Here is a 66,401-nt window from a genome sequence, read left to right on the forward strand (position 1 = left end):
AAGTCTGTTCATTCCCCATAGATATTAACTGAAAGTCCAACAATACATTCCAAACTCGAAGTCACATTGCATCCCAAAAACTATAATCACATTTTCACACCCTCTTCTTTTCAAGCAAACTCCTCTCTGCCATATTCAATCTTCCTCAGTATAGTAGCCACCATCCTAAATAAAATCAGTAGACCTAGTCACTTTCCACCATGATTCCCAAATTGCTCTAAACGTTCCCAAGGCACGTGGCTATCCTACCACATAATCCATACGCTCCTCTACCACTCCCACTTTGGTTAAACCATCTCCTTAAGCAACTTCTCGACCTCTGTTGTTCATACTTGACCTGCTAGTAATTCAATCACCGCGAGATACCTCCCACCATGTCCTTCCTCCTCCTTTGCTGTCAAAATACTACCTCAAATCATAATCCATATTTGTAGCACCCGAACGGATAAATTGCCACTAACTCTAAGCCTACTCAAAGATCATTTCCTTCGAGCCGCTAACATTAGAAGCACCTATTCGACTCTAAAGCCAAAATACACCGCCATATCTAATAACCACTGCTTAGGCACTGTTCTACAACACCTTACCCCGAAGGAAAATCAAAGGAGACCCTATCACCCATAGGCCTTAATGTGTTCCAACAAGGACGACGACACCATTCCACAAACAAAAATTCCACCACGCTAAAAAATATCAAGTCCGCTGGAATTTAAAGCTGAACCTCTAAACCATGCACTGAAAAATTCTCCTTTCGAGTTATTCACTGCCTCGACACATCAACAAGCACCCTACTATTACACCATCACTGTGCAATACAATGCATGAACATCATAATAATCTAGATATAGCCTCGAAACCATAGGAAGTACAGATACTGGCTGAAACGACGGAACACCCTTCCACAAGGCAACGATAATAGCCTGCCCGAATACGCTGGGAGAAACATCATGCACCATGTTTGAAGTGCCACTACAACTCCTCGATGCCCAACTGATAACAAGCGCTCCACATCGTATAAGATTGAGTAGGAAGGAAATGAAGGCATAAGCTTCAATGGAATCAAATCGCACGAAGAAGAATCAAGAAGGGAAGTGCTCCTAACGGCCATGTAGCCTCACGAAGATAAGTACAAACGTCTCCGTACCGATCCTTAACTCTACTACACTTGCTCATGACTCGTGAGACCAAAGTGAATCTAGAGCTCTGATACCAAGTTGTCACGACCGAAAACTCAGTATAGGCTATGATGGCACCCAACTTGATTAGGCATTTTATTATTTTCAAAATCGTGAATTTTATTAGATAAAGAAATCAACGCATTACAATTATGGAAACTTACACTTTAAATAGAATAATTAATAAGAGTGTATAAATGCTATGCAAAATCACCAACAGCATCTAGAACATCCCAAAACCCGGTGTCACAAGTGCATAAGCATTCACTAAGGAGACCGATAATAATACAACATCTGTCCGGAATGTAAATAAGACATGATAGAATAAATAGTACGATTGAGACTCTGCGGGCTACGATACGTGGCCTAGAATGCAGCTCACCATAAAGTGTCCTTAGCAACTGTGTCTACGCGCCAAATGACCACCAAATGAACCTGCCGGATCCTGCATATTTAGTGCAGAAGTGCAGCATGAGTACGTAAATCAACACGTACCCAGTAACTATCTAGCCTAACCCTAGAGAAGTAGTGACGAGGGGTCTACATCGACACTTACTAGAGGTCCGATAAAAGAATATAATAAATCATAAGCAGATATGAAGCACACAACAATAATGGGGTAAATCTGTAAGTTACATAATCTTTCAAAAATTTCTTTTAAAGGGTATGATTTTCTCTGTCTTGTATTCTACCTCAACAACTCAAATATATCAAGTGTCCAGAATCAAACAGATAAGGAATACCATATAAAATGCCAGGCATTAGTGGAAGGATAATCTCGTGAATATTGGACTGCCAACGATATAACGCACGATTATGCCGAGATCATTTGGCCCGATCCAGAATAATGTGTACACTGTCGAGGGTCGAGCGACATGAACCATAGATGCATCTATTACACTGCCTAGGCGTTAGGCCCGCTCCACAAGAAAGGAAGGAAATCATCGAATTACGAGACACGTGCTTACAATACAGTACATGAGCACCAAGTGCATATAACCTTTATTATCTCTCAAATAACTTGCCAATAACACAAAGTGAAAGGCTCGGCCTAATATACATGTATGTATGTGTGTGTGTGTATATATATATATATATATATTCCTAAATCAATTTAAATTACAAATTCAATTAATTAAGCCAGCAGAATGAGTTCAAATAATTCAAATATTACATGATAAAGTCCTAAGTCTACCCGGACATAAATGTTTTAGCTACGTACAAACTCTCGTCACCTCGTGCGTACGAAGCACCCACAACTAGTAGAACATAACAATTATATCACCTAGGGGTAGTTTCCCCCTCACAAGTTTAGACAAGAGACTTACCTCACTCAGAAATTCCATAGCCGACTCCAACGCCTCTCTAACACCTCAACTCAAAGCCAAATGTTCCGAATCTAGTCAAATAACGTTCAAATCAATCAAAATATACTCGAATGCTTACAATTTAACAATTTATAATGATTCTCAACTTCACTCGAAAAGTCATTAAAGTTAACCCTCGGGCCCACGTGCCCGACTTTCAAAATTTTCTGAAGATAAACATTACCCATAATATTACTAACTCAGATATATAATTTATCCCCAATTCCATGTCCAAAATCATGGTAAAAATCCAAAATTATCAATTCTAGGTTTCTCCTTAAATTTCCCTAATTTCCATGAACTTCGATGTTAAAAACCTTTATAAAATCCACATTTTTAACTTGTAATAGGGGAAATCACATACCTCCTCTTGCTCGATGAAACCCCCCTCAAAATAGCTCCCCAAATTCGGCCATCCAAGTGAGAAATGAGAGAAATGAGAGCGAAGTCTCGATTTAAAAGAACCCTTCTGCCCAGCTACTTCCGCACTAGCGGGCATCCAGCCGCTCTTGCGGCATCGCTTTTGCGACAAAACTTTGCTTCTGCGCTTCATCAGCCCCAAGGCCCCTTCCCGCTTCTACGACCAAGAGCCTGCACATGCAAGCTTGGAGGTGCAGAAATTCCCTCGCACCTATGCTCCCAAACCTCCTCCACCAAATTCACACATGCGATACCCCCCCTATGCGCCTACGACCACTCCTTTCGCAGGTGCGATGATACTAGACTTCAGTAGCAACAGCATGACCCAAATTCTAAGTTTCAATCCATTTTCAATCCGTTTCGCGCCCGGGGTCCCCGGGACCCCATCCAAACATACCAACAAGTTCCAAAATACAATACGGACTTAGTCAAAGCCTCAAATTACGCCAAACAACATCAAAACTATGAATCAATGATCGAAACCTTTCTTGAATCTTTCAAACATTCAAATTTTGCAATGTGTCCGAATTATGCTAAAATATCCCGAAAAGAACCCTTCTGCCCAGTGACTTCCACTCCAGCGAACATCCACCCATACCTGCAGCATTGCGTTTGCGACAAAACTTCACTTCTGCGCCTCATCTGCCCAAGGCCGCTTCCCGCTTCTGCGACCAATAGCCCGCACCTGCGAGCTTGCAGGTGCAGAAATTTCCTCGCACCTGCGTTATCACAACCTCTCACCCATTAAAGCTCAAAATAACATGTCGTGTCATTACAGTCCTGAATGCATATATTTATTACAAGGTAAATACTACTAATTTAGTTTTGGACCGGAGGAATGAGATCATCGATTATCTCGAGCACGGAAAATTGCCTGAAGATTCCTAGGAATCTCGGCCGCTGCATGTCAAAGTATCACGGTATATCTTTAAAGGAGGACAATTGCACAGAAAATATTTCCATGGCCTGCTGGCCCGATGTTTAGGAGCATCCGAAGCAAATTGCGCTATGCGAGATGTCCATGAAGGGATATGCGGAAACCATTCAGGCGCAGATTCCTGAGTGTTAAAGCTGGTAAGGGCATGATAGTATTGGCCAATCATGGAAAAAGATGCCAAATCTTTTGTACAAAAATGCGATAAGTGCCAACGCTACACACTACTAGTACATCAACCGGCAGAACCACTACATTCGGTCTTGTCTCTATGGTTGTTCATGAAGTGGGTGATGGACATCGTCGGACCGCTACCGCTGACTCCGGGTAAGGTAAGATTTCTTTTGATTTTAACTGATTATTTTTTTTCTAAGTGGGTGGAAGAGGGTCCTTATCAGAAGTTCGGCGAACGCGAATTGGTGGATTTATTGTGGGAAAGCATAATCTGCAGGTTTGGAATACCAAAAGAGATAGCATGTGACAATGGACCGCAATTTATCGGCGCAAAGATCACAAAGTTCCTTGAAGATTTGAAAATAAAGAGGATCACATTTTCACCCTATCATCCGAGTGCAAATGGTCAAGCGGAATCAACGTACAAAGTGATTATACAAAACCTGAAGAAAATGTTGGAAGGAGCTAATGGTAAATGGCTTGAGGAACTACCCAAAGTTTTCTCGGCAGATCGAACGGCGGCCAAATCGAGCACGGGGATAACTCCCTTTTCCCTTGTGTACGAAGAAGAAGCCTTACTTCCGGTGGAAGTAGGGGAGCATACCTTAAGGTATTTCCAGGCAAGCGAAGAAGCGAACAATGAAGCGATGCTGGTCAACTAGGAGTTACTCGATGAGTGCAGGGACTTAGCACATATAAGGATGGATGCACAAAAGCAGAGAATGGAAAGATATTATAATCGAAGGGCCAACCTTCGTTACTTTAAAGTGGGAGATTTGGTTTTAAGTAAAGTAACTCAAAACACCCGGGAACTCAATGCAAGGAAGTTAGCCCCAACTTGGGAAGGCCCCTACCAGGTTTCAGCTGTCACCAGGAAAGTTTCGTACAAGTTAGAGAATCAGAATGGAGAAAATTTGGCTATCAATTGGAATGTGTCACACCTCAAGAGATATTATTGCTTACAAACATCGTTTGTATTGGAAGTATGCGCTGCACTCTTTTTCCTTTCGCCCAGTTTTTGTACTAATTGGGTTTTTCTGCAAGATTTTTAACAAGGCAGCACTGGAAAGCATACGATGAAGAAAGTTTTAACGGCAGTAATAAGACCTTTAATAGCAAGGCATACAAGCGAAGAACCACTACCGGTCGGTTAGATAATCTTTGGCTCTATAGCAAAATTTCCACCGGGAAAATAAGTTTGCTCTAAAGCAAAAGGTACCCGACCGTTCACGAGTGCAAACCATGAAAGAGTTATTAGATAGTCTTTTGCTCGATAAAATAAATTCCTAAGGGGAAGTGAAGTTTGTTACCGAGCGGAAGATTGTTTAGCAATTCATTAGTGGGATCCTCGAAGGTGCATGATTACTAGTGTTCCAATTCGCATTCTCCGCATTTTAACATTGGGAGGGGGATGATATGAGAATGCAGTAATAATGACTTCCACATCGACCGAAACACCAAATTCGGGAACATAATTGTGTCATCGGGACCGGGGACTGCGCGGCCAGCCCCGTAGAAACAAGTTGTATAAATTAGCAACAAGAAGTGGCAATTTCTCATTAATATAACAAATGCTTATGTACTTTTTTGAAAATGGAAGGAATAAAATAAAGTCCTTTTATTTTTCATCTTGTTTCTTGTGTGATCGATGAGTTGATTTTATCATTTGAAAGTTAAACAAGTACTTCAAATGCTAGTGACGTAATGAACAGATACGTCCTCTTCAAGAGCACCGTAAACATAAGAGGGCCCTCTCTTATGAATACCTTATTTTAAAAGGGTTGATTTCAGTAGAACATGCCTGGAATCAAAGTGATTTTAGGGAAAAATACACCCAAGGCTTCACATAATAAGATGCAAACAGTAAAACATGCGCAAAACTCTTAAGCAAAAAGAAGAGAATGCAAAGGTTAAAACTTGCGTAAATGTTCAAACGAAAGAAATACTCAAACAATACTTGAGCAAAATAATGTTTTGATTTACAATAACATGCCAAAATGGCACGGATACAAAAGTTGGAAAAAGAAAAGAGTAGCTAAATTGCTGCATCTCCGGAACCCGGAGAAAGAGAAGTGTACGCACCCCTAGGGGAAGTGGGTAGATCCGTTGATGGCTCAATATTTTGGCCCTCGTCAGTTTGGCCTTCAACATCTTCGCCTTCCATTGCCTCTTCAGTTCCCAAAGTTTCAGAACCGAAACCGGAAGAATCAGAAGCATCAGGCTGTTCCAGGAGACCACTTTTAGCAGCTAACTCAAGCTCACGGGCCTTAGCAATTTCGGCATCAAAGTCAATAATACCAGATTTGGCCTCTTCCAAGGTTTTACTCCTCATGTTGTACATAATGTAAGTTTTCTCAACAACGAGAGAAGTCGGTCGGAGCTTATGTTCTTCTTTGAGTTGGGTTACCTCGCCAGAAAGATTTTCCTAGGCGGATTTAACGGATTTGAGGCTAACATCAAGGTAACGGATAGTTGAGCTAAAGATCCTATTATGCTCGATAGTTTTACTGTACTTCTCCTCAAACCGAGCATATTTCACCCCTGCAACATCAAGCTCTTTAGTTTTGGAGTTCAAGGCTTCCTCTAAGTTGGTTAATCTTTTAGCAGAGGCAACCTCGCGGTCGGTTGCAGCAAGAACGACATTATAGACTTCAGCCCATTTGGCCCTGGCTTCGTTAAATTTAACCCTCAGTGGGCCAATATCTTGGATAAGGGTTACCACTTCTTGCTCGCTTTGCTGCAAACGAGTCTCCAATTCAACGGCATCCGCAACTTTGGCTTCCAATTCTGATAGGCGAGCGAGAGTTTGCTCCCGCTCAGCAAAAAGTTGATCCCGTGCGGAAGTAAGTTCATCCTTTTCCCGAATCAACCTTTGGAGGACCTCGTAAGCAAGAAAGTTGGCCTACAGAGAAAGAAAGTCAAACCTAGGATATTTTCAGGCAAAAGAAAAAAAATAACAAAGGAAGTAAAAAAATGTACCACTGTGGCGATGTACATGGCATTATTCAACAAGCACTCTCCCGAGAGAGCCTGTATCTTTTCCTAATCGTTTTCTGAAACCAAAGGCTTCAGATAGTTAGCAAGTTCCACCAGCCGGGATAGCAAATTGCATCTGGTGGATACCGTGAGAGTAACACTCATTTTACTTTGCGGATCTTCTAAAGGGGGAGCATAGTTTTGCCCCAAATTCCCATGAACTAGGACTGGGGGAGAAGGACACCCTCTTCTTGGGCAGATGCGGTCGGTGGAGATGATATAGCAGTTGCTGGTGTTGGTGAAGATGGAGATGAAGCTAATGGAGTTGAAAGCAACTGCGACAAACGCAGTGCTGGTTGTTGCATGCTCGTCAGGTGAGGATGAAAGGGACCCGGTACTCAGCCCCAAAATACCGAGCACATCGACTGGGATACGGAAGCGGGAGTTGTCATTTTCCACCATTTCATACTCCCCAGAGCGCCGAGACATCGTCATCTGCTGGTGTAACTAACTCAACGGATTGAGAGGTCTGTTGAGTTGAGGAATGTTATCATCTTCTATGTAGAGAAGTTCATTCCTCACTAGCTTCTCCATCATCATTAATCATCATGATATCAATGGCCGACCCGAGTGAAGGGCTCGTCACCATGACTTCCGGAGACGACTCAGGGTATTATTCTTTGCCCTCTTATTTTTTCCTCCGGCCGTAGAAGAACGCCTTATTTTTGGTTGCTTTTTCTCCGGCCGGGGATTTCAAGAAGAAGCATTTGCACCAGAGGCAGGCCTGGAGATGCCTGTCTATGAAAAAGCTTTTTGCAGCAACCTCGCCGCATAAATAGGATCAGCCAAAATGTCCTCTTCGGGGGCCACAACTAAGCCTTGGGTTAGACCTAAATTCAATAGAAGGAAGGATTCAGATAATTTTCTCATAAGAAAAGGTAAGGACATAACGAGTTAACCTTACCATGATTTTTGGCCTTTCACCCGTATTTCATGGGCATCTCTTTCCACGAGCGGGTTTTGGGTGTGGTAACATCCAAAATCTTCTGAACCTATTGGTTCAGGCCCTCAGCCATGCGGAAAGGATCTTTAACAAGGAAAGAAATAGACTATATACTCACGAGTGCGGTTCCACAGTTTTGGGAAGGAAGAAGTCGAGCCTGGGATGATATCACTGGTGGCAACTGAAATAAATTGTTCCATCCACCCATGGTCGTTATCATCAACAATGCTAAACAACAGCGCATGGTGGCCCCACTTGCTGAAGTTGATCACCCCCCCCCCCCCCATGGAAGATCTTGGGGGAATAAAGGTTCATCACATGAGCTAAAGTTAGCTCCTCTCTCATTTTCCTGCACAGGCGCCGAAGGCAAGTAATCGTCCTCCATATGGAGGGACTCACCTGTGCCAAACACACTTGATAGCGGAGGCAAAACTCTTCAATAATAGAGTAAAGCTCTCCACTTAGAGAAAATGTCCCCAAAGTGAAGGGATACATATAGAAGTACGTAAAACCCTTCTTGGCTAAGGTTCTCCTCCGCCAGGTCGGGAGCGAAAATGGCTAGGTCCTGGCAACGACAGTCTTCCTTCATAGCAGGAATGTTAGAAGGGCGGATGGAAGAAGGATATCTTCTAAGACCCATGTACGAGAGCTAGCAGAAGGAAATTTCTCTTTAAAGTCATTTGTTGTAACAAGACTTCTAGGGATGATGGTGCCTACTGTTGGAGGAGCGGAGTCCTCGACTTTGTTCTTGTTCTTTGAAAAACTGGTATTAATTGAAGAAGAAGCCATTATATGGAAGAAGAAAAGGCTTTTTTGTTTGAAGATAGTTGAAGAAAGGCTGAAGAACATGATGCAAGTTGAACAAAGAGAGTTTTAGAGAGTTTGGAGAGTTATGGAGTATAAATAAAATAGGTTAATGCGTATAAGTAAAGGTTTATGCGGCTAAATTCGTGGCCATGATTACCTCAATAACCGGCTAAAGTTATGTTGAATCGTGGGATGACGTGTGTTCGAGACATTAAATGCGGAGACGTGCATCTAATCAACCGTTAGAAGCTTTTCAGAAGGACTGATAGTATATCCCGCCAAAAAGAGTGATTATACCAACTTCCTGGTGACACAAAGTTATGTCACCAAAAAGCAGGGGGCTATCTGTATAGAGTAAAATATGCTATGCCACATGACCATCCAAAAGAAGGACATATGGAACCTAAGGCGGGGGATAGTTAAAACCGATGGCAATTGTCCCGTCTGTCATCGGAAAGAATAACGCTCATAAAGACGTAATAAATACCCTCCATCCGGTAGCATTTAAAGAAGAATATTTCACAGTATTTAGTGCACCGCCCGTTGCAGAGAATTTTTCATTTCACTCACTGTTACACCTTCTTCAATGGCCCTTGTAATTGACATTAAAGAAGGATATGATCTTTGGACCTTGTTCCCTAGGTGCAACTATAAATAGTGAGCCCTGTTATCATTGTAGAGGACACGACTTTTCTAGTAAACTTACTGTCACGACCCAAAACCACATGACCGGCACCCGGCACACTACCCGACCTGAGCGAACCAAACCATGTGATGCACCTAAATCATATGCATGAAAACCAATTTAACTACGGAATCTCCTTGAAAATCATATACATTTTCAAGTTGAATGATAAAATATTTTCCAATTCAAAATCACACATGACGTTTTTCATGATAAACAATGGGACTAAGTAAAATAAATATACTTTCATGTATGTCGTGTACAACCCGGTTATTATAACCTTTCACAACTATCTATGGAGCCTCTATACCAAGAATAGAACCAACGATTGGAGTAATTACAACAAAATAAAATAAGAAAGAACATGATAGCTACCACGAGATAAAAATGGTGCTTCATAATACCTCGGAAGGAGAGTCATCCTAGCCCGACCGCATGCCACGTATCATACATCTTCCTGAAACATGAAAAGTAAGAAAGGCCCTGGAGGGCGAGCCCTAAGGGCTGAGTACACCACATCGGTACTCAATAAGTGTCATAGACTCTCTCTAACTTAAGTTCTTGGGACAAACTTTATAAAAATAATGCACCAATATTTGATATAAAACAATAAATTTTTCTATCAATTCATGACCCTTGTTATTTTAAATAACAACCAAGTGAAATATTACCCACAATATAAACTTTTAAAACATTTACATCAATCCAAGATTTTGGATAAGAATCATGCAAAATCATTCTGTTTTCTTTAAGTCATCAAAATCACTTTTGGCTCCTTAGGCCTAAACATAAGAAAATCATCCTTACCTTTCACTGGGAGTACTACACCATCACCGACATAAAAAGGTCAACTAGGTTATGTACCTAGCGGTAAGTATCATATACCCTACTTGCTCAGGTCGTCTCATCGTAGTGCCATACGAATCGACTCAGCCATACTAATAATAGCACAAAATAGTACTCTCTCGAGGGAGAACACTCCGCCGTAGTCTATACCACAAAGTGGCCATCTACGCCTACACCGGCACGTGTAGTTTCATAATAACGAACACAATATATCCGAAGTCAATCTCGGTGAACACAAGTAACTCCCCAAAATATTTGATACTTAAAAAATAGATTCATAGAATAGTAGCTTCAAAGGATCTATTTTTATCACCTCATAGCATTTATAGAAAATCTAAATCATTTGGACAAATTTAAAAAAACAACCTTTTACATGCTAAAGCCTTTAGCAATTTAACATCAATCTTTGAAAGATACCACAAGTGCTATTATGTTCGTCAATTTCCAAAAGAAAAATTTTCCATGAAAACTTATCTTTAGCAATCAAATATGTATACTCTTGTCAATACGTAAGTTTTGATAAAAACTTATAACATTTACCTTGAGTGTCATTCTGCCAACAAGGTTTAAAATAAAATTTTATAAAATGGCATGACATTACATATGCAACATAATATTCTAGTACATGGAGACATTCGTACTTGTTTGTCCCCACAAGCACGAAAGCACATTTGCAAACAACTTAAGTATTAACTTGAAACATTCTTTTAGAGAAAGTCCCTTAAGAAGAGTGAGTGTTGATCAACTTACCTCGCTTTCGCTTTATTAATATTCACATGCTTTCAATCCTCCTCTATCATTCCAATAATTATTAAAATGCTCAACATTACCAACAAGTCGATATCTACAATTAGATATCCTAATTACATCAAAATATGACCTAAGATATTTATCAACATCCATATATGGCTCATAAGTTAGCTACAAGCCTCCAATAACTCAAATCGCCAAATAGTTTTACATGCTAGACCATTCAACTTCATTCCTATGTTTTAATACCCATTCGAAGTCATTAATGATACTACATCAATTTTCCATTGCCGCTAAGTTACTATTTATCATCTTCCATAATTAACACTTGCAAAATATACAATTCGGGTGATTACTTAGTTGATCACTTCCATCTTTTGCTAACAAATAATTCCATAGGTTCATTGTATTCATAAATTTCATCGCCAAGATTACCATTAATCTTCTCTCTTATTTTCTCAAAAGTATTATTCATGCCATGAACTAGAGTTTTATAATCCAATCTTTCAACCATTAAAATTTATAACAAATGCTTCAAATGCTTCTAATTACTCATAATAAATGAGTTTGAAGCATTGAAATTACCTCTAGTAGCTCAATCTTGAAAAATTACAACTTTGGTGATTTTAGTGTTCTTGAGGATTTGATGATGAAATCTAGCATTTGGATGCAAGAATGATGTTAGAACTCATGTATATTGAGTAAGAATCAACCCAAAACAATATTAACAACTTATCTCGGTTGATTGGACTTGATTTGAGCTTAAAATCGCCCATTCACCTTAAGAACCCTAACCTCCAATAATCAAAATACTCTCTCCCCCGACTTGGTATTTATAGGCCCAGATTTATGAGTTTTGGACGTGGCCTTGGATGCTATGGCAGCACTTCACTGCCAGCCATTCTTTCGGACGCGGACCCGGATGCTTCGCATCCGCAGACTCCTCTGCCAGCCTTTGGTAAGTTGGTCATAACTTCTTGTAGGAATGTCCAAATGACAAACGGTTTGAAGAGTTAGAAACTAGACTCGAAGATCTTTCATTTGATAGGTTGGAAATCACATAACTCGTTATATATATTTAGATATGATCGTCCAAAGTTCGGTCGTGTGCGTACTCATTTGGAACTTTAGTCTATCATGTAATTTTCAACTTGGCTTAGACTTAGAGCTCTCCTTAGACCCCACATCACTTATAATATTCCTCGTACACTTATTATCATATCCAAATTAATATCCATCATATTAATAGTCCTTGTCTGTACACGAAATAATATAATTAGCACACATCAATTTTCTTAAATGCGCTTAAGTATTTCTAAATTTTTTGGGGTGCTACATTCTCTCCCACTTAAGAACATTCGTCCTCGAATGTCTTGGAAGTCACTTCTAAGTATAGAGTTACCATCCTTTTATCTCCAACCACCATGCATATGCACTTATTGACTTTATATGGGTCTTCTACTTCCTTTCCAAAATCTCAACTTACTTATAGCCCTCAAAATTTGGCTATCTATACAAATTCTTAAACATTTCAGCAGAGTTTCCCCTATGACTAGGACTATCCAAAAACTTTAACCTGTCCATAATAAGCCCCCAGATAAGCACCAATAACAATATCTCTCAACAACCAACAATACACAACATAATATACCATCTTGGCCCCACTAGGCGGTACATATACCACAAGTGCATCAAGTATGAATCTTTGAAACTTTTAACTAGTAACATATATGAATACCATTCAATATCAATAATAGCTACTATACATAGCTCCCATATTACTATTATACATGCATGCATTTTCTTTAGTCATGCATACGTCAAGTTGTACGTGAAAAGTATCTTCAAATAAATCACAAATCTCTCTGTGATTGGACTTCCTTAATAAATATTTTTTTGTCTTGAGATAAAGAATAACTGATTATCATGCTCCCTTAATTTCTTAGCTTGCTCAAGGCAATATCTCATAATTTATGAGATCGAAGTTATACTGCCCACTTGGTATCTACAAAACTTGTTCATTCCGACTCGTAGTCTCAAAATTTCCTTATAACGAATACTTTCAAATTAGTCTGTTGTCCTTTATGAATCCTGTTTCCAGGAAAAGTCTTCCCACTTAAAACTTTTAATATTCACTAATCATCAAAACTATTTTTGGAATGTTCTTTTATTCCTTCCAAAGATTAATAGGATATTTGTCTCTGATTTATCCATCATATGATAATTTCATATCCCCACTTTCGCACATATCTTGAGAGCCCATGTTAAATCCATGACTTGATAACTATTGTTACCAACAAGTTTTCTCTAAAAATAATTTAACTCACTGCGGTTGAGTTCATGACACTAATTTGTCACCTACTCGCGGACATCCGTGTTCTAGTTTTATTTCTTAACTTTTACCAATTCTTTGACACCATTGAGTATCTTGTGATATTTTTATACCAAAAATTTTGGGATTGAATTTATTTTCATGCGCACCATATACATGCTACCGTAGCCCGTAAACTTTCAACAGTCAAGAGTCATCGTTACCACGATGGTACTTGCACCCTTTTAATATTAGTGCTCTTCTCTGAACCCGTGCTTTTTACTGACATACTTTATTTTTGCATAGAAGTCTCTTCTCATTTAAGAATAAGCATTGCATTACCTCTTTCTATTTTATTTCGTGCAAGGTGTGCAAATATTAAAAGGACTCCCTTATTTCATACAATTTCACATATAATTCAAAGTACTCCCTCGTTCTCCGCAATACTTGAATTTAAATCAAATCGCACATGTCCCCAAAGTTGTAGGAATGCATTCGAGCTGCCCATTAAATCTTTGACTATCAGACGTAACTTTTAACATCTCTGATGCAGAACATCGTAACTATTACTTATAATGAGTCTTTGATTCCCTACAAATACTTTATGGTAATTGTACTCATTCCATCATGAAGTTACCGAAGGTTTTCTCTTCACCTTGACTCTAGTAAATAAAATATTTTATTTCTCAAACCATTACCTTTAAGGTTACTCTTACCTGCTCTTACGCTCCCCCACTTAAGCATAAAACCCAATTCTTAAGCTCGAACCAAACACTCCAAGACTTCATTAAATTCTTACCTCGTAGGTAAACTACATTTAATCATATGCATGCTCACATGCTGCCACAAGTTTTTATTCTCCAACTCGAAATCTCATTTCACCATTTTTTTCTATCAAACCCCAACCTTATTTCATCATTACATTTGTATTGCTTTTTGTTTTGAAAATAGGATAGAATGGTTATTTTCGTTAAAAATTTCCTTATTCCTTTTCATACTAAAGTATCATGATACTTCTAACTGCAATTCATGTTGCTAAGTATCATCGTTTCCTGCTCTTACAACAATAATATGGTTAACATATCACCTTTCAAGTTGGTTTTATCTTCAGAATCCCCTTTCTGACATTATACCCTTCAATCCATGCTGAAATACCTTTCTAGCAAGTACGACTACCTTACACCTCGCGGTCCATTCTTATGTATTTTAAAAAGTACGACTCCTTCATACTAAACCCATATAACATTCATAAAATTTTCCATAACATACACTACTTTCAGAATTCTATATGTAAGAAGCGTACAATCCATCTTCATGTCGTCATCCTAACAATTATTTTTTAACTATATTTAATATCCCATCTTTACATCATCATGCTTCTTGCAATTAATATAAGTACTTGTATGTTTTTCATTATTCATGGAATCTAATTCGTGGTTACCCGATCATCGTACGATAATTTCTTTTGTACCTCCATAGTATCTTCAATTCCATCCCCGTGCATAATATGTTAGGGATTCCTAATGCATCACTCTATAACATTTGGACACTTGTAACCTCTCAACTCCCACACGTACGTGTCACGACCCGAAATTCCCACCTTCAGGATCGTGATGGCGCCTAACATTCCACTTGCTAGGCAAGCCAACGTTAAAATAATCTTAACTATTTTTAAGCAAATTTAATTAAATAGAAGTCAATTACTGAAATAAAGTGCGGAAGACCATAAATACTGAATTATCAAAATACATCCCCGAATCTGATGTCACAAGTGCACGACCTACTAGAATAACACAAATAAATGTCTGAATAAAATTTAAATTGTTTGAAAGATAATACACAGCTGAGACAAGATAGAAGGGGACTTCAGAACTGCGAACTTTGTACAATTATACCTCAAGTCTCCTCTGAGTAGCTAAATCCGAGCACGTCTATGGTACACTACTGGGACCAATTCCAAAATCTACACAAGAAGTGCATAGTATAGTATGAGTACAACCGACCCCATATACTCCGTAAGCAGCCTAACCTCGACGAATTAGTGACGAGGCTATGACAAGACACATATGTAAACAACATGTACAAGTATATACAAATACGAAGCAACAATAAAACAATAAGTAACACTTTATAAATTTGGGAGGGAACATGCGAAGGGGATTGATATAATAATTTCAGCATGAGAATTATCATTTAGCAGCCAAATAATTCCTCAATAATAAAATGAGTAACTGGTGATATGAAAATGGCACGGCACCACCCTTCGTACTTTTACTGTCATTCCTCCCATAAAATAATAAATAAATAATAATAATTGGTACGGCATCACCCTTCGTGCTTTTACTCTCTTTTGGCACGGCATCACCCTTCGTGCTTTTACACTCTCTGAAAATGACACGGCATAGCCCTTCGTGCTTTTACACTCACAAATGTCACGGCAACACCCTTCGTGCTTTTACACTCTTCCTTACCATGACAATGATATTATAAATAATAAAAATGGCATGGCATCACCCTTCGTGCTTTTACACTCTTCCTTACCATGGAAATAATAATATAAATTCGGAAGAGTATTTAAATGTTGGGATATACACTTATTAATCAATTCAATACCAGAATACCGACTTCACCTTCCAAAATATTCAACAATAATTAAATGAATAATAATTTCACGAATAATGATCAAATAATCAATAATAGACTTAAGAAGGAATATCTTAATTAAATAGGCAATTATTCACGATAAATAAATTCCACCCGCATACTTTGACTCACGTCACATCACATATATGTTGTACCCGCACATTAAATCACGTAGCAAATAGACAAATAAGTCCTACTCCCTCAAGTCAAGGTTAACCACGACACTTACCTCGCTTTGCAACCAAATTCAAGAATCCAATAAACCTTTGCCTCGTGAATTCGTGTTCGAAATCCTCAAATCTAGTCATAAACAATTCAATATACTCAATACAAATCGTAGGAATTAATTCCATATGAATTTATAAATTTTCCAGATTAAAATCCAAAATTCATTTTAAAAATTGACTGTGGGACCCACGTCTCGAATCCCGAAATATATGTAATCCGAATACTCGTTCCGATATTCGTTCAATCATACAAAAATCATCGAATTCCGACATCGGATTGACCTTCAAGTCCTAATTTTACATTTTTGGATGATTTTATAAAAATCTGATTTTCTTTCATAAATTCACGGATTCATGATGTAAATGAGTATGACATTATAAAATATAATCAATATAGGATAAGGAACACTTACCCTAATATTTTCCCACAAAAATCGCCCAAAAGTCGTCTTACCCGAGCTCAAAATAAAAAATGATAGAAAATTGGTCGAAATCCTATTTACAGAACTTAAGTTATGTTTGCCCAGGTTTTTTACCCTATGCGATCGCGGACAATGCTTCGCGATCGCTAAGCACATTTTTTAGGCTGCCTAGTTTTTGCTCTACGCGAACGCGGAAGAGCTTATGCGAACGTGAAGAACCATTTCCCAGCCTTACGCGATCGCGGACGGCTGAATGCGACCGCATAGCACAAATCGCATGCTACAACTTCTGCCTCACTCCTTCTTCGCGAACGCGACTTTGCCCGCGCGTTCAGGATGCCTTAACTTCTCCAACTCTGCGATCGCAGACAATACTGTGCGATCGCATAATACAATTTTTCATCAGTGTTCAATAAACCTTTGCGATCGCGGATAAAGCCACGCGATCACATAGAAGGAAACCAGAACTGGGAAATACCAGATTTCCAGCCATCTGTTCTTGAACAAAAATGGTCCGAGACTCATCTGAAACTCACCCGAGCCCTCGGGGCTCCAAACCAAACATGCACACAAATCCAAAAATCTCATACGAACTCGCTCGCGCGATCAAAACACCAATTTAACACTTAGAATTACGAATCGGATGCCAAATCAAGTGAGATTTCTAAGAAAACTTTAAAATTTCTATTTTAACAACCGGATGTCCGAATCACGTCAAACCAACTCCGTTTCTCACCAAATTTGCCAGACAAATCATAAATATAGTAATGGAGCTATAATGGGTTCCAGAACCAAAATACGAATCCGGTATCAACAAAGTCAAACATTGGTCAATTCTTTAATGTCATTAAACCTTTAAACTTCAAAATTTCGACAACATGCGATAATTCGAGCTAGGAACCTCCGAATTCAATTCTGGGCATACGCCCAAGTTCAAAATCATGATAGGACCTATCGGAACTGTCAAAATACTGATCTGGGCCAGTTTTCTCAAAATGTTGACCAAAGTCAACCCACTTGAGTTTTAAAGCTCTATTTCACATTTTAATCAATTTTTTACATAAAAACTTTCTGAAAAATTATACGGACTGCGCACACAAGTCGAGGAATGATAAATAGTGATTTTTGAGGTCTTAGAATACATAATTAATTATTAAATTGAAAGATAACCTTTTGGGTCATCACAGTACCCTAACCATTTTCAAGCTCTTGGGCCTTAAGCGATCAGATTGCTCTGAGAAAGGTAAAAGTATACCTCTTATAGTTTGGAGTACAACTCCAACAATATATATAGTATTGACAACTTGCCATAAATTGTTACTTTGCCTCATACATCATTTTAAACATTCATTTCTCATAATTCATAAGGGTCCATCAGATCCTAATTTAATTGCTCCACTTGACACATGCATAAGTACTTTGGAGCTTACATTTGAAAATTCTCAATTCCCACAAGTTCAAAAGGACGAATCTTAACTAGTCAAACCCAAGGTTGTCATTCCACATCATTTTACCTCCTCTGGTAACCTATGTTGCTTCTTGTACCTTTTTAAGGTACACCTTTTGTGTATATCATGCCTTAATTTTACTTACTTACCCATTTAAGTCCACCTATGTCATCCACACATACATTGGTATGCATCATTGAATGTTAGCAGCTGTTAGTATCTCATTTGTTAACTGTGAGGCATTCAAAGTTCACCTACCCTTCTCATACTTATGATATGCTTCGAATACCATGAATTTGTGCACATACGTGACACTTCATTTCTACATTTACTTCCTTACATGTGATATTACCATAATGACAACTTTGTCATGTCGAGAGTCTCCCAATCCATAACGAGAGTGCGAATCATCTCTTGTATATTGACTTGTCCACTTTCTAATAGTCTTGAGGGTTTCCTTACACCCTCCCCCTTTTTAGATGCTTTTGGTCATTCTTGATATTATCCCAAAAAAGCCTTCATTCTTATAAGTCATAATGTGATTTCTACGAACTTGGATGATTCACATTCTCTTACCAATTTGATTTTTTTCATCATTCCTCGACACCTCATCATGATAATTTGAGATACAACATTCCCATTTATCTTGTAACTATTGTGTTTTCTTCTTTGTACCTTTGACGTACTCATTAGTGGTGACAGTCACAATGACCGATCGTTTTAACATCTTGACTAAAAATCTAAATTCTAGATTAGGGCCTTACTCTTTTGAGGTTCCCTCTTTCACCTCCTCTCAATCTCTTTTCCTTGAGCCATCAATATTCATTTGAAAATTCTTATTCACCAAAGTCATACGTGTTGACTATATCAGTCACAATCCATTCTCGACTTATCTTTCCATTTGAAAAATTCTGACACTTTCGAGCTATTAGCCCAAACATCTTGTATTATAACTTGAACCTTGAGTTGTATTGTCGTCACTTCTATATCGTCCACAATATGTAATTAATACGATCGAGAATCCGTACTCTCACTTCAGGCACAAACGCACGATCTGGAGTATGAAGAAAGTGAAACACCCTAGATGTCATTGTAGCCTCCCCGATATAAGTGTGGCTGGCAACACACCGACAAAAGGGACTTACTTGACACAACTCTATAGACTTCCTAGGACTCGACTTAGAACCTAGTGCTCTGATATCAAGTTTGTCACGACCAAAACCATATAACCAGCACCCGACACAGTACCCGACCCGAGCGAACCAAACCATGTGATGCACCCAAATCATATGCATGAAAACTAATTTAAATGCGGAAGCTCCTTGAAAATCATACACATTTTAAAGTTAAATGATAAAATATTTTCCAATTTAAAATCACACATGACGTTTTTCATGATTTTAACAATGATATTAAGTAAAATAAATATACTTTCATGTATGTCGTGTACAACCCCATTATTACAACCTTTCACAACTATCTATGGAGCCTCTATACAAAGAATAGAACCAACGATTGGAGTAATTCCAACAAAATAAAATAAGAAAGAACATGATAGCTACCACGAGATAAAAGTGGTGCTTCATAATACCTCGGAAAGAGAGTCATCCTAGCCCGACCGCATGCCACGTATCATACATCATCCTGAAACATGTAAAGTAAGCAGGTCCCTGGAGGGGGGCCCTAAGAGTTGAGTACACCACAACGGTACTCAATAAGTGTCTTAGACTCTCTCTAACTTAAGTTCTTGGGACAAAATTTATAAAAACAATGCACCAATATTTGATATAAAACGATAAGAAATTTTATCAATTCATGACCCTTGTTATAATAAATAACAACCAAGTGAAATATTACCCACAATATAAACTTTTAAAACATTTACATCAATCCAAGATTTTGGATAAAAAAACATGCAAAATCATTTTGTTTGCTTTAAGTCATCAAAATCACTTTCGGCTCCTTAGGCCTAAACATAATAAAATCATCCTTATCTTTCACTAGGAGTACTATACCATCACCGACATAAGAAGGTCAACTAGGTTATGTACCTAGCGGCAAGTATCATATACCCTACTTGCTCAGGTCGTCTCATCGTAGTACCGTACGAATCGACTCTGCCATGCTAATAATAGCACAAAATAGTACTCTCTCGAGGGAGAGCACTCTGTCGTAGTCTATACCACAAAGTGGCCATCTACGCCTACACCAGCACATGTAGTTTCATGACAACGAACACAATAAATCCAAAGTCAATCTCGGTGAACACAAGTAACTCCCCAAAACATTTGATATTTCAAAAATAGATTCATAGCATAATAGCTTCAAAGGATCTATTTTTATCAACCATAAAATTTATAGAAAATCTAAATCATTTGGACAAAATTTAAGTAAACAAACTTTTACATGCTAAAGCCTTTAGCAATTTAACATCAATCTTTGAAAGATACCACAAGTGCTATTCTGTTCGTCAATTTCCAAAAGAAAAACTTTCCATGAAAACTTATCTTTAGCACTCAAATATATATACTCTTGTCAATACGTAAGTTTTGATAAAAACTTATAACATTTACCTTGAGTGTCATTCTGCCAACAAGGTTTAAAATAAAATTTTATAAAACGATCTGACAATACATATGCAACATAATATTCTAGTACATGGAGATATTCGTACTTGTTTGTCCCCACAAACACGAAAGCACATTTGCAAACAACTTAAGTATTAACTTGAAACATGCTTTTGGTCGTGTACGTACTCATTTGGAACTTTAGTCTATTATGTAATTTCCAACTTGGCTTAGACTTAGGGATCTCCTTAGACCCCACATCACTTATAGTATGTCTCGTACACTTATTATCATATCCAAATTAATATCCATTATATTAATAGTCCTCGTCTGCACACTGTTGATACCAAATTTTCCCTCATGCTTAAAACAAATATATATATCCCTATATATATATATATAAAATTCCAAAATAGTGCATAAGCATACACAAGTATTTTTTTATAATTTTTCATGATTTTTAAAGACTTTAAACCAATTTATTTCTGTATTTTTATTGTATAAATATCCAATAATTATCCTCCAAATTATTTTATGATGATTTAATCATCTAAACTTATCATTTAAACCAATATGTGGTTTAAATATTTTTCAGTGCATTTTTTATAATTATATTTGCATTTTAGGGCTAATTGATATTTTTACAATAATAGCCTATATTCATGTATAATTACATTATTTATGCAAAAAAAAAAAAATTATATTTTATATGTTAAGTTATTATTTTAAATCATTTTAGTACACAAATAATATTTTTGTTATTCATTAATTATTTTTGCTAAAATGTTGGGTATTTAAAACCTAGTCCCACTTTTAACCTATTTTCGGACCAAATAATGGCCCAAAACACCTAATACACTAGCCCAAATAACCCTAGCCCAAACCAATGACCCACTAATCCCAACCCGGACGGTACCCGTTTCACACGACCCGCCCCACTCACTTTTTAATCATGGTCGTTGATCTCTCAAGATCAACGACCCTTATTATTTCCTTCCTTTTTAATTACCCCCTTCACCCCCTAACCCTAATCACTCCCCCTTTTCCTGCCGCCCTAATATTCTCTCATCTCCCTTCTCCCTCTCTGAAGAACCCTAAACCCGCCGCCCTAAATCTTCTCCTAGTCCCACCTAATATGGGATTTCATGGCTATTACTTACCATACTCGGCCTCCTTCTGGTACTGGCTACTCTCCTATAGTGCTTGCCTAAACATGGCAAGTAGATCTCATCAAAATTGAGCCAAAATCGGTTCAAATCCCTGATTTTTGAATGTTATTCCGTCCATGTTCATCATATGCCGTGTGAGTCCGATTTTGTTTATATTTTGTTGACTCTTACTTACCCAAAAACTACGGTTTACAGAATCAAACCAAAATTAATTCAAATCTCTGATTTTAAGTGATGTTTCCATCTATATTCATCTTATTCTGTGCAATGTTTGATTTTTTATTGTTAGATTCTACCGATTTTTTGTACTTTCCATAAAATTAGGGTTTTGAAATTTCTCTCTTTTCCTTACTGATTTCGATTGCATGTGGTGTTCTTTCCTTTCTAGTGTTTGATTGATGGTTTTACACTATATAAACCCCTCCCCTTCCCCCTTTGAAACAGACTTCAATCACCATTTTTCCACTAAAACCACTGAGGTTTCTACTATGTATTTGCTTATTACTCTGTTCTGTTTGGCTCTTGGCCGGCTGAAAGCCAAGGCCACCGAATTTCTATTCTTCCCGACCTCTCTTGGGTGTGAAAACTGCCCTAGGTTCTTGAAACCCTTGGAACTTGACACATTCGAGATTTGGGGTCCCTATTGCCGTTTTTTTCTTGTTTGTTGTACAATCACCGGTTAGTTTCTAACTTTCGCAATGTTTATCATGTTCTAATTAGCATGTTCTTCAAATTGTATGACCTAATATGTTCTCCTGACTCTTTTCCTGTTTAATTCTACCTATAATTGCTAGATTAATAATGTCTTTGTACTTAACTTAGTTAATTCATAAAGAATAAAGCATGCTTAGTGTAGTGTTGTTCTGATTACATGGTTTAATCCATGTTTTTTTTTGCCTAATTACAAACTTTCAGTGATTAATTGATGTTGTTTAAGACCTTTACTCTAAGTGTAGTATGCTCCTATGACTATGTTTGCCACTCTATGTGTTCTTGCCATGTCAAATCTGCACCTCTAACAACTTGTTATCCCTTAAACTTGACTGATACCCTCTATGATATCTAATCATGTTTGTATTATACTGTGTAATCCTGAGTTTGGGTATAATCTGATCCTTTAAGTTCTAAACTGGTTGTATTAATTGGTTTTACTAGTCTAATGTCCTTGCCAATTAACTTTGCAATCCCAGGCTCCTTGTTTCTTATCATATGTAACTCTGCCCCAATGTATTAGTTTGCTTCTCGAGTTCATGTTTATTATGTGATTATCTTAAAGTGTCTGCAAATGCTTTTCCAAATCCATTACTTTATTACTATTTTCATTGGTTGTTTCCTTGTTTTGAGTCTCTAATTCTTGGCCGGCTGAAAGCTAAGGCCTCCTAAAACTTCTCTATTAACCTCCCTACTGTGAGCACTGCTCGAGGTCCACTTTGAGACCCTTGTGAACTCTGACACACTAGGGCCTAAGGTTCTTGGCCACTTTCTTCTTGACTCCTCAATTCTGTCCCTCTCTATGCCCACTGAATAAGCCAATTGGCTTATGTAAATGACTGTTTTTCTGAATCTTTTGATTGACTATGGCTGTTGGGTATCATCCAAGCTCTCTTGTGGTTTCTGGGCTGTGTTGATACATATATGGATACAAAACTGAAGGCCTGGCTAGGCTAGGTACACTTTGGGCCTGTCTTAGGCCCACTATAGTTATTTGTATCATTTTTTTTTGTATTAGGCCTGCAATAATTCTGTAATAACAATTGGGGTATTAGTAAAAATTGAAAAAATGGGTTTATTCTAATATTTGCGTGAACGGGTAGAAATCCTGCCTATAGGTGTTTAATTTACTCAACATGTTCTGTTAGATAACCTGCCTATAGGACCTGAGTGTTTAATTCGTTTAACATATTCTGCTCCTATGTGTTTATTAGATACTATGCCTATAGGAAATAAAGTGTCAATGACCAATCTTTCAATTTACATAACTGCATCATATTCATTAGATACTATGACTATAGGGCTATGTTAGCTTATGTTCTACAAAATCTGCCTTTAGAAATCATACCTATAGGGTTTTAATTGGTTAATTCGCTGTTACACTGCCCACCTAGGAGACATGCCTATAGGAGCTAAGTATAAAAAATCAATTTCAATCGTTAATCATTAGAAATCCTGCCTGTAGCATAATACCACTCGCTTTTTAAGTGTTAATATTGAACTTTCAACAGGGTTTCGTTGCCACTATTAGAAAGCATGCCTATAGGATCAAACTGAGTAATTCTGAATATCTCTCGTGTTTATCACTGCCAAATACTGCGTAAGTCACCTAGATAGTCTGTCTATAGGTTTTAACCATTTATACTTATAATCAGTATGTATCTATGCAGTCGCTCAGAAATTATACTTTGCATAACTGCCTGCATTATCAAATCCAGAATCACATAGAAATCATGTCTATAGGATTTAATGATTTTAACTCGTCTTAATTCTGCGACTGTCAAATGCCAATTTGTTTGCGTGCATTTGTTGTCTAAGTGCGGAGGCTAGCTTGAGCCCTTATTTGCTTTTATATGAAGTCCAACTTGCTTTTGTATGTCGCCTAGTTTTATCATTTTGAGCAACCTAAGTTATGTCTAGGACCACCCAAAATAAAGGTCCAAACGCTTCCGGGGCCATAGGCATGGGACGGGTAGTGCACGCATAAGGTACGACTTAGAATCAATTAGTGTGTCTTAGGTAACAACTTAAAGATAGTAATTGGGTAGCAGGAGATGATATTCTGTGCCCGCTGAATAATACGAGCAACACCCCATCTCGAGGGAGTTACGACGTATTATTTATATTGCACGGAGTGATCCTTTAGGCTAAAAAACTTACGACCCCCCCCCCCCCACTTTGCCCTAAAATCAATTATTTTGTTTATTTGCCCAATTTTGTCTTTTCTCTTTATTTGGATTAATTCATATAATTCAAGTTCGGTCGGGACCCATAGTTGTGGACCTCGAGGAATGCCTAACACCTTCTCCTCGAGGTAATTTGAGCCCTTACCCGATCTTTGGTGATGCAAACTGGTTAAACCAGAGTTATTCATAAATAGATGCCCTAACGCACCTCAAACCCGTTAGGTGGCGACTCTCTCTTTTAACACCCTTCCTTTAGAAAGAGTTGTCACGACGTCGAAGCCCGACTTTCGCGAGAAAGAAGGGGCGCGACAGCATGACTCCCCTACTGGGGATATTTTTAGGCTCTTATCATAGCAAACTTGGTCTATATGAATTAGTCTTCTTTGATGAATGTTTTTCCTTGTTCTTTATCATTACATGAACATTCCGCTACCATTTTCCCTTTTTATGGCTACATGCACACCCTTTCCCCTATTTTCCCTTTATTTGAATTCGTATGCAAATCTCTGCTTAATTCGGTTACAATATGTGTTTTCCTTTAGTCATGTTTACTTGCCCCAAATCATTTTTAAATTTACTAAATCATGTTCCTCCCTACCCCTACTACCTTGCTTACTTTTTTACAATTTTCACATTACGCGAACTAACTTCTTCCTTGTTTTCCTTTCTTTTTATGTCTTTACGTTTCATTTAATATTGCATTTATTGTCTTCATCATGAAAAATACTTGACAACGTGTTGTTTTATCTTTATATAAAGCATGCTCCACATCATATTCTACTCGTGCCCAATTAATACCATAGCGGCGCTTGATGAGTGTTCGCGCTCTTCCTAAATCACCCTTTTAAATTTGGAAAGGCTTATTTGCGGTAAAACTAGTCGTTCAGCGGTGCAATCGACGGTTCCGTGCCTTCCCCTCTCAAGTTGTCCACTTGAGGGTACCGGTATAGACTCTTCTAGAAACCCCCACTCTAATATTAACTGTGCATGCATCATGTCTAAACCTAGTATGGGTTAGAACGTTGTCCGCGTAATAACTCTCTAAGGCAAGCCTTGTCCAAAGCCCGCCGGTATTTCCTTAAATCCCAATGGGTACAATCACGATATGTGCATTATTTGGAAAAAAACATGCCAATATGATAATCATTAATGTGTAAACAGTCAAATCCGAAGGGGAAAAGGGCTAACTTTATTTGTTTTGCAGAAATGAGGCACGAAGTCCCCAGGTTCGGCATGGTTCGAAGTATCCCACCTTTGTTGCTAGATTGGTGGAAAAATCTCTCGCCAAGTGAAAAAAACCATGTGAAAAGAGTTCTTGGGAATTTACCTTCTTTGTTAGATATTCAGCCGAAAAATGTGCTAATTGAGGCTACCACCATATTCTGGGATGAGAAGAGGGACGTCTTCCGTTTTGGTGATATAGAAATGACTCCCCTTCTAGAGGAAATAGGAGGCTTCGCTGGGCTCCTATGGGAAAGCCCTGGCTTGTTGGTACCGGAAAACCGTACTTTTCGAGGTTTCCTAAAAATGATGGGTTTCAGAAAAAATGATGAGTTAGTCTGTCTGAAAAAAATCTTACATACCATTCGACTTCCTTTATGAGCGTTATGGTCACAACAAGTCATATCGCCTTTACCATGATGAATTTGCCATCACTTCTTTGGGTTGGACTCACCGCCGGGTTTTTGTATTCATTGTATGTTTTCTAGGGATGCTGATATTCCCGATACAAGGAGAAATGATCCACACTCGCCTAGCTATGGTCACTAAGACCCTATTGGAAGGAATTGAGGGGCAAACTTACATTATTGTCACAATGATCATGGCTGAGATGTTCCAAAATGGTTCATTACAAAGTAGATTTCCAAGGGAATGTCATTCCATTCTATTGCTGTAAATATGGTTATTGGAACACCTTCAGAGAGGACAATACCGTCAAGAAATTTCGCGACGACCATGGAATGACCACATAGCTTATCACCATCCGAAGAGAATGACTTTTATCCCACACAGGTTTGCACAATCGGGAAACGCTGTGAGCTGGGTACATTTTTTTAGAAATTTGACTGATGACAAGGTACATTGGATGTTCGAGTTGTTCCCTAGCAGTGAAGTCATCATCAGGTCGAGAGATGTTCCTCATCTAGTGCTAATCGGATTAAGGGGAATCTATCCTTATGCTCCTATCAGAGTCATAAGGCAAGCAGGGAGAAAACAGGTTATACCACGAGTTTCTAAAATGGTTCATTACAAAGCAGACTTCCAAGGGAATGTCATTCCATTCAAGTTCGAGGCACAGCACATGTGACATCAAAAGATTATTGTGGAGAAAGATATCATCGAGCCAGACAGGTATCATGCCAGTTATGTGTACTTCTACCCATCATGGTTGGTCGATGACATAGCAAGAAAGGTCAAGCCAGGGGTTGATTTGAGAAATAGGGTCATAGACGACGCTGCTGAAGCACAAGTCAAATATAGGAGTTGCGCAAAAGGGTCTTTGAATCTGAGGCCAGGCATTTGGAACAACATAAAGTGGACATGGAAGCAATCAATGAATGGAGGGGAATCGCTAATAAATCAACAGAAAGGTTGGAGTATTTGGAGCAGGGTTTGATGGAACTTGAGGGAAAGATGAGGAAAAGGGTCTCGGATTGTCATAACGCAGAGAGAAATGAAGGAGGACATCTAGCAAGGGCGTATCTGCTGTTGAACATGAGTGACCTGGGGAATCTGATAGACGGGGCTAAGAGGTCCAAGCTTGGAGAAGGTCCATTTAGGACCAAGTAGATTAGGGATGATGCTTTCTAGATTTGTTTTAGAATTTGAATGTAATAAGGCAAATGTCACTAGTGACTCTTTATAATTATTGTCGTTTTAGTAGAGATTTGGCCTATTTATCATATTAATGAAATGACGCAGGTATCGGCATTGAGTTTTCTCTAAAGCTATTTATCACTAGGCCTACCTCAGGCACGATGAGGTCCCCAAATTAGGACGCGAATTTATAATTCTGCAATACGTGTTTAAATATCGTAAATATCCTTTTAATACTCCTTACTGACTTGTTTACCTTTTGTTTTTCTTCTTTTCTTTGTTTATTCCCATCCCCTAAGGTTGGTTTGTGCATACTGGCATCATCAACATATCATACCAGATCTAGAGGTCCTCCACCTCCTCCCCCTCCAAGTGATCCTAAGAACAAAGGAAAGGCTAAGATTGATGATCTTAGCGGTATCAGGAAAGACAACATTACACATGCAGAGAATGTTAAGACTTCGGATGGTCGGAGTACTCCGGCATAGAACGACTTGGTTTTGCGATTAGAGCAAAAGATACTGGAGTTACAAGGGGAACTTGAGCAGGTCCATAACTTGGCAAACCTTTCCCTCACCCTGAATGTCCCCGACATCAACCAACAAAACACCCAAAACCCAACACCTCCTCAAAACACACAAAATCAACACCCCCAAAATCGTCCTGCACCTCATCAATACGCCACGCCTCCCCAAAATCCTAATCCTCCACCAGTACCAACTCCTCCACAGCATCATCATCATCATCCGACCCAGTACCCACAAACTACCACATACCACGCCCCTCAAAATGCACCACAACCTATTCCTGACCTGCAAAACTCAACCATTGACCACCATTACGCCCAAATTCCTGGAGTCCACCAAAGCAATCCCATATATGTGAAAACCTTACCCCACACCCCACAACAGACCCTATACATACCCAAATTCGCCGAGAAGGACCTGCTCATCAAGAACATGGCAGAGGAACTCAAGAAACTTATCGGCAGGGTTCAAAGTGTCGAAGGGGACAAAGGAATTGAGGGTTTGAATTATGAAGATTTGTGTGTTCATCCAAATGTATAACTGCCAGAGGGTTACAAACCTCCTAAGTTCGAAATGTTCGATGGAACTGGTGACCCAAAGGTGCACTTGAGAATATATTGCGACAAGCTTGTAGGAGTTGGCAGGGATAAAAGAATCCGTATGAAGCTGTTCATGAGAAGCTTCACTGGAGACGCCCTATCTTGGTACATCAGTCAGAACCCAAAGAAATGGATTAATTGGGTAAGCATGGTATCAGATTTCATGGATCGGTTCAGGTTTAACACAGAAAACGCACCAGACATTTTCTACCTTCAAAATCTCAAGAAGAAGCCAACAGAAACTTTCCACGAGTATGCTACTCGGTGGAGGTCTGAAGCTACAAAAGTAAGGTCAGCGCTGGAGGAAGAACAAATGAATAAGTTTTTCGTCAGAGCTCAAGATTCGCAATACTACGAAAGATTGATGGTTGTTAAAAATCATAAAGAATTTCTGATATCATCAAGTTGGGAGAGAGAATATAAGAAGGGATCAAAAGCGGAATGGTGACAAATTTTGAAGCACTCCAAGCCACAAATAAGGCCATACAGTCAGGAGGTATCTCCAAGAAGAAAGAAGTAGGTGCAATAATGGTAGCCCAAGGTCCGAAGTCTCCTCTCACATACCAAACACCTCTACCTACATATCAGCCTTCACCTCCTAGATACCAACAACCCGCTACCGCCTACCACACTTACAACACTCAGCCAACATATTACCACTCACCACCAGCCCGCCAAAACTACCAAAAACCCAGGACAAGTTTCGACCGTAGGTCGCCCAGACAATACACCCTAATTGCTGAACCTATAGATCAACTGTACGAGAGACTGAAGGTTGCCGGTTATATCACTTCCATTCCCGTTGTTGCTATGGAAATGGAATAATCCAAATAAGACATGTGCCTATCACTCAGGCATGAAAGGTCATACTATTGATGAGTGTCGTACTTTGAAGGATAAGATTCAGACATTAATTGACACCAAAGTCATACAGGAAAAAGAGGTTGCACCCAATATCCGTAATAATTCCCTCCCAGATCATAGGGGCGAGGGGGTAAATGTGATAGAAACTGATGAAGAATAGGACCCGGAGGGGTCAATTGGGCTCATTCGAGAAGGGGATGATCCCAAAATGCCTCCAGTCACTCTCATGCATATTGTGGTACGGATACAGTCACCGATTGAGGTTGAGGTCACCGCACTGACTCCGTTCGAGGTTAAAGTAACAATGCCCTTACCCACGCCAACTTCGTTCGAAGTAGAAGTGACCCCATCATTCACCGTAACGGTAGCACCCACACCATCCTTTAATTCCAATGTTGTGCCCCGGGACTATACTGCAGAAGCGAGAAGGAAAGGAAAGGGGAAAATAGAAGAAACTGGTGCAGCACAAGGTATGACCAGAACTGATAGGGTTTACACGCCCGAGCATTTGGGGGGGAAAAGTAAAGAAGCCGCTTCCAGGCAGCCCATCATTGAAACCGGCCCGGATGATCTTTAGAAGAAGGTGCAAGCAAGGGAGTATTATGTGGTTGATCATTTGAACAAACCTCCTGCTCAGATATCCATTCTATCACTACTGCAGAATTCTGAGTCACACAGGAACGCATTGATGAAAGTGTTGAATGAGGCTTATGTACCCAACAACATTACCAGTGGAGAGATGGCCAACATGGTAGGACAAGTATTGGAAAGCCATAAGATCACTTTCCACGAAGATGAATTGCCACCAAAAGGGTTGAGCCATAACAGGGCATTGCATATCACAGTACAGTGCGAAGACAAATTCATTGCCAGGGTCTTGATAGACGGGGATCCAAGTCTCAACATCTGCCCGTTGACTACTTTGAAAAGGTTAGGTAAAAGTTTGAATGAGATACGAGCAGGAACTATGAACGTAAAAGCTTTTGATGGGTCTCAAAGGGCCACAATCGGAGAAACCAACCTCTACTTACAAATGGGTCCAACTTGGTTTGATGTTGAATTCCAAGTGCTTGACATATCCGCCTCATGCAATCTGCTATTGGGACGACCTTGGATATATGCCATTGGGGCTGTAGCTTCTACTCTACATCAGATCGTGAAGTTTGAGTGGAACCATCAGGAAGTGATCATCCATGGGGACAGAAGTAATCCCATTTACACCAGTCAAATTGTTCTGGTCATCCAGAATAGAAGGAAGTTGGGTGGAGAAACATACCATCGCATCAAGCGCGTCAATGCAATTGAAAAGGACAAATGGTGGAGCAGTAAGATAGAAGGCATATTGGCATGGATAGGGTATGAGCCTAGCAAAGGTCTCGGTAAGAATCTCCAGGGGATCACCAAACCGATACAGCTAAAGCGTCATAACACAACTTTTGGGCTTGGGTATGAATACACCTAGCACGAGTATCGGAATTGGTCGCCACTATGGTGTGGTCCTTATTACCCTCTAGAGTAACCGGTACCACATTTGAGCCAGTCATTTCATCAAGCTGACATGATGTGAGAGTTCGAAGAAGATGAAGTTCTAGCTGGTATAAGGAATCTATTTCTGGATGATGAAGACATGGATTGCAATGCGATAATTGAGGAGGAGGAGGAGGAGGAAGGCCTCATTATTCAGATCGTGGAGAAAGGAGTTGTTCTCAAGAACTGGACTGCTGCACCATCAAGGGCCCATCGAGTTCCTCGGTAGCCTGGCAATTGGCATCATTTATTTTAAAAGTAATTTTTATGAGCATTTGAGACATTTTCAGTATTTTGTTTTAAGCATGTTTTATTTTGAAATAATTGCTCGGATCATCGAATTGTACCTGTTTGACGTTTTCAAGATTTACTTAATGCATTATTGTTCTTAGTATTTATTATTATTCTTTACGTTTTTCTCTACAGCATTATTATTACCTATCCCGATGAACTTACGATTGTGACATGTAATGAGACAACGCAACATAAGGATAGTGACTCAGAAGAAATAGAAGAAGAGGGTATAATAATCAAGAAAATTGTCATAGAAGTGGAAAACTTTGAAAATAAGCCTAAGTTCAATTTGGATGAGACTGAAACAGTTAATATAGGAGACTCCAAAATAGTCAAGGAAACACCTGTAAGCATTCACCTGTCACCATCATAGAAAGAAGAATACACTCGTTTCCTGAAGGAATATGAGGATATCTTTGCATGGTCCTATGATGATATGACCGGTTTGAGCACATCCATAGTGGCTCATAAACTACCTACCAACCCAATGTGTCCGCCGGTAAAGCAGAAGCTCAGAAAGTTCAAGCCAGATATGAGTTTGAAAATCAAAGAAGAAGTCGCCAAGCAGATCAAAGCTAAGGTTCTCATAGTGATTGAATATCCAACTTGGTTGGCTAACATCGTGCCAGTTCCGAAGAAGGATGGGAAAGTCAGAGTATGCGTCGATTATTGGGACCTAAACAAAGCATGTCCCAAAGATGATTTCCCGTTACCCAACATACACATACTGATCGACAACTGTGCCAAGCATGAACTCCAATCCTTTGTGGATTGCTTCACGGGATATCATCAGGTCTGGATGGATGAAGAGGATGCCGAAAATACAGCTTTTATTACACTGTGGGGGTGTACTGCTATAAAATGATGTCGTTTGGTCTGAAGAATGCTGGGGCCACTTATATGAGGGCCATGACAACTATGTTCCACGACATGATACACAAAAAGATAGAGGTATATGTTGATGATGTCATCATCAAATCCAAGAAGAGTACAGATCACATAGCAAACTTGAGGAAATTCTTTGATCGGCTTCGGAGGTACAATTTGAAATTGAATCCCGCAAAATGTGCCTTCGGGGTCCTCGCAGGAAAGTTATTAGGATTCATCGTCAGCCGCCAAGGAATTGAGCTAGACCCATCAAAGATCAAGGCTATCCAGGATTTGCCACCTCCAAAGAACAAGAAAGATGTGATGAGCTTCTTGGGACGTCTTAATTACATCAGCCGCTTCATAGCACAATCAACCGTGATCTGTGAGCTGATTTTCAAAATGTTAAGGAAGGATGCCGCAACTAGTTGGACTGAAGACTGCCAGAAAGCTTTTGACAGAATCAAAGAATATTTGTCCACACCGCCAGTCCTGGTCCCGCCAGAACCTGGTAGACCACTGCTACTCTATCTCTCCGTATTAGATAGGGCTTTCGGTTATGTCTTGGGACAACACGATGAGACGGGAAGGAAAGAACATGCCATATACTATCTGAGTAATAAGTTCACACCCTATGAAGCACGGTATTCTTTGCTGGAATGTACCAGTATTGCTTTGACCTGGATAGCCCAGAAACTGAGGCACTACTTCTGCGCCTATACCACATATCTCATATTAAGGATGGATCCTCTGAAGTACATCTTCCAGAAACCCATGCCTACAGGGAAGCTGGCAAAATGGCAAATATTATTGAGGTGAATTCGACATCATCTATATGACTCAGAAGGCAGTTAAGGGGCAAGCATTAGCGGATCATCTTGCAGAAAATCCTGTAGGAGGAGAATACGAACCACTAAAAATGTATTTTCCTGACTAAGAAGTATCATTCGTAGGAGAAGATATCGCCGAAGCCTACGACGGATGGAGAATATTTTTTGATGGAGACACAAACTTCAAAGGAGTGGGTTTTGGTGCCGTTTTGGTGTCATAAACAAGTCAACATTATCTGGTATCTGCGAAACTCAGATTTTCGTGCACCAATAATATGGCAGAGTATGAGGCTTGCATATTAGGGCTCAATTTAGCCGTTGACATGAATATCTAGGAATTACTGGTAATTGGTGATTCAGATCTTCTGGTACATCAGGTGCAGGGAGAATGGGCTACGAAGAATACCAAGATATTACCATATTTATATCATGTGCAAGAGATGATGAAGAGGTTCACGAAGATAGAGTTTAGACATGTCCTGAGAATCCAGAATGAGTTCGCAGACGCATTGGCCACTTTGTCCTGCATGATACAGCATCCGGAATAGAATTTCATCGACCCCATTTCGGTAAGAATTCATAATCAGCCAGCTTACTGCGCTCATGTTGAAGAAGAAGCAGACGGGAATCCATGGTTCCATGATATCAAGGAGTACTTGGCAAAAAGAGAGTACCCGAATCATGCAAATCATACTCAAAAACGCATGCTCTAAAGATTGTCCAACCATTTCTTCCAAAGTGGAGGAATTCTGTACAGAAAGACTCCAGATTTAGGGTTATTATGGTGTGTTGACGCCAAGGAAGCTTCCAAACTGCTCAAAGAGATACACTCTGGAACTTGCGGACCAGACATAAATGGTTTCATTTTAGCCAAGAAGATACTGAGGGCAGGTTATTTTTGGATGACTATGGAAACAGACTACATCAGGTATGTCCAGAAATTCCATCAGTGCCAAATACACGCAGATATGATACGGGTGCCGCCAAATGAACTCAATGCAATGAGTGCACCTTGGCCTTTTGCCGCTTGGGGAATGGACGCCATTGGACCAATCGAGCATGCCGCTTCAAACGGGCACAGGTTCATTTTAGTGGCCATAGACTACTTCACAAAATAGGTCGAAGCTGTATCCTACAAAGCTGTAACCAAGAAAGTCGTCGCAGATTTTGTCAGAGATCGTATTGTTTGCCGATTCGAAGTTCCGAGTCCATCATCACCGACAATGCCACCAATCTCAATAGTGACCTAATGAAAGCTAGGTGCGAGACCTTCAAAATCAAACACAAGAATTCCACAGCATACAGGCTTCAAATGAATGGAGTCGTGGAGGCCGCAAATAAGAATATCAAGAAAATACTGAGGAAGATGGTAGACAACCACAAACAATGGCACGAGAAGTTACCGTTTGCCTTATTGGGGTACCGTACCACAGTCCGCACATCAACCGGGACAACTCCATATTTGCTGGTCTATGGTACCGAAGCTGCCATTCCTTCCGAGGTTGAAATTCCTTCTTTAAGAATTATACAAGAAGCTGAACTCAGTGATACAGAATGGATAAGAAGTCGCTATGAACAATTAGCTCTGATTGACGGGAAAAGAATGAATGTAGTGTGTCATGGTTAAATCTATCAAAATAGGATGTCCAGAGCTTTCAACAAAAGGGTCAAACCTAGACAGTTCGCACCGGGGCAGCTGGTACTGAAGCGGATCTTCCCGCATCAAGATGAAGCCAAAGAGAAATTTTTGCCCAATTGGCAAGGGCCCTACATGGTTCACCGAGTACTAACAGAAGGAGCACTCATACTCACAGAAATGGACAGAGAGGTTTGGCCAAAGCCTATCAATTCAGACGCAGTCAAAAGATATTATGTTTAGAATGTTCGCATTTCTTCATCTGATATAATTGAACTACGCTCGACCCGATTCCTGTTTAAGAGAGGATACATAGGCAGCCTTGTGGGTTTGGTCACAATTCAATAAAATTTTCATTTTCCCTACAACCAGAAACTGGGGCAGAAGAGGAGGACCCTCAAAATTCTGGAGCAAGTCCAGCCAACGTCATCATATGTAGAACGGTCCGAGAATCTCCTAAGTAAACTGGGGCAGAATTTTGAGGAGGACCCTCAAAATTATAAGGAAGTCGCAATGTCTCTAAAGTGTCACAGTCATTGGTTCATCTAATTTATCCGATATTGCATACTAATATATTTTAAATAACTACATTCATCATATGCATGCACATTTTTCGAAAACTTTATTTTTATAAAACAGCCAGATGATACCCGTGGTAATTCAAGCAGGACTTCGATACAGAGCAAAGCAAAGCAGGCAGGCAGAGGCACGAACCAACCTCCCCCCCCTCCCCCGCATAGAACTCACGATTTCCCTTTGGATGCAGGAACAAGGAATATTCGCAAATACGTGCACACCTCAGGATCACTATCTTCATAACGACAAAGCTGCCAAACGCAAACACATTTCCAGCTAAGGAATACTCTGCTACTACTTATTATCTGTTCATTGCACGAGACTAAGCATTGTCTCCATCTTGCATGAGGCTAAGCCCTGCCTCCTCGATTGCATAAGGCTAAGCACTGCCTTCCCTTGCATGAGACTAAGCATTGTCTCCACCTTTGCATGAGGCTAAGCTCTGCCTCCTTAATTGTATAAGGCTAAGCACTGCCTTCCCCTGCATGAGACTAAGCATTGTCTCCACCTTCGTATGAGGATAAGCCCTGCCTCCTCAATTTTATAAGGCTAAGCATTTCCTTCTCATGCACGAGACTAAGCATTGTCTCCCGCTCGCATGAGGATAAGACCTGCCTCCTCAATTGCATAAGGCTAAGCATTGCCTTCCCCTGCACGAGACTAAGCATTGTCTCCCACTTGCATGAGGCTAAGCCCTGCCTCCTCTTGCGTGAGACTAAGCATTGTCTCCCATTTCGCATGAGGCTAAGCATTGCCTCCCTAATTGCATAAGGCTAAGCTCTGTCTTTCCTTGTATAACACCAAATGCAATGCTACTTGAAATCTAGCACTATTTTCTATTTTTCTCGGGGCTAATCTTTGTCCCCAATCTTACACAAGACTAAGATCTGTTTTGTTTCGCTTCGCATAACCAAGCGTCATGTCTTTGCATCTCATGGGCTGGAATATTGCCATTTTGTCCGAAGACGTCATAGTCCGAAGACATCATCCTCATAGCCGGAAGATATCATACCATGGCCTGAGGATCTCTCAATAATGCACATCATTATTCAAAGGCATCATGGTTCAGAGGCACCATCCTCATGGACCGAGAACATCATTTCATGGCCTGCGAATCTCTTATCACATGATTCATGGCCCAAGACGTCATGGTCTATGGACATCATCCCCATCATCCAAAGACAACTTTTATGGTCCAAAGGAAATTTGAATCATGTTTAAATTATCGCAATATACACCTGCATGCATTGTATTTAAGTTTTGCAGGTAATCCAGGAGGTAACCGTTCTCCCAACGGGAGAAATCTTCGCTCCAGTTTCCGTCCAATATTCACACCTTGTAACTACCTCAAATACAGCCAACCACCATCCGTTACCCATTTCCACTTGATGACCGTTCAAATACCCATAACCGTTCTAAGGTACATTCATTCACAACTCTGATGTCGTCCTATCTAGAAGAACCTGTCCATTCCTACAACAACTCCATCGGCTCAGTTCACCGTTGGATCCAGAACTACACACAACCTGATTCCCGTAAAACCATGGATATGTAGACAACTCAGAAATTGGAGTTCGGCCTCCATTTTTCAAATCACCCATTCGGTCAAAATCGGTAATCATTTCTTTACCTGACAACTCTTTCATCATTCCCGGGTAAAGAGGGGCAGTTGTTGATACCCAAATTTTTTCTCATATATATATATATATATATATATATATATATATATATATATATATATATATATATATACTTTCAAAATAGTGCATATGCATCATCATTTGATTTATAAGCATACACAAGTATTTTCATGATTTTTCATGATTTTTAAAGACTTTAAACCAATTTATTTCTGTATTTTTATTGTATAAATATCCAATAATTATCTTTCAAATTATTTTATGATGATTTAATCATCTAAACTTATCATTTATACTAGCATCAAGTTTTAAATATTTTTCAGTGCATTTTTTATAATTATATTTGCATTTTAGGGCTAATTGCACATTTTTGCAATAATAGCCCATATTCATGTATAATTACATTATTTATGAAAAAAATAAATTTTTATATTTTATAATGTTAAGTTATTATTTTTAATCACTTTAGTACACAAATAATAATTTTGTTATTCATTAATTATTTTTGCTAAAATGTTGCGTATTTAAAACCTAGCCCCACTTTTAACCTATTTTCGGACCAAATAATGGCCCAAAACACCTAATACACTAGCCCAAATAACCCCATCCCAAACCAATGACCCACTAATCCTAACCCGGATGGTACCCGTTTCACACGACCCGCCCCACACACTTTTTAATCCTGGCCGTTGATCTCTCAAGATCAACGACCCTTATTATTTCCCTTCTTTTTAATTACCCCCTAACCCTAATCACTCCCCTTTGCCCACCGCCCTAATATTCTCTCATCTCCCTTCTTCCTCTCTGAAGAACCCTAAACCCGCCGCCTTAAATCTTCTTCTAGTCTCACCTAATATGGGATTTCATGGCTATTACTTACCATACTCGGCCTCCTTCTGGTACTGGCTACTCTCCTATAGTGCTTTCCTAAACATGGCAAGCAGATCTCATCAAAATTGAACCAAAATTGGTTCAAATCCCTGATTTTTGAATGTTATTTCGTCCATGTTCATCATATATCGTGTGAGTCCGATTTTGTTTATATTCTGTTGACTCTTACTTACCCTAAAACTACGATTTACAGAATCAAACCAAAATTGGTTCAAATCTCTGATTTTAAGCGATGTTTTCGTCTATATTCATCTTATTTTGTGCAACGTTTGATTTTTTATTTTTAGATTTTGCCGATTTTTTGTACTTTCCCTAAAATTAGGGTTTTGAAATTTCTCTCTTTTCCTTACTGATTTCGATTACATGTGGTGTTCTTTCCTTTCTAGTGTTTGATTGATGGTTTTCTATGTTTATGTGTTCGATTTATACATTATATAAACCCTTCCCCTTCCCCCTTTGAAACAGACTTCAATCACCATTTTCCCACTAAAACAACTGAGGTCTCTACTCTATATTTGCTTATTACTCTGTTCTGTTTGGCTCTTGGCCGGCTGAAAGTCAAGGCTACCAGATTTCTATTTTTCCCGACCTCTCTTGGGTGTGAGCACTGCCCTGGGTTCTCGAAATCCTTGGAACTTGACACATTCGAGATTCTGGGTACCTACTGCCTTTCTTTTCTTGTTTGTTAAACAATCACTGGTTAGTTTCTAACTTTCGCAATGTTTATCATGTTCTAATTAGTATGTTCTTCGAATTGCATGACCTAATATGTTCTCTTGACTCTTTTCCTGTTTAATTCTGCCTATAATTGCTAGCTTAATAATGTCTTTGTACTTAACTTAGTTAATTCAGACAGAATAAAGCATGCTTAGTGTAGTGTTGTTCTGATTACATGGTTTAATCCATGTTTCTTTGCCTAATTACGAACTTCCAGTGATTAATTGATGTTGTTTAAGACCTTTACTCTAAGTGTAGTATGCTCCTATGACTATGGTTGCCACTCTATGTGTTCTTGCCATGTCCAAATCTGTACCTCTAATAACTTGTTATCCCTTAAACTTGACTGATACCCTCTATGATATTTAATCATGTTTGTATTATACTGTGTAATCCTGAGTTTGGGTATAATTTGATCCTTTAAGTTCTAAACTGGTTGTATTAATTGGTTTTACTAGTCTAATGTCCTTGCCAGTTAACTTTGCAATCCCAGGCTCCTTGTTTCTTATCATATGTAACTCTGCCCCAATGTATTAGTTTGCTTCTCGAGTTCATGTTTATTATGTGATTATCTTAAAGTGTCTGCAAATGCTTTTCCGAACCCATTACTTTATTACTATTTTCATTGGTTGTTTCCTTGTTCTGAGTCTCTAATTCATGGCCGGTTGAAAGCTAAGGCCTCCTAAAACTTCTCTATTAACCTCCCTAGTGTGAGCACTGCTTGGGGTCCACTTTGAAACCCTTGTGAACTCTGACACACTAGGGCCTAAGGTTCTTGGACACATTCTTCTTGACTGCTCAATTCTGTCCCTCTCTATGCCTACTGAATAAGCCAATTGGCTTGTGTAAATGACTATTTTTCTGAATCTTTTGATCGACTATGGCTGTTGGGTATCATCCAAGCTCTCTTGTGGTTTCTGGGCTGTGTTGAAACATGTATGGATACAAACCTGAAGGCCTGGCTAGGCTAGGTACACTTTGGGCCTGTCTTAGGCTCACTATAGTTATTTGTATCATTTTTTTTTTTGTATTGGGCCTGTAATAATTTTGTAATAACAATTGGGGTATTAGTAAAAATTGGGAAAATGGGTTTATTCTAATATTTGCGTGAACGGGTAGAAATCCTGCCTATAGGTGTTTAATTTACTCAACATGTTCTGTTAGATAACCTGCCTATAGGACCTAAGTGTTTAATTCGTTTAACATATTCTGCTCCTATATGTTTATTAGATACCATGCCTATAGGAAATAAAATGTCAATGACCAATCTTTCAATTTACATAACTGCAGCATATTCATTAGATACTATGCCTATAGGGCTATGTTAGCTTATGTTCTACAAAATCTACATTTAGAAATCATGCCTATAGGGTTTTAATTGGTTAATTCGCTATTGCACTGCCCACCTAGGAGACATGCCTATAGGAGCTAAGTATAAAAAATCAATTTCAATCATTAATTGTTAGAAATACTGCCTGTAGGATAATACCACTCGCTCTTTAAGTGTTAATATTGAACTTTCAATACTGTTTCGTTGCCACTATTAGAAAGCATGCATATAGGATCAAACTGAGTAATTCTGAATATCTCTCGTGTTTATCACTGCCAAATACTGCGTAAGTCACCTAGATAGCATGTCTATAGGTTTTAACCGTTTATACTTATAATCAGTAGGCAACTATGCAGTCGCTCAGAAATTATACTTTGCATAATTGCCCGCATGATCAAATCCAGAATCACATAGAAATCATGTCTATATGATTTAATGATTTTAACTCATCTTAATTCTGCGACTGTCAAACGCCAATTTGTTTGCGTGCATTTATTGTCTAAGTGTGGAGGCTAGCTTGAGCCCTTATTTGCTTTTATATGAAGTCCAACTTGCTTTTGTATGTCGTCTAGTTTTATCATTTTGTGTAACTAAGTTAAGTCTAGGACCATCAAAAATAGAGGTCCAAACGCTTCTGGGACCATAGGCATGGGACGGCTAGTGCATGCATAAGGTATGACTTAGAATCAATTAGTGTGCCTTAGGTAACAACCTAAAGATAATAATTGGGTAGCAGGAGATGATAGTCTATACCCGCTGAATAATATGAGTAACACCCCATCTCGAGGGAGTTATGAAGTATTATTTATGTTGCACGGGGTGATCCTTTAGGCTAAAACACTTAAGACCCTCCCCCTCCCCAACACACACACACACACACACACACCCCTTGCCTTAAAATCAATTATTTTATTTATAATTTTGTCTTTTCTCTTTATTTTGGACTAATTCATATAATTCAAGTTCGGCCGGGACCCACAGTTTGTGGACTTCGAGGAATGCCTAACACCTTCTCCTCGAGGTAATTTGAGCCCTTACCCGATCTTTGGTGACGCAAACTGGTTAAGCCAGAGTTATTCGCAAATAGGTACCCTAACGCACCTCAAACCCGTTAGGTAGCGACTCTCTCTTTTAACACCCTTCCTTTAGAAAGAGTTGTCACGACGTCGAAGCCCGACTTTCGGGAGAAAGAAGGGGCGCGACACACGAAATAATATAATTAGCACACATAAACTTTCTTAAATGCGCTTAAGTATTTCTAAATTTTTCGGGGTGCTACACTTACGCTATAATTGATTAAAAGCTTTATACAATTTTACTTTCTTGTTCCTTCGTTTCATCACCATTGTGCCCGGAAGCTCTGCCCCCTAATTACTGTTTTACGTAATTTTATCTTCATTTCAAGGCTAAGTATTGCGCCTTTCCCTTAATTATTTCATTATTTCAGGATCAAATTAATTCACTTATCTAGAATCACGTATAAATTTAACTATACAATTTTACGGATAAATATTTGTGTGAATTCCTTTTTCTGGAATTACAAAATCAAGTTGGAACTTGAGCATAAATTTCATTCTTATAAAGGAGACAATTGATATTATTTATTTATTTAGGATAGGCAAGTCTCGCTCAACCGATTCATTTTATTTTTAATATTCGGCAGGGCTAAAAGCATAGGCAATATGGATTTTTGCCAATGAGAGCATGAAAAGTTTTTAGAAAGAAGTGAATTAAATAATTCAAGACATAAGTGCTGTCATGGGCGGCTTTCCAGCCATGCCCCATGACCCATTGGACGCACCCAGTGGCATCCTGAAAAGCCTCCCAACGCCATAGTCGGCCCCGTAGTCTCGGCAGCTCCAAGTGACAAGCGCGCATATGCATTTGTCGCCCTACCGATACCAACAGTATCGCGCTCACAGACAACGCCGCGCGCGCAGACCCTGATGCTAAAGACAAAGTTGCTACCAACGGACTTGTTTCTACCTTGTAGAAGACCAAGTCCTTTTTCATTGTAAATATAGAGTAGTTTTACAGCATTTACTTTTCGCGTACTTCTATAACTTTTATAGGTCAAGTCATGTAACTTTGGTTTATTTTTTTTAAGCATTATTAAGGGGGATCAAACAATTAAATTTTCTAGCAAACAAACAGTTCTCTGTACTGGCGTCTCCCCCCCCCCCATACCGTGTTATTTTTCTGTAATAGCTTTTATTAATGCAATCAAGCTTTCTTTCATTCTCAATTCTCTTTTTTGTTCACTCAATTGCTTTTGACATTGGTTTTCCCGTACGGCACTAACAATCTAGTCTAGCGTACGCAGGGGACCTCAGTTGGCGGACAATAACTACACGGACATCAGTTGCTTAGCCTTACGTCACCCTTCTAAGGAATCTCAGGAAGACGCCGCGTAACAGTTGGTATCACGGCCTAGGATCGACATCGGACAAGGGAACATATTGCCATTATCACCATTTCTGACCATGGTGAATTATGGGGATCACATCGCGACCCTTGAGGAAACGGTTGACGTATTATGACCCATCGTGGAAATGGTTCCTGATCTAAAAACCAGCCTAGTGTAAAGGTTGGACGACCTGGACCGCAGAATGCTCCAGGACGAAGTTGACATAGAAAACATCAGTCACGACTCTGAAGGAGACCGACAAACGGCAGCCACAAAGGCAGACCTGACATATCTTTTTCGGTGAGTGTTGTAAGTCAGTTTATGGATTCTCCATGTGATAGTTACTGGGATACAGTTATTCGCATTCTTCGGTATATAAAGTCAGTTCTAGGCAAATGATTACTATTCGAGGATCGAGGCCACGAGCAGATTGTTGGGTACACGGATGCTGATTGGGCAGGATCACCTTTTGATAGACGTTCTACGTCTGGATATTGTGTTCTAGTAGGAGGTAATTTGGTCTCGTGGAAGAGCAAGAAACAGAATGTAGTTGCTCGATCTAGCGCCGAAGCCGAATATCGGTCCATGGCTATGGCGACGTGTGAGTTAGTTTGGGTCAAGCAGTTGCTCAAGGAGTTAAAGTTCGGAGAAATAAGCAAGATGGAAATGGTGTGTGATAACCAAGCTGCTCTTCATATTGCGTCAAATCCGGTATTCCATGAGAGGACTAAACTCATTGAGATCGACTGTCACTTTGTCTGAGAAAAAAATACTTTCAGGAGATATTGTTACAAAGTTTGTAAAATCGAATGATCAACTAGCAGATATTTTCACTAAGTCTCTTGCTGGTTCTCGTATTAGTTACATGTGTAACAAGCTCGGTACATATGATGTGTATGCACCGGCTTGAGGGGGAGTGTTAGTTATGTGTAGTCCCACATTGGAATGGGAGTAATATGTACTTTGTAGACTATAGCTATAAATAGGACCTCTTGTATTATATTGAGTATCCAATATCAATAATATATTTTCTCCCGTGCTTTCTCACAAAAGTGATAGTCAAAATCCCAAAGCGGTACTTCTTTGCAAGGGTACATGACCCTCGCCTATTGCAAAAATATATTGGACTCTTGTCCATTAAAAGGCGCATTAGGAAAGTTGCATACTGGGTAGATACCCCACCTTGGTAGAAAATCCATCATGTCTTCCATGTCAGTCTCCTGAAACCTTTTCGGGAAGATATGGAGGATCCTTCACGGAGCCAACTCACAATATCCGGTATTCGAGGTCCCAATTCAACCGGAAAAAGGCGTGCTGAAACTATTCTTGATGATCGAATGATTCACGCCTCAAGGAAAGGTCACCAAGAGTTCTTGGTGAAATGGCAGGGATGTGATGCAGATGAGAATACATGGGAGAGGGGAACAAACCTCAAAGCCTACAAGAGCCTAATTGATGATTATCTTGCAAGTAAGGCGTCGAGGACGTCGCCAACTCAAGTGGGGGAGAATGTCATGGACGGCTTTCCAGCCATGCCCCATAACCCCTTGGACACGCCCAATGGCGTCCTGGCAAGCCTCACAATGCCCAGCGCCACAGTCGGTCTTGTGGTCTTGGTAGCTCCAAGTGACAAGAATGCATGTGCCTCTGTCGCCTCACTGATAGCCAATGCCAATGCCCAGCCACATGCAGATGCCAACAGTGCCCCGCGCGCAGACCCTGATGCTAAAGACAAAGTTGCTGCCAACGGACTTATTTCTGCCTTGTAGAAGACTAAGTCCTTTTTTATTGTAAATATAGAATAGTTTTACTGCATTTACTTTCCGTGGGCTTCTACAGCTTTTATAGGTCAAGTCATGTAACTTTGGTTTATTTTTTTTAAGCATTATTAAGGGGGGTCAAGCAATCAAACTTTCTAGCAAGCAAACAATTCTCTGTATTGGTGACCCCCCCGGGACACCGTGTTACTTTTCTGTAATAGCTTTCATTAATGCAATTATGCTTTTTTTCATTCTCAATTCTTTTTTCTGTTCTCTTAATTGCTCTTGATATTGGTTTTCCCGTACGACACTGACAATTTAGTCTAGCGTGGAGGGGATCTCAATTGGCGGACCGTAACTATACAATCATCGGTTGCTTAGCCTTACGTCGCCCTTCCAAATAATCTCAGGAAGTCGTCGCGTAACAATCCACATGAGATGAGTGTCACATCGATTGATGAGGCGTTATAAGACCCGAAACTTAAGCCCCGAATCGTTATTACTTAAAGATCGTGGCTTTCAACATTCTCAAAATAATAAAGAAGAGTTGCAGCATCAGTTATATACGCAATAATGCACAGATGATATGACTAAATACGTGGCATGTGATGTTGAAGTTGAACAAATCATTTAAATCCTATCTCCTATATTAGCGATTACAGCAGAAGGACTTGGCATTGTCTAATCTGTATTATTAGCTGATTTTATGAGAATTTTGAAATAAAATTACAAAATACTTTTTATGAGTGAACAGATTATGATAGTAACGATTAAATAAAAGTACAAACAATAATTGGTTTTAGCTATTGAATTTGGTTTTTTCTGATACATAAAAATTAATTATGTCGAAGAATTTTGTTTAGGAGCATTAATTACTGATGAATTACAAACGACCTGATAATATTGATAAAATTGTCATACATTTTGGACCTGATAATTTAGTTATTTGACACTACTTTTATCTTAATTCATCGAGTGTTCACCATTTTCCTTTTAATATTTGAATAATTTTATGTATTTCTTATTAAAGTTGAAGAAAAAGTGACTGTTAAAATCACTAAATTTAACAAAAGAGTTTAGTGTATGTGGCTATGTGGTACCTTATTCCGAAGGAAAAAGTAAAAGGAGAAAAATTAGGAATTACTCCCTCCGTTCCAATTTATGTGAACTTGTTTGACTGGGCACAAAGTTTAAAAAAAAATAAAATTTTTTTGAATTTGTGGTCCTAAACAAGTCAAAAGGGAGCTCATAGTATTTGTGTAGTTATAAAAGCTTCTCATTAAGGGTAGAATTATAAATTTAAGCAAAATTATTTTTAAATTTAAAAAATAATCATTCTTTTTGAAACGGAGCGAAAAAAGAAATAGGTTCAAGAACTACAGTTTTGTGAGTAGCAACATGACCATTTAGGCATTTACCCCCAATCACGGGCGGACCCCACCTTGCTTTTTATTTCAACGAAGTCTGGCCTGTGCCACCGAACCATCAACGCTCAATAGCATTAGGACTTCAGAAGACGCAACTACCTGGTCACCACTAGTCCGGAACTAAAGTAATGCAAAATTCAATTTGAAGAACCAATATAATGCACAAAAAAAGGAGCAAATCTACCTATAGGGCAGGTCAGACATGCGTTATACCATCCTGGCCAAACGTCTCGGGCTTACGGGCGTTTGATATTACGTAACTCTTTTTATTATATGTATTTTTTTTCTAGATTAAATGTAAAATAATCTAGCATCACAGGAATTTTATTACAAATTTGTATTAAATTTACATGAATCATGAAAGTTGTGAACAAATCTTGAATGTAGTGCGTAAAATTTTCACGAAAGTAACATCACATTTCTAATTTTGGTGGAATTTGATTTTACAAAATTGCACTATACTAACTGCAACTCCACGATGTACATTGGATGCGACAGTGCATATATCACTTGCTCCGTAAGATTTCATAATTAGAAGTACTTCCTTCTTGACATAGACTAGGAAATAATTAGAAGAGAAAAAAGAAAGAAAAGGAGATTGGTGAAAATAGCACGGGCTAGCCAGTTTTCGGACTGATAATTATAAAATAGCTAACATTTGCAAAGTCATTAAAAAATAATCATTATTTTGTTTCAACACAAAAAGTTCCAGCATAATATTGGAGCACATGCAAGAACTTCTCCGGAGTATATTATGGTGGAATAATACATTTAGGGCCAAAAGGCTGAATGATATAGCTTGCTCCTTACTTAACCATAACCAAAAATTGGTCCCACTCCCATTCCCACTTCTCATTTCATCTCATCTATCACCTGTCAATTGCCATTGCGGCTGACCCCACTACTCTCACAAATTTGTTAATCCACACCATCCCCACTGCCCATTGGGCTTGTTCTTAAAGTCACTTGTTTAATCCGTCGCACACTTAAAACCATAACAAAGACATTCCCATTTCTTTCCCTCCCTCGGAAATCCCCTTCATACACTACAACTCTTTTTATAGTACGCCCAAATTTGGGGCTCTGTTCAACTCTCTTGCTTCCTTTTTCAAGCCATTTTCATCCTTTTCTTCAGTGCTTCTGCAAAATTCTTCTACTGAAGGCATAGAACTTGTGCTTTTTCTTTCTTTTGTTTCCTTTTAAGCATAGAAGTTTTAATTGAGTTTTATTTTCCTTATTCGTGGTGTAAATTAAATGCTTTTCATTCTTCAGTCAACAGCGAAGATCTAATTCCTTCATTCATTTTTAGAAAATAATTCATTCGCAATTACTCCTATATCCAACAAGTTTCTTAGTGGATTACATTCACATCTCTATTCGTCTCTCCACGCATTCTTTCTGTGAACTATAGATTCACTATAAATATTGCTGCATTCCCCTTTTTTGTTTTTCTCTGGGGAGCGCAGTAAAAAATGAAAATGAATGTGAATTCTGTTATCCTGTTGAAATTGGTTCTGCTAATTTGCTGGCCATGGCTGGTTTACTCAAAAGGTGAACAGAGTCGGCTTTTGGTCAACATGACTCTTGTCCATAACGCTTCTACTCTAGGAGCATGTAATAACCCCATGCCCTATCTTTATTGAGAGCTTTAATTTCCTTTTTACCAATCATTAATAATTCCTCTTAAATTTCGCTATCAAACGCAAATTTACTACTTTTGTACAGGTAACAAACTAATTAATGGCATTGTTAATTAAACATTGAATTTTGATTTTGCAGATTGTTTGGATGGAAGTTTGCCTGCGTATCACCTGCACCGAGGATTTGGAGCAGGAGCAAGCAATTGGCTTTTGCAATTTGAGGTAAGTGATTCCTTTTTGGAGTTTCCTGTAGGGGTGGTAAAGGGCAAAAAGATTCTGTCATTGCGTACAGTTTAGTAAATAGAGTAGTTACAGAGACTTCTTTTGTTTTGCTGCTGCTTTTCTGCACTTCTTGATTAACGTGCCTGCAGCCTTTCTTTAGTAATTAGTTCTCTCTACTTTTTCTTTTGGTGACAAAACACTAAAACAGATATCGTGGGTGTTTCGGTTAAAACACGTTTTGACGTTGCTTTAGGAAGTTAGAAAACAACCTTAATGCTGTTTTTAGGCCTTGTCTCATTTTTTGGGATATTGAAATTCACTTTTTTCTTTTCCTTTTCATTTAATTACTCCAAATTGATCTTTTTACGTACTAGTATTTCCTTTTTCCCGTTTTGTTTCCGCTTTCTTTTTGTATTTGGCCAATGTGGCTAGAGAAAGAACTTTTTTTTTCCTTTCAGTCACTTGAGATAAGTTTAATAGTAGCAATTTTTAATCATATTCAAATGCTTACAATGCTCTAGGAATTTATTAACAATTTTTTTAAAAGTTAAGCTAAACAAATGCACAAGCTTTCTATGAATTTCTTTCAAAGTTCACTGCAAAGACACACATCATTATTTTCGAGAAACAAAACACAGGACCAATTTCAAAACTAAATCCAAACGGGAAATATCACACATCATTATTTTCGAGAAACAAAACACAGGACTAATTTCAAAACTAAATCCAAACGGGAAATATCACCTTAAATTCGTTACTCTGATTCGCTTTAAATTGAACATCTAATATTTGATTTCACATAGAGTATTTAAGAAGTAAATGTTAACATTAAAATATATTAAAAAAATATATATATATATATATATATATATATATATATATATATATATTATTTATTTATTTATTATTATTTTTTTCTCTCCTGCTTGTAATTTTTTTTAGCTTAAATAATTAATTTTAGTGCAGTGTAATGTTATGCGATCGATCTGTTTCAAAGGTTACACCTTAGGGTAAAAAGGTAAATTCTCTAAAATTACACTTTTGGGCCATTAGACTGTATTAGTTTGATCAAACACAATTATCAAGATTAAAAATGTTGCTCTACTTTGTTGTCTATTAATCGGTGAACATGTCGCATGATGCTTAAAACGATATGTTTAAAAAGAACATTTGGTATGCACAAAGAGGACAAACAAGGCAAAGAGAAACTTTCTGTGATTATGGACATAATGGTTCCAATAGGCAAAAGTAATGGAAAGGAGTAACGGAATTATTCATGCATTAAGATTTAAGATGCACTAATGTAACATGCCTCTTCAAATGTTCCTAGTTTTTTCTTCTCTTTTTCTACATGCATTAAGATGTCATACAGTTTTTATTATGTGCAAAAAATCAAAAATTCAATGTCTTGGTTATCTGATCATCTGGATTTAAGAAAAGGAAAAAAGGATGTAGAGAAGAAGGGGTGAGCCTAGTTCTTACTTTTAGATTGATTTTTAGGGAGAAAAAGAGGGAACAAGGAATAAAATTAAGGATAAGGTCGTGAACCAAATTTTCTTTTCCCATCTTTCCATATCTAAATGAAACTTTGATAATGTCGAATAAGATTTTAAGTTTATTAGCAGAATAATTCTTGATAAAAAGTATTACTGTTAAATGAGATCAAATTTCTTTTTTCATTAAAAATTCAAAAATATAAAGTTACCACTCGTATTCTCACCTTTTTCTTTTCTCTATTTAAATACGGTTTCCACCTCTTTTTCTTCTCTTCATCCAGTCCAAAACATGACAAAAGTGCATGCGCGGATTCTAGTATTCTAGTGTGAAACATCGGCGACTTATCAACCTAAAAAGGCAAAAAAGGATTGGTGAGCGGAACATAAACATGTTTGTCCATTTATCTAAAAACGGACCCCTACTCTCTCATTCAATCTGTCCATTTCCGTTTCTCAATAATTAGATTTTCACTACTATTTATTAATGATAATAATAGATTAGAAGCTTATCCTATCAATTAGTTTTCAAAGGCGGCTTGAATAAGTTCCTCCAGTTGGCCATATGGCCATTCTTTTTACGACATGACAACTTGCATATGGACCACAAAAGAGAGACAAAGTTGTCATTTTAAGGAGTATTATTATAAGTAGGACTAGATGTAGAAAAAGTATACATGTTAATCGGGTCGGGCTGACCCGTTTATAGTCCGGGTCAGCCCGGTACTGTAGCGTAGGGCGGGCGGGGAGCGGGTTTCAAACGAACAGTTTTTTGATATCGGAACCCGCTAAGCCCGTTAACGGATTGTTAACGGGATACAGCCCGGTTCAACCCGTTTTTTAACGTTTTTTTTTAAAAAAAAAAATTACCGTTGCCACAACGGCCCTTTTTTTTTGCAGAAATGGCCATTTCGGCCTACCCCTTAAGAAAATAGCCCCCACACCCCTAGTATTTGATAAATAACAATTTTAACCTTTTAAAAACTATAAATAGCCCCCATTCTTCTTCATTTTTTCTCACAATTCACTCTCTTACTACTCTAATTCTCTCTTGATATTATTGATTATTGTTCTTAAATTCTCAATTACTTATTATTTCAAGTTTCATCAAATATTTAGTTTAGCCATTACAAAATTATTATTATCAAATATCAAGTATTCAAGTGAAGTGTGGTATCAACTATCAAGTATCGATCTATCAATTGAAGTTTGATTTTTGATATCAAATTTAGTGCGGCATCCGGAATCCCGATACACTCGTTCTATATCTTTCTCTTCTTTGGTGTATATTTATTTTATTATTTACAATTATTAATTTAATTTACATAAGGGATATATTTAGAGCAGCCAAAAAAGCGTGCACTAGTAGAGGTGGTAGTAAGAAAACTTCCAAAAGATCAAGAGGTGGTGCTTGTTCTTCTAGTAGCTTTACACATATTTCAGAACGTTCACCTGAAAATTTAAATGTAGATTATGAGCGACTTCAAGAAAATTATGGTATAGATGATGATTTAGATGATATTCCATCACCTGATAATCTTGAAACACCACCAGCTACACCTGGTAATGTTAATCAAACTCAAAATAATAGGGGTGGAAGTCGTGGTAATACAAGTAGGCCTCCCCTCCCTATTAAGAAGAGTCGAAGATTAAGAAGTAAGTGTTGAATCTATGCTAGATAAATTTAAAAAATATTTCTACCCAATTCCCTCTATTTACCTAATTGGTGTTATTTTAAGCCCTTCTATCAAAATGGCCAATTAAGGGGAGGACCAAGAAATTGGAGATATAATGATTTATGGTTCTGATTCAACCAATGCCGAAAACCAAGAACCTCATGTTGACATGGATGAATTTACAAAAATGATGCAAAGCATGTGATGTACTATTTTTTTTTTAATAATTGTTGTAAACTTTTAATTTGCAAGTTCAAAAATAACAAAATCAAAAAAGAACTTGCAACTTAATTTGAAGTATTATATATTATTCAATAAAAATATCAAATGAAAGTATTCGGAGCTTGATCCTTACATATTGCCTATTGGTCTTATTAAATAATTTTTTGTAGCCACTTACTTTCAAATTTAAATTTTAAAATTATAAAATTCAAATTTTAAATTTAAAACTTTAAACTTCAAAGTTTAATTCTAAACCTTAAAAGTTTGCAAACACTTAAAGTATCAATAACATTGAATAAGAAAAATAAAATTTACTTAAAAAAAAAAACTCACGGCCCGCTAACAGCCCACTAACAGCCCGCTAAGCCCGAACCCGGACGGACAAAAAAAAAAAAATCGAAAAAGTACAGCCCGCTAACTCAGTCCGCTAACAGCCCGCAACGTTAAACGGACGGGCTATTTTTTTTGTGTCCAGCCCGTCCCAGCCCTCCCGTTAAACACCCATAAAAAAAGACACGTCTATAACCGCTGCCAGTATCCTTTCTACTTTTTTTTAAATTAAAATTTCTAGATATTTCAGATTTCAAAATCCGAAAAACACAAAAACATTAGATGGTACATGTGAGAGTATAAGATAGCAAGTATATTCCGTGAAATAGTGCACAGAAATTGATTCGGACAACACTATTATATGTATAAAAAAAACTTAGCTAGAGTAATTAGAAAGCTATTGAAATTAGAACTTGTGATACTAATAATTGAAACTTTTGTGTTTTTGGCTACTTTGCTGTTTAGGTGAAAAAGTTGCATTACATTACATTAGGCTAATAGAAAAACAGACGAAAAAAGAAAAAGGATAATGGGTATGGAAGTTTGTCCAAGAAGTATAGTGGCTAGTGAGCGTATAGCGAAACGTCTGACATTTTAATTTCATATTGATTGCAATAACAGGGTGGTGGGTGGTGCAATGATATCAAATCATGCTTGGATAGATCCAAAACTCGGCGTGGATCAACTCGTTACATGAATAAGTGGGAGGTCTTCTCCGGCATTCTCAGCGACAGTGCGTCTTTAAATCCTGGTAATTCACAAACTTATCTTTATACAAAGGAACAAACAAAAAAAATGAAGCATGTGAAATGCCAATCTGGTAAGTAGGAGTACAAAATGCTGTCAATGTAGTATTCTTGTGTGACAAGGTCCATGTTCCTCACGTTTGATGTTCTCCCTTTCCACGTGATTAATAGTTTGAGGACGAAGTAGACAGCTATATGTTTTGGTTTGTCTATCCTCCCAATCTAAAACATTGCAGTTCGATCTCAGCTCCGATGCCGTCCTATTAATTAGATTTTTCTTCTTTTGTCTGATCCTCTTATCAGTTAGATTGGTTTTGAAGTCCAAAAGTAAGGACTGTGCCTGCCCTATATTTGATTATTACTTATCAGTTTCTTAGATATTGCGGGAAACAAGTGTCAATTTTGTATGCCCTGTTTTAGGTCCAGCATCTAAAACATTTACCCTGTCAGTTAATATGGACAAAGAAAACAGAAATTAATCAGTGTCTTGTTAAATTGTAAGTAGGCTAAATGGGTGCACCGACAGCCAGTTAGAACTTCGAGGACAGCAAAACAAGGCAAATAGACCACCTTTTCTAACATTTTACATGATTTATGCATTTTCTGACCTCTGCCCTGCATTTCCCATCGTACTCTCCAGTAAAGCCTAGCTAAAAAGGATTCCTCTTTATTTATACTAACCAAGTAATTTAACCTTAGCCGTTAAAAGTTAAAAGTGAGAACATCTTGAGAGTCCATGTTATTTTTTCCGGCTTTCTAATTTGGTTCTGTGACTGAGGCGTGAGCTAAGGGTTTTTAACAAGTCAATAATACTGTTAAGGAGCTTGAACAATGAATATTGAGTGTGGAACCTCGATCTACACTGGCAAAAAATGGTGGTCTCTTCATTTAATAATCTTTTCCCTAATTTTCCTTTCTTTTATCCTAACTTGAGAGTTTCTCACTTCGTCAACAGCAGCATGATTTAGAGACTAAAGCCTAATTGGAAAGTAATTACACGGAGTCAAACTTTGTTTCAAATGTAATTGAATGAATCGGATAGGACTATTTCTTTACAGTTAGTTATCAATACTTATCATCCTTTTGCGTATTGAGGATAATCTTTTTCAGAATTTCCCTTTTCATGTGCAATGATAAACTAACATGGTTTAAAAGATTTTTATATATTCTAAATGATTTGAAGAACTGCGTGAGGAATCTGTAACTAACTAATGGAGAAGTCGAAAAACAAATGCAGATTTCTACAACTGGAATCGGGTGAAGCTCAGATATTGTGATGGAGCCTCGTTCGCTGGTGATTCTAAGTTCTATAATGGGGTAAAACTCTACCACTTGCACATACCTCAGTTTCTTGCAGTATTTATTCCTCTTAAATATTCCCACTTTGTGATTCTTTTGCCTTTGTAGTACTAGATTCGTGTCCACTAGATCCTGTTTATCAAGTTTCTATGAAATTACTTTTCTAATCCTCATTATTGTTTGGTTATTATATAATAACTATCAATGCCGTGTCCTAGTAGCTGGCCGCCATTTCCAAAATAAATCTTTTGTTTGATAGTCACCTATCTAGAGTGTTTTAAGTGAGAGTTCAGCTTAATCGGGTGCTTTGTTTTTCCTCGTGCCAAATGATCAAACTTATTTGGTTTGTTGCTGTTTTATCTGCCAAACTATGGGTGTATAGAACCAGTAGAAGTCATGAAACTAATAGCTTGTTTGGTCAAGCTGGAAAAATGCATATTTTGAGAAGTGTTTTTTCCAAAAGTGCTTTTCGAGAAAGTAAAACACTTTTGAAGAGAAACAATGTCTTTGGCTAATTAATCTGAAAAACACTTTTGAGCAATAATTTGAGTTTGACCAAACTTTTTAAAAAGTAGTAATAAAGACATAAAAAGATTTACTTAATAGTTAATATTATATAAATAAATGAATAATCTCAAATATTTATTATTAAAGATAATAATTAAGTTTTTTATTTTATTTTATTTAAGTAAAACATGAAAATAAATTGAAAAGTACTTTAATTCTTTCAAGATGATTTAAATATATTAAAAAAGCATTCAACATATTTATACATTATGAGAGTTCTCAATACTATAATCTCTAATTCTAATTATTAGGTTTGAAATAAGTAATGTTATTTTGGTATATACTATATTTTGTTAAAGGTATTTTTGGTAAGATGAAAAGTCAAAACTGCTTCTGCTTCTAGTTCTAGGAAGAAACTACTTTTTTCTGCTTCTCTAAAGGTATATTTGGTAAGATGAAAAGTCAAAATTGCTTCTGCTTCTAGTTCTAGGAAGAAACTATTTTTTTCTGCTTCTCTAAATTTGATTTTGCTTATTACAAGAATGCACTCCCCCCCCCCCCCCAAAAGCTTGGCCAAACACACCTCAAGTTGAGAAAAAATGCTTTTTGGGAAAAAAACACTTTTGGCTTTGGGAGAAGCTTGACCAAACAGACTATTAAGTGTTTTAGTTCTGAGACTTCATTTCTAGTTACTTGAGCCAGGAATGGTTTGGTTCTATAAATTGTTTTAAGTATTCCTAATCATTGTGAACGTGAAAAAAAATACTATCGTCTTTAAGAAAGGGTAAACTCAACATTGTGGTTAGGAGATATTGTTTAATATGACCAATATTCACGCGTTGGAAATGAACTGCGAGTCTAGGATTCATTTCAATTAGTAATGAGAGAGGGCATTACAAGGTCTTGAGTACCTCAGTGTAATGATGCTTCATAACATTTTTGTGGAACATTATGGAAATTCAACAGATAAAGATGGAAAAGAATCATAATTTGCATAGCAACATTCATTTGCTTTAGAATTAATATGCACGTGTAATTCACATTAGTTCGGAATATTAGAGCTTGAAAAGCGTGGTCAGACTTGGATCAAGGCCAATATGGAACTTTTTTTTTGACTTCTTTTTATTTGTTATTTCAATCCCTGCTCTTTCTACCAATTATTATGACCTTACTTGTCTTGGATTCTATCATATGACTACCATTTGCGCTACTCTGAATTTTCTTCATTTTTCTTGCTTTCAAGTTAAATAGAATTAAGTATGGAACTGCTAATAGATTTTCTGGTGGCATACATGTTAGATGTCTCAAAGCCAATTACTTTTGCCTTTGGACTAGTTAAAGAATTATGGTCTTGATAAAGGTGTATCCGGTCTGAGTTGTACCCTGTTCTTACTATTAACCGAGTCCTTTTCTTGCGTGAAATGAAGCACAGACATATTCCCGTAGCAGCGGCGAGCGAAATGAGAGCACATTGCTTTATTTCAGAGGGCAAAGAATTTGGCAAGCAATTATTCTTGATCTTCTCCCAAAAGGTCTCGGGCGAGCAAAGAAGGTAATGACATTAGACATACTCCTTTGCACTTAAACAGCATGTGATAATGACCGTCAAGGATTAGGACCACAAATACAGCTCGATAATTATACTTTGGGTAGCAATATGATAAACAGCAATTGGTTCCTTCACCACACACTACCCCCTCCCCATCCTGCCCAATACACAAATATTAGTCTCTTGTGAGGACATAGAGAGGGTAATTAGATGGTCTTGCCTTTCTGAGTTAAATAGTCATTTTCTGTAACAGTAAACAAATAGTGAACTGCCAAATATTATACAAATCTGCTTGGGATCTTTCAGTATGTTTATATTCAAACTCTGTAACTTTAAGTATATAACATGATAATCTTTTTGTTGATTAATTTTTTTTTTCCAAAAGACATGTAATACAAATATTTTAACTTCATAGTCTTACTCCCTTACTAAAAGATACTTTCTGCTTAAAACTGTACTGAGTCACTGACGGCATTTCTTTCTAGGCTTTGCTTTCTGGATGCTCTGCTGGGGGCTTGGCGACCTTTTTGCATTGTGACAACTTCACCAGTTATCTGCCAAATAAGTCTAGCGTGAAATGCTTGAGTGATGCTGGATTCTTTTTAGATGAGTATGTTTCTGCCAACTGAACAGGCAAATGTGATTTCCTCTCCGTATTACATTTTGTTAGGATCGGGAACTCGGGTAGTGCGGAATATAGCTAAACAACGGTATAATGACAGTAACAAAGACAATGGGAGTTGATAACAACGACAATTAAAGTAGATAAAGAAGACACAAATTTAACGTGGTTCGGTCAAAGTGACCTACGTCCACAAGCGGAGAGGAGCAATTTACTATAACAATAAGAGTACAAAAGAGAGTACAAAATTAGAGTAAACACTCTAATTAATCCCAAATACCCTAAGAGAATAACCTCACAAGATCACTCCAAAGAAAGGGTTCACACAAGTGCTTCCCAACACTAACTCTCATACAAAACACTCTTAATAAAGGAAGAAAGGAAGAAACAAGAATTGAAGACAAGTCTTGTTGGTGTGTCTACAAATGAGGAGAAACTCCTCTATTTATAGCAAGAAATCCTTAGCCTAATAATGGATATTATGTCATGGCAAATGTCATGATCCACAAATTTGTTATAATGGATATTATGTCATGGCAAATGTCATGAACCACAAATTTGTTATAATGGATATTATGTCATGGCAAATGTCATGAAAATTTGGCCATATTACAAATCTCCACCTTGGCCTAATTTTGGTTGATATAGTAAATTTGCTCCACCTTCTTCGCAAAAGCCCCAATGGGCATATGTCAAAATTTAATGCCATCAAATTCAGACAAGTTGTCTGATATCGAAACTGTAGTAGAGCCTATAACAGTGGAGCCCAATAAAGTATACAACGAACCAGATCTGTGTGCTTTCATGATCACAAGAGCATCTTGAAAAAATTTTAAAACTCCACCTTCACTAGTGAATTTGCACCCAAGCGATTCTAAAGTGCCCAAAGATATGAGATTTTTCTTCAACTCAGGAACATATCTAACATCGGTGAGAGTTCTCACCACATCATCATGCATTCTGACCTGAATTGTACCTTTGCCAATAACGTTACAAGTAACATTGTTACCCAATTGGACAACTCCACCTGCAACTGAATCATATGTAGAAAACAAGTCCCTTCTAGGACACATATGATATGAGCAACCGGAATCTAAAATACACTCATTGTCTAATCTGAAACTAGTTTCAGTTGCTAAAAATATAGTTCCCTCAATCTCATCAGTTGCTACACTAGCTTCGGCGGTGTCAGTACTTTTGTGCTCATTTTTTCTTTCCTTATGCTTTTCTTTATTTTTCAGCTTATAGCATTCGGAGATAATGTGACCTTTCTTATGACAATAGCGACACTGTAAATTATTGTATCTGGATATGGAGTCGGAGTTGCCCCTAACAAACAAGCCAACTTCCGCTTGAGTTCCACTAGCTTCCCCAGTAATATCACTATCTATCTGTTCTTTTGATTTTAAGATAGATTTAATATCCTTATAAGAGATATTATCCTTTGCATAAAGCATAGTATCTCTTATATGCTTAAAAGATGGGGTAGAGAACAAAGCAGTAACACGGCTTGATCCTCATCTTTAATTTCAGCATCTATATTACTCAAATCCATAAGAATGGAATCAAATGTGTCAAGATGAGAGAGAATAGAGGTACCTTCACCCATACGAATTGTATAAAGCTTCTGCTTCAGGTAAAGTCTATTTTCCACCGTCCTCTTCATATATAAGGTTTTCAATTTTTCTCACATGCCTTTAGCTGTGGTTTCTACGGAAACTTCACGTAAAACCTCATTTGAGAGATTTAAAATAATATCTGCTTTTGCCTTTTTGTCTATGATGGCAAATTCCTCATCCGTCATTTTATCCGGCTTCTTCTCATTTCCTTGCAACGCCAAGTCTAAGCCATCCTGAATTAGGATAGCTTCCATCTTTAATTGCCACATTCCGAAGTTTGCACTTCGGTCAAATTTCTCAACATAGGTCTTTGTTAGAGTCATTTTGGCTATTGAAACTAACCCGGTTAGATCCGGCTCTGATACCAATTTGTTAGGATCGGGAATCCGGGTAGTACGGAATATAGTCAAACAACGGTATAATGGCAATAACCAACACTAACTCTCGTACAAAACACTCTTAATAAAGGAAGAAAGGAAGAAACAAGAATTGAAGACAAGTCTTGTTGGTGTGTCTACAAATGAGGAGAAACTCCTCTATTTATAGCAAGAAATCCTTAGCCTAATAATGGATATTATGTCATGGCAAATGTCATGATCCACAAATTTGTTATAATGGATATTATGTCATGGCAAATGTCATGAACCACAAATTTGTTATAATGGATATTATGTCATGGCAAATGTCATGAAAATTTGGCCATATTACACATTTAATGGGATGTTTGCATTTTGTTTTCGCAGGAGAGATATAAGTCTGAACCACACTATCAGATCTTTCTATGAAGATCTTATTTCCCTACAGGTATGCTCTTATCATGGCTAAATTCAGGAATGTTTATACTGCGCTATCTTGTTCTGACAAATGTGGTTTTCTGAAGGGGGTAGAACCAAATCTCAATCAAAATTGCACTTCTACACTCTACTATCCACACCTGGTATGATCTAAGCTCTCTCGTCTTATTTAGTTCATAAGCTGGTGATGAAACTGAGCACTCTTCTAAGAATTCTTGAGATGTTCATGCAGTGCTTCTTCCCACAGTATGCATTACCATACATCAGAACGCCATTCTTCATCTTAAATTCAGCATATGACGTGTACCAAGTAAGATCATTCTGCAATTTGTTATAAACTAGGTATACTTCAGAGTAATGTTTGTGATGCACGGTGCCAGTAATCTGACCATATGCTTTTGCAGTTCCATCACATATTGGTTCCGCCTTCTTCTGATCCTCAAAGGCACTGGTATCATTGCGAGCTCAATGTTACGGCATGCAATCCAAGTCAACTAAATATTTTGCAAGGTTGACAAAGATTGTCATATTATTATCTTTGAAAGATGTTGAAGATATAATTAAATAAATACTCTAACAAATTAAGCTTATAGATGAAACGGTCACGCAATCAACATGATTCCAGACCATCTCGATTCTTGGTTATCCAATTTTGAGCATTCATGTTATATTGTCCAATCCTTAGTGTACGGGGTTGTTAAAACTCGCACATCGATTTTGGGGGTAATTGATTTCCTAATATGGTTATGGACAATCCTCACCTGATGAACTAACTTTTGAGGTTGAATAAGGCCCAAAGTCCATTTCTTAACATGATATCATGCAATTCAACGTAAGTCATTAATGTAGGTCCTTAGGCAGTTAAAATTTTTTTTTTTTTTTTGCGGGGGGGGGGGGGGGGGGGGGGGGGTGGCAAAAAGAGTTAGAATCTTGTAAGGGTCCGATAGAAAGAAATATCAATTGAATTCACGAAGTATTCAAATATTCGGCAACTAGATTATAGCAATCCTAGGTAACATACTATGCTATGCTATGCTACTCTTATCACGGTACATTTGTTAGTTTTATCTTTATATGTACCTTTCTCAGAATTTGTAATTTCTGTCGCAATTGATGGCAGTAACCATGGTTACCTATTGCTGACTATTTTCAGGGTTCCGGAAAGATATGCTTGAAGCTCTGGGAGTTTTCTATGAATATTCAAGAAGAGGTGGGATGTACATAAACTCTTGCTTCACTCATTGTCAAAGTGAGACACAAGATACCTGGTTTGCAGTTGACTCTCCTCGAATAAACAACAAGGTTGGTCAAATAAATTTCTCACATCTTTGGCTGCGGCACAGTACTTACTTGAAATGCAATACTTAACGCTAAAATGGCAAACATGAACCTTTTTTTTAGTGTGTGAAGTAATTCCAGTCCCTTTCAGTTTCTTCCAAAATCTTCTGTGTTTGTTAATTATTACTACTATGCAAGTTTTTTCTCAAATCATACTGTTAATCACAATCTTGGAATCTAATTCTTATTCGTTTTCTGATAAAATCTACAAAGTAGTAAATGATTCTCCGTGTTTATAGAAAGAGTGGTGTTGTTTTTCCTGAATTTCACAATATATGTACAAGTCAATATACGATCTGATGCAACTGACAACCTATCAAGCACAAAAGTTAATTTCTTTTTGATTTTGTGTCTACTGATTTTGAAACATTCATTTTCCAGACAATTGCACAGGCAGTTGGCGATTGGTACTTTAGTAGAAACGTGAGCAAGGAGATTGATTGTGCATATCCTTGTGACACTACTTGCCACAACATGATTTGATACAGAGATCTCGTACATGCTAATTTTCAGAGGGTAATTGGAACCCGGAAACTCAGCTATACACAATCATACAGACAATACTGGTTATATACTGCAGATTGATTCTTTTAAAAGTGGGATGCAGGAAGGAGTAGGTGTTCTTTTTATAAGATTTTATAAATATATATTGCAGAGTAAAAAGCAGTTTTCTTGTATTCTGAGAGGAGAGATGTTGGAGATGCTGATTAGTCACATAGAACAAATATGTATATCACTTTTAGCAAAGAATATGATAAGGATTCCATACAACCGATTCTGAACTTTTATGTTCAAATATCAGGCCAAAGAAATATATTCACTAATCACTATGACACTATTAATGGACTAAATAATTTCATTGGTCTTTGTCTTCTGGCATTTGATGCGGTTGTTGTCGGGACTTGTTTGTTTTGCCATTTCTTTTGAAAGATAAATAATCCCACGTTAATACAGTTCCTCTGCAGGTCCATAGCCCATGGGACTGGTAAAAAGTCTTGCCTATCTGGTGTAACATGCCATTTTCTTTCTCCATTCTGGTGTCGTGAGAAAAGAAAATATAACTGTAACAGAATAGAATTGAGAATGGCCTAAAACTAACGAACTATATATGCCACTTTGGGAGAAATCAGAAAGCAGAACTGCAACACTGTTACGAAATATCAGTTGTGAGACGTGTTTGGAGATTTCATCAATCAATAATAAGAAAAGAAGAAATAGTTGGCAGTATAGACATTGGCAACCATGGTGACCAGAGGCAGATTACTGGGTTCTAAAGTAAAAATGTGTACATATTCAATGTATTGCTTAAGATAAATATGTTGTTTGCACAAAAGCTATTGGGTTCAGATGAACCGGTTACCAAAGCTCTAGCTCCGCCCCTGATGGTGACAACATTTTACGACAAATAGTTTGATTCACATGTGTGCGCGAGGAATAGTCGGATAATCAAATGATAACAATTTTAACAGCAGTCTTAGGAGCTCGATTCAGTTGAATTCTCTTTCTCCTCTATAACTATGTAACAAGAAATATTTGATATGGGAACTGAATTTTCCCTCAACAATCCAAATGAAGCATTCTCCTAATGAAAAAAAGGATGTGCCAAGCTTCACATGTTCAACGTGGAAGTACCAAATTATTTCATCAGGAAAAGTTTCTATTTATAGAATAACTTTTAGCTGTAATTTAATAATTAGATGAGTGTTATAAAATAAAGACAGTAAAGTAAAGACAATTATAAAGAGAAACTGATATATTATTCAACTTTCAAACTTATATTCATAATAAACTAAAAATTTCTCTATTTATAGAAGAAATGAAGCAGCTGCGAGGCTTTTCAGGAAGCAGCTGCAAGCTTGCAACCTGCCTGTTTAATAAGAAGTTGCTGCAAATCATTTCATTGAGTTGCTTGCAACTTGCATGCATGAGCTGCTTGTAAGCTGTCTGCATGAGCTGCTTGCAACCTGTCTGTTTAATAAGAAGTTGCTCCAAATCATTTCATTGAGTTGCTTGCAACCTGCCTGCATCAGCTGCTTGTAGATAAACTTCAACAGAGTACTAAATGGATAATCTTCTTCAGGAAGATTATCTATAGCAGAGTAATAAATGGACATCCACAATATAATATTTTTATAACACTCTCCCTTGGATGTTCATTAAAAGATAATGTGCCTCATTAAAACCTTATTAGAAAAAACCCAGTGGGAAAAATCCTAGTGAAGGAGAAAGAGTACACATATTTAGTAATACGCATTTTTAGATGCCTCATTAAAAACCTTACAAGAAAACCCCTATGGGAAAAAGCTTAGTAAGAAAAAAAAAAGAGTACATCGCGTATTTCACTCCCCCTGATGAAAACCTTGTTTCAAGTATTTGAGTCTCCGCATTCCAATCTTGTATACCATCTTCTCAAAAGTTGAAGTTGGTAAAGATTTAGTGAACAAATCTGCTGGATTGTCACTTGAACAGATTTGTTGCACATCGATGTCACCATTTTTCTCAAGATCATGTGTGTAGAATAATTTTGGTGAAATATTCTTCATTCTATCTCCTTTTATAAATCCTCCCTTTAATTGGGTTATGCATGCAGCATTGTCTTTGTATAAAATTGTGGATCTTTTATCGCATTCCAAACTGCATTTTTCTTGAATAAAATGAATCACTGATCTCAACCATACGCATCCCCTAATTGCTTCATGAATAGCTATTATCTCAGCATGATTTGAAGAAGTAGCAACAATTGATTGTTTTGTGGAGCGCCATGATATGACAGTACCTTCATATGTAAACACGTACCCGGTTTAAGATCGAGCTTTATGGGGATCAGATAAATAACTTGCATCTGCATAACCAACAAGATCTGCACTACCTTTGTTAGCATAAAACAAACTCATATCAAGAGTTCCCTTTAAATATCGCAAAATATGCGTAATCTCATTCCAATGTCTCAGTGTAGGAGAAGAGTTATATCTTGCTAGTAAATTAACAGAAAATGTTATGTCAGGCCTTGAAGCATTAGCAAGATACATAAGTGCACCAATTGCACTTAGATAGGGTGTTTCAGGACCAAGGAGTTCCTCGTCCTCTTCTGGAGGTCGGAACGGGTCCTTATGCACTTCAAGTGATCGAACAACCATTGGTGTACTCAATGGGTGCGCTTTGTCCATGTAAAAGCGTTTTAAGACCCTTTCTATATAGGCAGATTGATGCATAAAGATCTCGTCTACTAAATGTTCAATTTGCAGTCCAAGATAAAGTTTTATCTTTCCAAGATCTTTCATCTCAAATTCTTTCTTAAGATATTTAATTGCCTTTTGGAGCTCGTTTGGAGTTCCAACAAGATTTATGTCATCAACATAAACAGCAAGTATAACAAATTCTTATGCCATTTTATTTATAAAAATACATAGACAAATAACATCATTTATATAACCCTCTTTCAATAAATATTTACTAAGGCGATATACCACATGCGCCCATATTGTTTTAAACCGTACAGAGATCTTTGTAATCTGATTGAATACATTTCCCGAGATTTCGAATATGCTTCAGGCATTTTAAATTCTTCCGGGTTTTCATGTAAATCTCATTATCAAGTGACCCGTACAGATAAGTTGTAACAACATCTATCATATGTATTTCAAGCCTTTCACATAGGGCTAAACTGATGAGATATCGAAATGTTATGGCAACCATAACGGGTGAATATATTTCTTTATAATCGATTCAAGGTCGTTGTGAGAATCCTTGTGCGACAAGGCGAGTCTCGTATCTTTTAACTTTATTTTTGTCATTCCTTTTTCGCACAAAAAACCATTTATGACCAACTGGTTTTATACCAGCAGGTGTTTGGACTACTGGTCCAAAGACCTCTCTTTTAGCAAGTGCGTTCAATTCTGATTGAATTGCCCCTTGCCATTTTGGCCAATCAGATCTTTGTTGACATTCTTCGACAGATCGGGGTTCAAAATCCTCACTATCTTGCATAATGTTAAGTGCAACATTATAAGCAAAAATATTATCCACCACTATTTCAGATCGATTTAAATTAATCCCATCACCAGTAGAACTTATTAAAAGTTCCTCGCTCACTTGAGTCTCGGGTTCAGTGATTTATTCAGAAATCTCAGAACTAATCAGATCTTGGGTCTCTTCGGGAGATCCCTTTATAGTATCGTCATTATCATTTGTCGATTTTCTTTTTCGAGGATTTCGATCCTTAGAACCCAAAGTCCTACCACGCTTCAGGCGTGCTTTAGGTTCACTAGTTCTCATGCTAGTAGATGGTCCTGCTGGGACATAAATTCGTATAGGCACATTCTCTGTAGGGATATGTGACTTAGTTATTCTTTTCAAATCAGTAAACGCGTCTGGCATTTGATTTGCTATATTTTGTAAATGGATGATCTTCTGGACCTCCTGATTATATATAGGGGTACGTGAATCAAAATGCGATAATGATGAAACTTTTCATACAATTTCTCTTTTGGTTTCCTTTTTCTCTCCCCCTAATTGTGAAAAATTTATTTCATCAAATTGACAATCTGCAAATCGAGCGGTATATAAATCTCCCATCAATGTTTCAAGATAGCGAATAATAGAGGGTGATTCAAACCCAACATATATTCCTAATCTTCTCTGCGGGCCCATCTTACTGCGTTGTGGTGGTGCTACTGGCACATATATAGCACATCCAACAATATGTAGATGGGGAATATTTGGTTCATGATCAAAAACTAATTGTGACGGAGAATATTTATTATAATGTGTCGGTCTAAAACGGATAAATGATGTTGCATGCAAGATAACATGGCCCCGAACAGTAGTGGGCAATTTTGTTTTCATAAGTAATGGTCATGCTATCAATTGCAAGCGTTTAATAAATGACTCCGCAAGACCATTTTGAGTATGAACATAAGCTACACGATGTTCAACTTTTTTCCCAACTGATAGACAGTAATCATCAAAAGCTTGAGATGAGAATTCTCCAGCATTATCAAGGCGAATAGCCTTTATAGGATAATCTGGAAATTGTGCCCTTAATCGAATTATTTGGGCTAATAGCTTTGCAAACGCCAGGTTGCGAGATGATAGTAGGCACACATAAGACCATCTTGAAGATGCATTTATTAGGACCATAAAATATCTAAACAATCCATTTGGTGGGTGAATAAGTTCACATATATCCCCATGTATACGTTTTAAAAGGGTAGGGGATTCAATGCCAGCCTTCATTGGTGATGGTCTAGTGATCATTTTGCCTTGATTACAAGCATCACAAGAAAATTCATTATTTGTAAGAATCTTCAGGTTCTTTAATGGATGCCCAATCGAATTTTCAGTAATTCGTCTCATCATTATTGATCCAGGATGGGCCAAACGGCCATGCCAAAGCTCAAAATATTTGAATCAGTAAACTTCTGGTTTACGATAGAGTGTGCTTCAACTGTACTACTCTTTGAATAGTATAAGCCAGAAGATAAAGTTGGTAACTTTTCTACAATGCACTTCTGGCCCGAAACATTCTTTGTAACACAAAGATATTCCATATTCATTTCATCTATCGTCTCAACATGATACCCATTTCGGCGGATATCTATAAAACTCAACAAGTTTCTTCGGGACTTGGAGGAGAATAATGCATTGTCTATTATAAGTTTTGTTCCCTTAGACAGAAATACAATAGCTCTTTCAGAGCCTTCAATCAAACTTATATTACCAGAAATTGTAGAAACATTTGCTTTTTCCTTATGCAAATAAGAAAAGTATTTCTGATCTTTGAATATGGCATGAGTTGTTCCACTATCAATTACATAAATATCTTCATGATTGGTCTTTGATCCAAACATAATTTGAGGATTATCCATATTCTTCAAAATGACATAAACAAAATAAATATGATAGTAAACATCATTATCAAAACATAACTTTTATTTATGTACAACAATTACATAGCCATACTATCTACTACAAACAACAAAAATAAAAATATTTACATCTCTACAGATTCATCACCGATCACATGACTTGTTTCTCCTTCATGGAGTGCAGAGTAATCAGCTACATCCAAATGCATGAAGTCTAAATTATCTTCAGAAATAAAATTTGTTTCATCATTTTTCTGTCTTCTTCAAGGAGGCTTGATAAAGCTCAACCAGGTGCTTTGGCGTACGACATGTACGTGACCAATGCCCTTTTCCTCCACATCTATAGCATATATTTTCTAGCTTTGCTGCTTGTACTGCTTCATGCTTTTGTTCCTTACTTTTCCACTACTGGTGGTGAGGAAGGTTCTTTGGTGCATTATTATTACCATGATTGGAGTTTCTTCCCCGACCACGGTCATGACCACGACTGGGATCACGTCCTCTTCCATGCTTAGCTTGGTGGAAGTTCGTCTCATTCACTTCAGGGAATGGACAAGAACCAGTAGGTCGGCTTTCATGTTTTTTCATTAATAACCCATTATATTGCTCGGCTACAAGAAAATGTGAGATAAGTTCAGAATACTTTTTGAATCCCATCTCTCGATATTGCTGCTGCAGGAGCATATTCGAGGCATGCAAAGTGGTGAAAGTTTTCTCCAACATATCATGATCAGTAATATTATCACCACATAGTTTTAATTGAAAAATAATTCTGAACATAGCAGAATTATACTCACTGATAGATTTAAAATCTTGTAGCCTTAGATGAGTCAAATCATAACGTGCCTGTGGAAAAACTATCATCTTTAGGTGGTCATATCTATCTTTTAAATTATTTCACAGTATAACTGGATCTTTAATAGTGAGATATTCCATTTTCAAGCCTT

The 66,401-nt window shown here is 37.8% G+C and overlaps 1 protein-coding gene across 1 annotated transcript; it reads left to right on the plus strand.

The window, feature by feature from the left end:
- Window positions 1-46,606: 46,606 nt before the first annotated feature.
- Window positions 46,607-60,369, plus strand: LOC107791834 (pectin acetylesterase 9). Its single transcript, XM_075251973.1, has 12 exons — window positions 46,607-47,144; window positions 47,310-47,392; window positions 51,735-51,864; window positions 53,097-53,176; window positions 55,098-55,217; window positions 55,700-55,824; window positions 58,199-58,259; window positions 58,336-58,392; window positions 58,482-58,559; window positions 58,654-58,759; window positions 59,403-59,551; window positions 59,969-60,369. The coding sequence occupies exons 1-12, from the start codon at window positions 47,003-47,005 to the stop codon at window positions 60,068-60,070; spliced, it is 1,233 nt and encodes a 410-aa protein (XP_075108074.1). The 5' UTR covers window positions 46,607-47,002; the 3' UTR covers window positions 60,071-60,369.
- Window positions 60,370-66,401: the final 6,032 nt, after the last annotated feature.

This window comes from Nicotiana tabacum, chromosome 4 (assembly GCF_000715075.1).
Source record: "Nicotiana tabacum cultivar K326 chromosome 4, ASM71507v2, whole genome shotgun sequence".
NCBI classification, from domain to species: domain Eukaryota; kingdom Viridiplantae; phylum Streptophyta; class Magnoliopsida; order Solanales; family Solanaceae; genus Nicotiana; species Nicotiana tabacum.

Excerpts from the sequence above, each read along its gene's own strand:
- LOC107791834 (XM_075251973.1), top strand. The coding sequence starts at position 47,003 with ATGAAAATGAATGTGAATTCTGTTATCCTGTTGAAATTGGTTCTGCTA. Across the intron at positions 55,825-58,198 it reads GCTGGATTCTTTTTAGATGA|GAGAGATATAAGTCTGAACC; the intron begins GTATGTTTCTGC and ends TTGTTTTCGCAG. Across the intron at positions 58,560-58,653 it reads CAGCATATGACGTGTACCAA|TTCCATCACATATTGGTTCC; the intron begins GTAAGATCATTC and ends ATGCTTTTGCAG.